Here is a 72,089-nt window from a genome sequence, read left to right as displayed (position 1 = left end):
CCTTGGTGCCTTAGACCCATTGGTATGGTGAGGACACTCACCTCTGTCTGCTGAATACAAAAGCTGCTCTCCTAAAAGTCTGAAACCTCCCGAGCTGAATAATAATATTAATTAATTGTCAGGACCTTACTTAATCATAAGAAAACCACACTTCGAACCCTATCATGAGGCCCAATTATTCTTCCCTTGCTAATAGGCCCAAAGTCCAAGTCCAAAATCATTAATGGGCCTCTTGGCCTAATAAGGCCCAACCAATATATCCATGGCCCATAACAGATGCTGTGACTCATAGTTCCCAGAATACAACCATGCCCAATAATCAAATGAGGCCCAATAGCTCAAAGGCCCAAAACAGATTCGGCCCAACTATGATGCGTACGCTCGGCGTCGGCTGACAATGGGGTCCCTGGCCCCAAAAAAACTCCAGTGCCCCGCACGCCTTGAACTCTCGGAACGAGGGAGTTCGGGCCCCAATATGGCCCGTAGCAATCGCAGCCCTGAACGATCTGAGTCTCTCCTCCATGATCGTCATAATTCCCTACTTGATCGTCCCAAAAATGACTGGGTTAGCGTCAAGGATGCCCTTCGTAACCTCGGTTGCGATGATATCGCGCAGCCTCTCATCAATAGGCTCCATACCACTGCCCGATCCAGACCCTGATCCTGATCCCCCTGCCCCAAATCGTGTCACCACCATGTTGAACTGAAATGTCATAAACCATAATAATCAGGACATATATATATATATATATATATATATATATATATATATATATATATATATATATATATATATATATATATATATATATATAGGGGATCTTCCCACACCGGTCCTCCTTAGAGCTGTCAGATCTAGCATTGGTTCGGGTACAGGTCCTATGCTTTCAGTAGTACGGGCCCAATACTACCTTCCACACCTACCTGTACCTTTCCCCAAGGCTCTACCTGATAACTCCAATTTGTCCCAAAATAAATCATAACCCACAAACCACTGCATAACCTAAATCCCAGGCTGACCTAAGATTTGCTCTACCCATATCTATCGGGGACCAATAATAACAGGTTGCCTTTATGCATGAAAATTATACACAGAAAAGGATCAAATAGACTTTCGAATAAAAGATTCTACCCTAGGACCACAACCAAACGAGGAACAGGAAATAAGGCCAAATGAATCATTCTGAGGCTATAAGCTCCTAACCGTATACAATTGTAAAAGCATACACATAGCAAATCTCATACGATCATCAAGCTCAAATATCAGTATATCATGGCTAACACATTGGGAACTACTTACTTGGCTCGGCCGATCGCGCGCGTTGCACTCTCTTCTTTTCATTTCTTAAAAGTTTTTAACTTTTATTTTGAAAACAATTTATCATTTCCTTAGCTTGAGTTCTGACACACCCGAGAGTGTACCCGAATCCCTCAAACCAAGGCTCTGATACCAACTTGTAACGACCCAAATTTTTCAAAGAAAATTTTCATTTTTAATTAATAAAACACATTTGCATAAACCATGAAATCCCAACATAATTGTTTTCAAATCAACATTCATTACAACTTATTTAAATCGTCAGAGTGTCCCCAAAACATATCAGTGAAAAAGAGATAGAGTGCACGTTGCGCCATCATGCCTTGCCCTTGCCCTTGGGCTTAGATGTACCTGAAACAATTCCACAAACTGTAAGCGAATGCTTAGTGAGTTCCCCAGAGCATACCACACATACAATGCAAATATCACATATCATATTAGCCCTAAGGCTACATACATGACATAAGCCATGCATACAACATATATGGATGCCCTAGAAACCCTCCAAGGTCTTACTCCGGGTGCCGCGGGAACCCCCCGAGGTCTTAGCCCATGTGCCTTGAGAACCCCCCGAGGTCTTTACCGAGGATGCCTTGGAAACCCTCCAAGGTCTTATACCCAGGTGCCTCGGGAACCCCCAAGGTATTTCATGCAAATGTCACAAATAATCAAGCATAACACATCACATAACAATTAATGGGCCGGCCTTGGTGCCTTAGACCCATTGTTATGGTGAGGAGACTCACCTCTGTCTGCTGAATACAAAAGCTGCTCTCCTAACAGTCCAAAACCTCCCGAGCTGAATAATAATATTAATTAATTGTCAGGACCTTACTTAATCATAAGAAACCTAAACTTCGAACCCTACCATGAGGCCCAATTATTCTTCCCATGCTAATGGGCCTAAAGTCCAAGTCCAAAATCATTAATGGGCCTCTTGGCCCAATAAGGACCAACCAATATATCCATGGCCTATAACAGATGATATGACTCATAGTTCCCAGAATACAACCATGCCCAATAATCAAATAAGGCCCAATAGCTCAAAGGCCCAAAACAGATTCGGCCCAAAACAGATTCGGCCCAACTGTGATGCGTACGCTCGGCGTACCATCCTGGTACGCGCAGCGTACTGGGTCTTGGGACTACGCGCGGCATACACTGGGTTACGCCCAACGTACTACCAGATTAAGCACTTTCTCCATTAAGTGCTTAATACTCGTTTCCTTTACGTCCAAAAGCCAGATCTAAGTTTGTTAAGACGTCCTAAGGCATAAAGTTGGCAACTTTATGCCTTTGCATGCCTCATATTCACCCAACAACTCCATTAAGACCTTTCCAAGGTCTTTAACCCATGCATGATGCCAAAACTCCCATCAAGACTCCATTTTTATGATACTAAAGGACCAAGGGACCTCAGATATGTCATTCCCACCTTCTGGAGTTGCTTAACTCACAAGTGGAGGTCCAACATCAACCAAAGGGACAAAAATAGAAAATCCTAGCTAGATCTAGATATTTAAGTGGAAAGGTGCAAGCTTTTTACATCCAGAAGCTTTGCAAGAAGACCAAGATGCAGATTCTTGAAGCACCAAACTGTCCCAAGCTTGCTTAGCAACTCCTCCTTCTTGCAAGAACTCTAAAATGGCCACAAAACCCACTCCTTAAGCCCAAAAACCCTCTCACACAATATCTCAGCTGAAGGCGGACGAAAAGAGGCTAAAGAGGCTGATAGGGTTTGGTCCAAGGGGCTAAAAGATGTTTAAATAGGGAACAAGTCCGAGATTTAGGGTTTTAGACCTCTGGCACGTACGCCCAGCGTACGTCCAGCTCCTCCGCGACCATCCATACATAGTACGCTAAGCGTACACTTAAGTACGCTTAGCGTACTTGAAGGACCACTCATGCAAAATGTAAATTCTTGAGGGTTTCAAGTCGTACCTGATTTAGGGTGTTACAACTTTGCACCTGATCCCACATCGGCTGGGAAGGAGAACTAAACATTACTTATAAGGGATGTGGATACCTTCCCTGTCACAACGCGTTTTAAAGCCGTGAGGGCAACAGATCCCATAAGAACTCTGCAGTTAAGCGTGCCCAGGCGAGAGCAATTCAGGGATGGGTGACCCCCTGGGAAGTTTCCGTGTCGGGAGCCCAAAGCGGACAATATTGTGATACGTGCCAGAGGGGGGGTGTTACATAGCATAGTCCGATGGCTTGATAAGGATGGTGTATTTTGGGTAGTTACATCTAGCATTATTTTAGTGATGATACTATTTTGGACATGTTTAGTTTCCACTGCATTTTGATTTTGAGAACATACTTTGTTGTTGGTTTTTTAGAACTTTAATTTTGATGGACTTGTTTTGATAATAAAGTAACATTGGTTATGTTTTCATAATATTTAAAATAACACTTCTGCTAATGTATTATGCTTAAAAAGTGTTTAAAATAAAAATAAAAATTTGGATGAAAAATCATGATGTTACACTCTAAAGTTATGTATTTGAAGTATTCAGCCTCCATTCACCTTCTAGACCTTGGTAAGCCTTAAAGATCCATGCTTTATTGCAATTCATCTATAGATCTAAGAGTTTGTTGGATTTTTGGTCCATTTTAGCAAGAGCTCTCTTTACTCTATGCTTAAAGAAAAATGGGTTTTTGGTCATTTCTCAACTTAGGGTTTTAGATCTTGGAAGTTTGTGGCCTTATAATGGATAAAGTTGGATACTTTATCCATTTAGACATCATGTTGATTCAAATCTGGAAAGTATGAGCTTTGGATTTGTTAGATTAAGCACTTAATGCATTAAGTGGTTCATCAACGGGACCACAACGTGACATAGATTTGGCTAGAGCGTGGTGGCAAGGAAGCCATCATGATCTGATGCCAGTGCCACAACACGACTAAGGGCTTGGCCGTGACGCGGTGGTCAGTGTTGGTTGACCGATTGACTTTGACCGTTGACTTTTTGACCATTTTGACTTTTTTTGGTTAAACTTTGATAGAATTGAGTGTTTAGCTAAGGATTAGTTCCGCTTTGGCTTTAGGTAGCTTGAGTTAGCTGATTTTATTTTTGAGGTTGCTGTTGAACGTCTGATGTTTAGTTTGAGTTTTCTCAATGTGTTACCTATATCATATGTTATATGTGACCTGCTGATAGGTCGGGGTTGTTGATAACCCAATACGATGTATGTGAGTTGTTGATAGCTCGGGGTTGTATATAACCAAATTTACTGTATGTGAGCTGCTGATAGCTCGGGATTATTGATAACCCAATTTGTTTTATGTGAGATGCTAATAGCTCGAGGTTACTGATAACCCAAATTGCTATATTTTAGTTGCTAATAACTCAAGAATTCTAATAGTCCATAGGGTTGCTGATAACCCATAGTTGTTATATATGTTTTGTTTTCTTGTGTTGTATGTGGTACTTTGAGGAACTCACTAAGTTTTGTGCTTACATTTATGGATTAAATGTTTTCCAAGTACTTTATCAGTTCGTAGGGATGCGAAGGCATGACTATACACAAACATCAGAAATTTTATGATTGGAGATTACATGATACTTTCTTATAACTCTGATTTATAGATTTCAATTCATGAACAAATGGTTTTGCTTTGAATTTACTTTTATAAAAATGAGTGTTAATCCCAGTTTTAGAATGAAAAAATTATTCTAGAAATTGGGACGTTACAAGTTGGTATTAGACCCCTGGTTTGAGGGATTTGGATGAACACTCATGTTATTCCAAACTCAAACTAAGGATTTGAGAATTTTTAGAAACTTTTTTTTTGAAAAAGAATTAACTTAAAAGAAGGAAAGGAGATGAGATGTGTACAGTCATTCAGAGCTCAAGTAAGTGATTCCCAAAATATCTATACATGTTTGATATGTTATTGATGTTATAGTATGAATTGCATGCTAGAAGTAGGCTAACGATCTGCTCAGGGTTGCATGCTAGAATGCCTACTTAGGATAGATGCCTTTTTGTGCCTGATATGTGAACTGTTATAGATGCATTATAGTGTGTTTGCAAAGGATCTTCAGAAACTTCGAGTTAGAATTGCCTGATCTTTATTGTTGGATTAATGTCTAAGTCCATAACTATAATTGGTAAGACTTGACCCGACCCGGCATGGTCCATTTGGGTTGCATGACATCATGCATTTGGATAGACTATAATGAGAGAAATAACACTTAAGGTTGGTTAATATATTATAAGTTCTAATATATATTAATAAGGTTATTTAATTAGTATTGATCAAGAATTAATTTGGAATTAATTAAGTGATCAAAAGGAGACTAATTAAATATATGGGTTGATTGTGTAAATCATTCATTCTTATATATGTGGGCTTGTGATCCAAGATTCCTTATGTTGGACTAAGTCCATGGGGTGACCCATGGATACTCCATGGAGGTTAAAGTCCATGGAGCATAAGGGATGGGTAAAGTTATGAGTTACATGGTGTAACCCTAATAGCCACCATATAAAAGAATCCCATGGCTCAAGAAATCGGGCACTAATGTGTGAGTGTGAGGGCTAGACGATTTCAAGGAGTGTTCAAGTTTCTCTCAAGTTATTCCAAGTGTATTTGGTGTTGTGTGAACCATTTGAGGTGTCACACTTGGGGCACTAGGCACTCAAGCTTCATGAAGACATTCTACATCAAAGAGGTATGTATTCTATCTTGTTATATTTATTATTTTGTATGCTAGATTAGGATAATACCTTGGATGTTCATAATTGTATGTATAATAGAGAAAACATAGATCCAAGGTATTTAGGGTTGCATGTACACTTAGGAGTGTTAGAATGCTCATAACCCAACAGTGGTATCAGAGTCTAGGCTTGTTTTCTTGTTATACTTGCAAAAGTAGCTGAAAAATCGAGTTGGATGCATATATTCGATTGTTTTGGCTGGAATTGGACTAGGAACATTACCCTAAGATGTTTTTGTAAACTTGTTTTTGATGTGGTAATGTTCATGCTAATCCAATTTCTAAGATAATTGTCATAATTTCAAGATTTGTATTAGTTTGTATGTTCATGCTAATTTCTTGAAGATTGATGATTTGAATTATCTTGTTCTTATGAGGTTCTTAGATTAATAGAAAAGTTGTGTGAAATAGTTGTTTTCAATCCATTTTAATCTAAGAGTTGATTCCAAAGTGTGTTTTTGTAACTTGTCCTCAAGTTATATGAAAAGTCACATTTAAGAATCATAAAACTCATAAAAGTTGGCAATGGTTACAAAATGAAGAGTCTAGTTCTAATTAAATGGTTTTATGACTCCATAACTTGTCCTCAAGTTATGGAGGTTCAAGAGTCTCTTCATTAAATTAAAAAAAAAGTGTAACCTTAATTAGTTCCATAAGTTACAATAAAAAAAAGTTTTTTTTTTTTTATTAATTAGTTTAAAGTCTTCCATAACTTGTCCTCAAGTTATGGAACTTGAAGAGTTTTTTTTTTTTTTTTTTTTTTTTTAATTAAAACTACTTTAAACTCATAAGTTATGGAATTAATTAGTTTTGAATAGTTTCAAAACTTGCCCTCAAGTTTTGGAATTTGAAAAGTTTTCACTTATGAATACTTTAATTCCAAGTTAGCCCTTAGAATTTTAAAAGTTAAAATTCAACCCTTATACTTTATAATATTATAAGTTAATAATATTTATATATATGTATAAGAGTAAAGTCAGTCTTACCGTTAGTAGGCCTCATTCACGAAGCCGGTCTATAAGGGGGGTATAAGGTTACTGCCTATAAAATGGCAGTTTAATGGGTGTCCACTCTCACCCACCGCTTCCTTGACTGGTGGAGGGTCGTTAGCCGAACGGGTAGGACAAAGACTATAATTCTCCTTTCATTAAAAGTATTAATGATAAATACTAAGTAACTAAACTCTTATTAATACCCAATCTTAGTTACTTAGGAAAATGTGAATTTGGTGCTAACCCATGAAATTACACTTTGCACTTTGCTTAAGTCGTTAGTGGAGCGTGTGTGGTTAACCGGCACACTAACCTGGACTTAACAAGGTAGGCAAAGGGTAACTTAATATTTATCATAGTATCGGTGGAGCGTGTGTGGTTAACCGGCACACTGATTAAGGGGTAAATATTAAGGGTACCAAGTATATTTGCATGGTTATTCACACCTTGTTTTGTGATCCTCGGCATCCCAGTCACAAAACCTGAAGGGCACACTCGAGATTGAAACATGCCTTTGAACAGTTCAATGAATCTCAAAGATCTAGGACTTTCAAATCCAATTAAAACCTAATAAATTATTTCGTTTTTCATGGTGGAAATTGGTGAATCGTCATTCACCTACCTTCAAATATTTTATAGCTTGGATTACGTCATCCCTCTTCTAAGTTATAAAATAGTTTGTTGGGTCCTAGCCTTAATATTTCATATTGGGTGTCATATTAAGGACTTTAAATCAACTATCTTGAATATCTCCCAAAAAGATGTCTGGTCTAGACATTTATGATCTTCCCAAATCTCTTGAAACAAGCTTTCCTAAATGAAGATGATGTCCCATGGATATCATACTTCTTTCACCTCCTCCAATTATTCTCCCTAACCCACAAGTTCCTAAAAAGTTTAAGGTCACTCAAGCCCTATTGGCAAGGCAAGGTCTAGGTGTGATCACATCTTGGAGATGTAGTCACATATTGACAAGCCGGGAGAGTTGGGTGTCAAAGTCTTGAGAAAGTTGGTGGCTCAACTACTTTCTAAGTCACATAGTGAGTTCTTTTGGGAATCCTATGAAACAGACTAAGACAAGACCCTTAATGATCTTATCTATTTGCTAAGATCAACTTCCTAAAACGCTATGGACATTGACAATGATGACATTGGATATCCAGTAAAGCTCTCTCTTCCCAATGGAAAGGGATCGGCCATAGTCAACTCGGTTGACCCAATGGTAAAGAGAGAGGCGAAGTCTGAGATAGTCCCATTATCAAGGGTCCATAGGTAACTATTGCCAAAGGAAGGGGCATTGGTTACGAAGCTGCCAAATTTACCTAAGGATGTTAAAGTCAATAAGTTTGGCTCTACTTCAGGTAAAGTCCATTGTCTAACTCTATTAAGTACATGCTGATTCTGATCGCGAAGATGGATTTCAATCGCATGGTTCGGTGATCAGAATTTTGGGCTATTACTTAAGAGTTATGATATTTATATTGCTTAGGAATAGACAACAACAAGGTTTTCATATGGATTGTAAGGATAAGTTTTTCCGCAAAGTTTTAAAATAAAAGAAAAAGGTTTTGATTTTATTTATTTTAAGTATCCTTACAATGGCATTTGTGAAAAGTTGTTGCTTATAAGATTCCATTGATAGCAATATTGGAAAAATGGATTTGATTCTTTCGGTTGTGGTAGTGTCTAATATTACCAAATAAGGAAAGATTCTCATCACCCAAGGTTCAATTGGACCGAAACTTGGAATCATGCAAGTTGTATAGTATGATGAATGAGAACTTTCAGCTTGGAAAATTAAGACTAATTCCTTATGTGAATAAGGAAAGGACTAAGGGATCGAGTACACATTCTTGTGCACTGGTCAAGTCCACCACAAAAGATCAAGAAGACTATTCGTCATGATTTACTTAAGTTCAGTAAATATGGTTATACTTATAAGTTTAAGTATAAGTCTGTAGCATTGGAGAAGTTTCAATGTGAGACAGAACGAATAAGAAGAATCAAAGTATGGCAGAAAGATAAAAGTTTCTCAAATCTGAAAAGATGGGAGAGTACTTTAGTATCATGTTTATGATCATCTTAATGATTAAGATACCATATCACAATTGGTCCTCTAAAGTCATCTTAGTGCATTCTTATGACTAAGAAGAGGAGTCATGAATTGTTGAAATGGTTAAATCAAAAAGATGAGTCATACTTCGTTCCAAAACAATTCTTAGAGTCATACTCCAAGATTGTAGCTTGAGTGACATATCTTAAAGAGGGTTTGTTAACACTAGTCAAATGTAAGAGTAAAAGGTTATCTACTCTTGTACATTTGAAATTGGTAAGTTGTGATGTTTTGGATAAAACAGAGACCAACTTAGGCCAATTGTGTAAAGTGTTAGTCTTGATAAAGAATCCGCACTATCTCTTGAATATTTGACAAGGGAGTCTTATATGTCAAGAGGACAGTGTGAGTCTTAAAGCTCTTGAAAGTTTCAAGACTTAATCAAGAATAAAACCTAAAGTCCTTCACTAGCACACGACTTGAGGTTTATAACCTATCGTGTTGAAATTTTTGTGCCTATTCAAGTTGGCTTTGCATAGGAGTTCTGAGAGTTCTCAATTGGTTGCACAACTACTTGGAAGCAATGGCAGGCACCTGAGCTGCCAAATGGCAAGAATTTAAGATTGCACAAGTTTAATCAATATGAGTTTGGATTTGTCACTAACCTTGTCTTGTGATTATGGTTTTGACAAATTCACATGGATAAGAACACATACACTATTAAATCTAAGTGTCATAAGGTTTCTCTCCGATTCATGAAAATGATGGTGAGGAAACACTTTCACTAAGTAGATTTTAGCTAGATAGCAATTGTGATATTTGCATTCTCAAAGTCGTTAGTGGAGCGTGTGTGGTTTACCAGCACACTAACATGGACTTGTGAGAAGTGGCAAAGGTCTAAACAATTGAGACTATGATTACGGCATCCATTTTCATAGTTCTAAAATTGTTTAGACACACATGTGAGCTATCTAAGAGAGGTGTATGATTTTGATAAAGTTTTATCAAAACAATCTAGTATCAGAAATCTGAACTTTGGTAAGAAAGTCAGCTGATTTCTGAGTACATGTCAAAGCTAGTGGGAGCATAAGTGTTATGCTAATAATCATCATGTTAGTGGGAGCATGATAATTATGACAAAGGTTTCAAGTTAGCAATGTTAATTATAGAAAACAAAAGTTTCAATTCGTGAGGTTGCAGAGGTTGAAAAAGTTGTTTTGCTATAATTAAGGGAGAGGAAATTATACTTCATTTCAATTCTAAAAGCTTAGATTGAGATTTTAATCGTATTTAATCAAGGATATATATATGAATTTCATGTTGGAATGGCTCAACATAAGGAAATTCTATATATGGGTCCATTATTTGCGTTCTAAAATTCGATTATGATTACGGCATCCCTTTTCATAATCTGAATTTTGAGAACTTGGCAAATTGAAATGGAAATATTATAGCAAAAGTCTGGTTTAGTCTTTATGTGAGACATCATGAATCGTGTCCCATATGCTTCAGATATAGGATCGATTACATGTGCTATATTCATCCTTTCTAAAATTTTCCAATGCCTGGGGCATTATGAAGGGAAAAGGTCTAGAATTGGATATGACTAAAATGATTAAGCAATTGTCGAGGACAATCTAAGGTTTACCAAAGATTGGTTGCTCAAGGACAGTTGGAAGTATAATGTTAATTCTGGAAGGACCATATTGACATAATCTGTAAGGAGGCAACTCTTGTTCAGAAGTGATAGTCAAAATGGAATATGGAAATGTTTCAAAGTTAGAAATTATTGAATCTGTGTAAGATTAGGAAACTTAATGAAAGAAGGATGTTTCGAAGGAGCTGATCTCCTTTGGAATGCTCTGTAATGATTGTTGTCAAGTCTTTCTGACTTTGTGCATAATCATTAAGAGGATCAATGCATATAAGTTTAGAATCTAACAGATTTCAGTAAATGGCATGAATTTGGAATTCTTGCATTTGCAGTAGGATTTGGGACTGTGAAAAGAGGATCATTGGAGTGATGTTCAATTGATCTATTTTACAAAGTAAAGATCATAGACAAACATAGTATGCATACTTGGTGTATGGCATGACTAGTGTTTAGAAAACATAGTGTACATGCTTGGAGCATGGGACAACTATTGTTTTAAATTCAAGTATAAAGTTGATAAAACCGAAACAATGAATAATGAGTAATCAGTATGGTGATAAATAAAAGTGTTTATTTATATTCATAGGGTTTGATACCATATTTGATTCATTTATTCTTGTGTTTCACTTTGCATGTTTTGACTTCCAGAATAACTAAGTCGCTCTTCCTGAATGATTAAGTTATTCAAACCATCCACAGTCGGTCATATGTTGGAAGTAGATATGAATCAAGACTATCATGGGTTGGTTTGTAGAGGTCCAAGTTGGTGGACAAAGTGGTGTTACAACACTCATGAGTGCTCATAAGTTCTGAGTATTGGATTCAACCCGCGCTCATTTGAATCACTTCATGGATTTTATCACGAGTGATCATGAGACGATAATATCTTATATTCTTCAAACCTAGAGATATGAGTTGTTACTATGAGTTGGTTATACATTGATTGCACGAAAACGCATTGGTAACTCGATGTTATAAAACGTGCCTTTGTGTATGATTCAACAAGTAGTTGAACAAGCCATATGAGTCGAAGTTTATCCATTCCTTTTACCTTCGGGATAAAAGCGATATCTGTGATCCCCTCGATGATTTAAAGATGATACATGTGAGTGCTTGGCCAAGCCAGGACTGATTTGATTTGTTCAATCAGTCAGTTATCATGAATCGGAAATCGGGAAACAACAAATGGACAGAGAGAATGATTGATAATCCATGTCTCAGTCCATATGATATCTAGAATGGAGGAATATATGATCCCTTATCTAATGGACAAGTCATTGACAAAGGTCAGAGTTCATCGACAAGGTCAGAGTTCGACAGAAGCTTTTGAGAGCTACGATTGCTGATCGGTTCCTGAAGTCATACACAATAATAGTTTTAGACGTATCCAAGTGGGAGACTGTTGGATTAATGTCTAAGTCCATAACTATAATTGGTAAGACTTGACCCGACCCGGCATGGTCCATTTGGGTTGCATGGCATCATGCATTTGGATAGACTATAATGAGAGAAATAACACTTAAGGTTGGTTAATATATTATAAGTTCTAATATATATGAATAAGGTTATTTAATTAGTATTGATCAAGAATTAATTTGGAATTAATTAAGTGATCAAAAGGAGACTAATTAAATATATGGGTTGATTGTGTAAATCATTCATTCTTATATATGTGGGCTTGTGATCCAAGATTCCTTATGTTGGACTAAGTCCATGGGGTGACCCATGGATACTCCATGGAGGTTAAAGTCCATGGAGCATAAGGGATGGGTAAAGTTATGAGTTACATGGTGTAACCCTAATAGCCACCATATAAAAGAATCTCATGGCTCAAGAAATCGTGCACTAATGTGTGAGTGTGAGGGCTAGACGATTTCAAGGAGTGTTCAAGTTTCTCTCAAGTTATTCCAAGTGTATTTGGTGTTGTGTGAACCATTTGAGGTGTCACACTTGGGGCACTAGGCACTCAAGCTTCATGAAGACATTCTACATCAAAGAGGTATGTATTCTATCTTGTTATATTTATTATTTTGTATGCTAGATTAGGATAATACCTTGGATGTTCATAATTGTATGTATAATAGAGAAAACATAGATCCAAGGTATTTAGGGTTGCATGTACACTTAGGAGTGTTAGAATGCTCATAACCCAACATTTATGATGTCATGTTGCATGTTGAATTTGTTGCTCAAATGTTGCTTGCTTTGTGCTATGTGAAACATATATTGATGTTAATTAACTATTGAACGAATACGTTAGGTTGCATGCCACAAAGATTAAAGAGTTTTAGAATGCTTCATTTGGCCCGATTACACATCTCTTTTTTGAGTCCAACCGTTGTAGTGCGAGATCTTTCAGTCGAAGGATTGTTAAATATTTGTTGCATGCAATTAGATTCATAAAATAGTTAATTAACATTGGTAGAAGTTTCTTCCGCGAATGATAGAAGGTGGGGTGGGAATTCCTAGTGACCTAGGAAGAGTGTTAAAATTTGCTAGTTTGGTCACTTGCGTAAAAGGAATCCTAGGGTGAGAAGCTAGGAAGTTTTGTGGTGGATTTTCTAAGCGTATGGGTGTGCTGGTACACCTAGCAGTGGTGTAGTTCCTAACAAACTAAGAAACGAGTTAAGGTATGATAGTGCATCCATATGTCTGAGAAAGATCCTAGAATGAGAATCTAGGAGGATTAGCGGTGTATGCTCGTTCGAGAGGTTATATATGAGATTAATTTGGTTAGTAGAACTTAGAAACCTTGGGACAATTCTTGGGACAAGTACGAATAGGTTTGGAGGGTAGTATGGGCCTAATACTACCGGAAGCATAGGACCCGTAAGGGGATCAAGAAGGGTTGAAAAGGTTATAGTGGATTTGGTTGAGAGAAGATAGCATGTTTTGTCACCATGATTCATTGTAGTGTGTTTCCATCTCTACCGGTCTTGCGGTTATGGCTACATGAGGTAAGGACGATTTTGGTAGTTGTTCAGACCTAAGTGGCTAAGGCAGATTGGGCCTGATTGGTGTAGACATGTGTGTTTTAGTTAATTCTAAGTTCTCGAGGGCCTTGTTCGAAGGAGTTCCAATTTGATTCGTCGGAATCAAGTAGGAAGCGATTATGGTGATCAACTCAAGGATTTCATGCTGAGTCTGGGTGGTCGGCTGATGGCTTGGGATGTCGTTTTCTATGATGGAATTATGTTTGTCCAACTTCCCGTGCTCAAGGGAGAAGAGATCAGACACGTGTCATTTGGTAGATATAAGAAAGGGATGGTGTTCTCTGCATTGGTTTCTGTTATAAGGGAGTAAAGTCCGGTTCGTTATAAATCGTTTCCATATTTCAGTATAAGGATGTTCGAGATTGATTATTCTTTGGTTTGGTGGCCAAATTGGAGATCATATCACCGGTCAAGCCTTTGACCTAGTTTTAAGAGGATCGGGTGTCTCTGTTGTAGATCGAGAATTTGATTCCAAGGCCAGACTTGTAACACCTGTTTTCTTGGATGAATCGAATTAGGGTTTCAAGGATTCAAAAGGTTGAATTTTGGAAGAGAAGGGACATCACGACGTGAGACATAGAGGCTCACAGCGTGAGACGGTCTAATATGAAAACTTTTACTCGGGGTTGGTCTCACGACGTGATACATAGAAGCTCACGACGTGAGAACTGATGCAACCCAAGGCCATGATCTTTTAGGGTTTCCTTTGTATTTAAGCACCTATAAACCTATTTTAGAGTTCATTTTCAGCCTCCAAACCCTGTTTCACATCAGGAAAATCCTAGCCTTCATCACTTGTTTGATTCTAGGCCATTTGGAGCAGTTCTTGGTTTGAATAAGAAGAGAATAAGAAGAATAAGGTGATCTTTTGAAGAGGCTAGTAAGGAATTATCATCATCATCACCTTACATTGTTTTCGGACCCTTGTAAGTGTCAAAGCTTCCTCCTTTATTGTTAATTGTGGCTAGATCTAAGTTTTGTCCCACTTTCCTCCTTGGTTGAGTAAGTTTGAATGAATGGAAACTATAAAGTTGGAAACTTTATGGGTTATAAGGATCTTAAGAGTGTCATGAAGTTTAGATCTAGTGAATGGTTGGATTTTTGAACCTTGCATGAAAGTTGGATGTCCTTTTCTTCAAAATTTTGGACCAAATGAGATCTAGACATGTATTGGACATATATGTCTTAAAAGCATCGACTTTCAAGTGTATTATGGAGTTATAAGACCTTCTGGAAAGTTAGAGTAAATGGATTAGTGGATTAAGGACTTAAATGTTGGATTTTTAGCTTCAGACTGTGCTCACGACGTAAGACATAGGGTCTCACGACGTGAGGATTGAATGATCTCGTTTCTGTCAAGCTTTTAAGGCTCACAACGTAAGAGAAGGATGCTTACATCATGAGGTCAGCTCAGGTGACTTTCCTTGACTGAGTTGGCTAGGATGAGTTGGAATCGGACCGAGTGAGCTCTCACGACGTGACCAAGGGCTCGTCACGACGTGAGGATGGATAATTGACATTATGGACTGTTGACTTTTACTTTTACTTTGACTATTGACTTTTATTTTAAAAACCTTTTGAAATTATGGACTGTTGACTATTAAGGACTGATAACCTATAGATGTTTATTTGTGTTGTGTTGTATGTGGTATTTGGGGAACTCACTAAGCTTTGTGCTTACGATTTGTGGTTTAAATGTTTTCAGGTTTTCCTATATTTAAGGAGTGGCACTGCTCGATTACATCGCATCAATGGGAGATTTGTGAACATGATAACTTTTGGTGATACTCTGATAAATGTTTTAAGATTAAATGGTCCTATTTAAGATTTTGTAGATGGGATTTGAATAAACACTTAAAATTATAATTGAAATCTTTGGGTTGAAATTTAGGGCGTTACAAGTTGGTATCAGAGCCTTGATTTGAGGGATTCATACATGCTCTTGAGTGTGCCTGAACTCAAGCTGAGGAATTGGTAAAATTTTCTAAAAGAAAATGATTTTCTAAAAGAAAATGATTTTCTAAAAAAGGTTTTTAAAATAAAAGGGGGTACGATGCGTGCAATCAGCCGAGCTCAAGTAAGTATTTCCCAAAATACCCATACATGTTTAATGATTAATGTTTGATATGAGTATATGAGAATTACATGCTATATTAGAGCTAAGGATCTACGCAGTGTTGCATGGTAGGAAGCCTGATTAGGAAATATGCCTTATGCTTGTTGTATGAGCTAGTAGTGATGTATGCTAGTGACTAGAGATCTTCAGGAGCTTCTGAGACAGGTTTGCCTGTTTATGCAATGTTATTAGTTCTTGATGCTCGAATGTTGCTTACTTTGTGCTTTATAGGACTCATATTGATGTAAGTTAGTTATCGCATGAATATGTTAAGTTACATGTAGTAAGGGTTAAATAATCTTAGAGTGGTTGAATTGGCCTTATTGTGCAACTCTCGTTTGAGTCTAACCGTTGTAGGGTTCAGTCTTTTAGTCGAAGGATTATCCAATCTTTGTTGCAGGTAATGGTATTCGTGAAGTAGTTAATTGACATTAGTAGAGGTCATTCAGCAACTGATGGCAGGGTGAGGTGGGAATCCTAGGAGATCCTAGGAAGCGCTTTAGTGCGAGTGGTGCGCTGTTTAGAAGATTTTTGAGTGTATCATTATGAGGAAGTGACTTAGAGGATTCAGGATGATTCTGAGGAAAGTACAGATAGGTGTGGAAGGAAGTATTGGGCCCGTACTATTGGAAGCACAGGATTCATAGTCGATTCAAGGAAAGTCTATAAAATTCTAAGGAGCTGGTTATGGGTAGGAACATGGTTTGGCACCATGAATCTGTTGCAGCATTTTGGGTGTTATCAACTTTTTGGTTATGGCTTTCTGGGAAGAAGACGGGTCTGGTGATTGTTTGAGCCTTAGTGGCCATGTCAGTTGGGGTTGAATGGTGCAAACCTAGATGTGTAGTTGATTTTGAGGTCTTGGGGGCCTAACTTGAGGAAGTGCAGACGGAGTCGCGGGACTCAAGAAGGGAACGATTGGGATGAGCGGCTTGAGGATTGAAACCTTGAGGTTGAGTGATCGGCCGATAGCTTATGATGTCATTTTCTATGACGAGGATTATGTTCTTCTGGTTTTCTGTGTTGGGGGAAGGAGAGAGTGAGCATATGATTTCAGAGATTGGAGGATGACCCAGTGGGGGAAACTGGATGGTTGCGGTATCCGTGACAAATATGGAAAGGCACGAGAGGATTCTTGTGGTTTGATCGCCTCAAGAAAATTTCATATGTGGAAAGAGAGTCATTTTTTTGGAGACTTTACAAGATGGGAACAAGGGCATGCCTTCTTTGAGTTCAGTTAGAGCGTGTTTTAGTAGGTGGTTACAGGTGATCAGGAGAAGTAAATCGGGAACGACAACCCTCATTGTCTATGTTGTACCTCGACTAAGAAGATGACGCCTCTTGTTTCTGATTGATTCTTGCGATGAGGTGATGGTTAGGGTTTCAGAGTCGAAGTGTGTGGTAATCCATTTGTTCTTGGACAGAGAATCGGTGCAATGAATGGATTATCAGAGATATTGCTTGTGTATTTTCAAGGGATTCTTCATGATAGAGGCGGTTACGACTGGGAAGTTTTCGAGGTCTCCATCTGAGATTTGGAATGTCTTTGAGTTTTTTGGTTCTTTATTTGGAAGATCATCTTGGGTTGTGTTATACATTCCAAGAGTCAGGGGTGGTATGTATTTGGCTGAGCTGGTTTGAAGTGTAGTTGTCTACAATATTAGTTGGTGTTAAATCGAGCCTAAGTGGGGGAGAATCAGGTATGTGAGACTTTGGTTCGAGACGAGTGTGCAAAGCAAGTTTCCATCAGATATATGTGCTCAAAAATGAATGAGTTGTCTTCTCGACAGGAAGTTGTTCGTCAATGAGCTCGTTGTACTCAGTGGTCCCTTTCGGGAAGGTCGATGAACTAATCAAGAGGTGGTTAGCTCGCTCGGTTCGAGCATCGACCGTTGAAGGATTTGTCATATCGATGTATAAATTGCTACCTATAGTCTAAGATAAGCAGTGGTTGATCTGTCAATCAAATTCAGGGTTGGGTATATGTAGTTCCACATGGGTTTAGTTTAATGGAAAAACATTGGATTACCGGGTTGTTGTTAGTGTATTCTCAATCGTTGGTTGTTCTCGTTCATTGTCTATAGTTGGGATGCTTCGAAGGTGTCGAGCTACATAAGTTGGAGTTCAGTGGATGTGACAACTTATCGTCATGTTCTGTTTATGGTATTTCATGGCTTCTAGGTATGTTTACCATACATTGCTGGATTATGGAATTATTGTCAATAGCAGACTCGGGTTTGATTCGGTAGTAAGTAGAATAATGAAGTGAATATCTATTTGTTTCAAATTGTGGGTCTTTTGGGTTCCTTGTCATCAGTTGGGTTTGTAAAAGGATGAGGAATTGTATCAGGGGAATGTACTTTGGATACGACAATCATTTTCGAGAGCAGTAAAGTGCTTCATTTGGGTTGGGGTGTGAGCAACCGATATCGTTTGATCATGGGATCTTACTCCGGTGATTATGAGGTTATCAGAATGTAGATGAATCCAAGTGAAGGATGGTCACTTGGGATTGTCGGGGATAGTTCCAAGTGCGAGCCATTTTAGAATTTGTAACCTTGTCCGGGATTTGGATCGGTATATCTGGAGGGAGCTTCATGGTTCATTGAGGTCAGGAAGAATCCAATATAGGTCATGTTGTGAGTATGGAGCATGCTACTGTTGGGTCAGCTAGGCTTTGAACATCTAATCAAGTGGTGTGGATAAGATATTGTTTGATTAATGATTAACTGGGAAGGCCAGTCAACATGGTATCATCCTAAGTCAACTAGAGAGCCAGTTCTGGTTACGAGAGGGTTCAGGGTTAAGCAAGGAATATGGTTCTTTGGCCAGTGGTGAGCATCAGAGAAAATGATATGGATTCATGGCTAGGTTCGGGTTGAGGGTTGTGTTAGTACATCTCTGCCTGTTCGTCTCTGATTAAGGCTTTGGTTCTGAAGCACGACCCGGATACCTGATAGAGTCTGATAGGACGAGGTTTTGACTCGCAGTATTTTTGGTTAGTGTATGGTTGTGGAAGTGATGTAAGACTGCAGAGCAACCATATCATTCACCAAGTTAGTGTGTGGTTGTGGAAGTGATATAAGACTGCGAAATAGTTGTAGCATTCACCAAGTTAGTGTGTAGTTGTGGAAGTGATGTAAGATTGCGGAGCAGCCATAGCATTCACCAGGTAGTGTGTGCATGTGGAAGTGATGTAAGACTGCAGAGCAGTTGTAGCATTCAGCAGGATAGGATGCAGTTGTGGAAGTGTTGTAAGACTACGAAGCAGCCATAGCATTCAGTAAGCGGGTAGGCGGTTGTAACAGTGATCAAGTCTATGACTTGACTCGTGGCATGATTTAGATTATCGCATGTTTGGGTGAAGGGTTATGAGTGGTAGAAGTGTTGTAAGACTGCGGGGGTGGCCGTAGCATTCACTAGAATGGAAAGTAGTGGTAGAAATGTTGTAAGGTTGTGGGGTGGCCGTAGCATTCACTAGGTTGGCAAGTAGAGTAGTAGCGTTGTAAGACTGCGGGGTGGCTCATAGCATTCACCTAGTCCATGAGAAGCTGTGAAAGTGTGGTGAATCTACGATTTGGCTCGTAGTTTCCTCTAGGTAGGAAAAGACCATGGCAGGGCAGGTAGTGGGACTGTGGGAAGGCCACAACATTTATGTAATTATGGAAGGTTGTGGGCCGTTTGAGGCCAATTGTGATATAAGACTACCGCTGGACTTGTAGCATGCATTTATAGCAAAGTAGATTATGTTGCATCGGTGTAATGCTTGGTTATGGTATCCCTGGTGGGATCAGGAGGGTCGTTGGAACCAATATGGAAAGCAAGCTAAGACAACTCTTGTCAGAGAAACCCTCGTTCAGGAGTTGCGTGGTGTGAGGCTATCAGCATCAACATCTGATTGGAAATCCGGTATATCAGTTAATTGGTAGGTAAGTACGAGGCCAAGGATATCTCAGTCATATCATAAAAGTAATTATGGGACAACAAGGTGAGTCCCAGATGGTACCAATGATTGAGGATCGTGTTAGGAGTCGCCTTGTTCGAGTGAAAGGTTTTCGACAGCAATGAATGGCGAGGGATACTATTTCCCAGTGGAAACAACAAGATAATCCAGGGTTGGAAGGGTTTATGCTCAGTTTGGATTGCGAAGTCGAGTCGAATTGGCAGTGATTCAGAATGTTATGTCTGTCGGGGATTCAGATAAGGTTTTGGGTATTTGGATTTCAGGAAGAGTAGTGATGGTTATTCTTCAGTGGTTAAAGCTAGTGGGGTGCAAGGATCCGTTCATTGTCAGGGTATGAGATCCCTGCTAAGTTTGGGTTCGGTTTTAGTTTTGGAATTCCGTTGTATGTATGAGTCGACTTTTTAGTATGTATCAAGGTAGTGTGGGGTATCGTCTAGGTTGTTTAGCATATCTGGAAGGTAGTAAGGAGTGATTTCTAGGACGAAATCTAATTTAAGTGGGGGAGAGTTTTAACACCCGTTTCTTGGCTGAATCGAATTCGGGTTTCAAGGAGTCAAAATGTTGAATTTTGGAAAAGAAGGGGCCTCACGACGTGAGACATAGAGGCTCACGACGTGAGATGGGCTAATACGAAAACTTTTGTTCGGGACTGGTCTCACGACGTGAGAACTGATGTAGCCCAAGCCCATGATCTTTTAGGGTTTCCTTTGTATTTAAGCACCTCTAAACCCATTTTAGAGTTCATTACAGCCTCCAAACCCTCTTTCACCTAAGGAAAACCCTATCCTTCATCACTTGCTTGATTCTTGGCCATTTTGAAGCAATTCTTGGTTTGAAGAAGAGGAGAAGAAGAAGAATAAGGTGATATTTTGAAGAAGCTTGGAAGGAATCATCATCATCACCGCCTTAAATTGTTTCTGGACCCTTGTAAGTGTCAAAGCTTCCTCCTTTATTGTTAATTGTGGCTAGATCTAAGTTTTGTCCCACTTTTCTCCTTGGTCGAGCAAGTTTGAATGAATGGAAACTATAACGTTGGCAACTTTATGGGTCATAAGGGTCTTAAGCGTGTCATGAAGTTCTTATCTAGTGAATGGTTGGGTTTTGGAACCTTGCATGAAAATTGGATGTCCTTTTCTTCAATTTTTTTGGCCTAAATGAGATCTAGACATGTAATGGACATATATGTCTTAAAACCATTTACTTTCAAGTGTATTATGGAGTTATAAGACCTTCTAGAAAGTTAGAGTAAAAGTCTTAGTGGATTAAGGACTTAAATGTTGGATTGTTAGCTTCAGAATGTGCTCACGACGTGAGACATAGGTCTCACGACGTGAGGATTGAATGATCCCGTTTCTGTTGAACTTTTGAGGCGCATAACGCGAGAGAAAGATGCTCACATCGTGAGGTCAGCTCAGGTGACCTTCCTTGACTGAGTTGGTTAAGATGAGTTGGAATCAGAACGAGTAAGCTCTCACGACGTGACCAAGGGTTGGTCACGACGTGAGGATGGATAGTTGACATTATGGATTGTTGACTTTTACTTTTACCGATGACTTTTGGCTTGGGTATACTTTTGGTTAGATTTTTATTTTTAGGAGGTAGACTTAGGGTTTGCCTTGTATGGATTGATAGGAGGTGTTAAGCACCCATCACTTGGCAGGAGAGCAGTTAGATGTAGTCACCACGGTTTTGAGCTGAGTGTTAGTTGACTTTGTGATTCAGGTGAGTCTTCTCCCTATGCTTGTGAGTCGAAGGCACCAATGTCAGCTCAGTAAATTGTGTATGTGTGATGCTAGCTGCCTTTGTGACTCTTGCATGTGTTGTATGAGCATGTGTGGTAATATATATATATATATATATATATATATATATATATATATATATGTGTGTGTGTGTGTGTGTGTGTGTGTGTGTGTTGACCATTTGGGTCTTAATGTTCTCGTTGCGTTTCTCATGAATATCTCAGATTCCTTTATGTTCAGGGAGACTTTAAAGATTGGTCAGGTCGAGAGTGCAGAGCAAGTTGTCGTCAAGTTTATGTCTTCAGGGAACGTATATACGTGGGTTTCACTACTAGGTGCGCTTTGTATTTCTTTTTTGTGAGTCTCGATAAGAAGGAAAACATGAAAAAGAATTGCCAGTCTCGTGCATGTGTGTGTGGTTTTTATATGCGATCGTAGAAAGAAAAGAGAAGGAAGAAAGGCAGGGCGAGAGATATCAGATGGAGAATAGGAGTAGCAGCAACTCCAACTGGTTCCTTGGTGGTTACAGATGCTTCAGAGCAACAATGCCAGCGGAGGTGATGGCTATGGTGGTTGGTGTTTGTTTGGTTGTGGTTGGAAAATATTGTAATCAACGTGATTTTATTCTAATCCTCTTTTGTTAAAAAAGTTAAAGGTAACTTCTAAACTTAAGTTCATGTATTGAATGGAAATATGACATTATTGAATGCATGTTGAAATTGGGTGATACATGCTAAAATTTTTCATGGATGAAAGCTTATGATAACACAAGAAACAAAAATACATGAATCGATTCCATTTTTCATCAGGTTAAAGATGAAGTAGTGAAAGTTGACTTTTTTGTTTTGGTCAAAAGTAGAACATGATTAGAAGCTTGAAATTGAAGCGAAAACACAAATATGTTTCTATGAACTTCATAGACTTGACAACTTGTCATTTTAGAAACTTTGATGGAAGTAGATTGTCAAAATTTGTATAAAGTGAATAATTTCAAAGGGTTTGACAACCTAAGCATTTGGTTATTATTAAAAACAATTTTGGCATTAAATTTCATTCTAGAACCGAAAAAATCACATTTAGGCAAGTTACATATACATGAGATATTTGTAAAAAGGGTCGAAATGAAAAATGACTTCAATTGTCCCATGGATCCTTATACACGATTTGAGCACTCTTGGTACATCATTTAGCCATATAACATTGTGTTAAACACATGGATGCACGAAATTGGAGTAACTTGTAAAACTGAGAATAAGGAAAATTTGGTTATTAAGCTTTTATAGAACATAAATAACTATTGGAATATTGTTGAAACATTATTAGAACTACTAGATGGTCATAGTCATTTTGTTATATGAGAATTGGAGCAATATACTTAATTAAAGTCTCTTGATAAAGATAAAGTACATTGCTAAAAATGTGATAATCAATATTGAAGGTTCGATGCAAGATTCATATTGAAGGATTCTTGAAAACGAATAAGGCCAAGAGCTAGTGGGATTGTGTAGCTAGAAAATACCTAGCTACTAAAGCGAGTGACCACACTCCTTTTTATAGATGATTGATACCTAGTTTGTGATGAGTATTATATTATGATATGGTGTTATTGTGATGTTGTAAAACTATATGGTGAGTGGGTAACCTTACTTGGTGTTAAGAACGTGTTTAGTATACACCTTGATACATGTATCTAGCCATAAATATTTTATGGTGCTCGTTGCGAAGTGAGCCTTAGTGGGTGTTCACTTCATTGGATAGTAAAAATCCAAAAAATACCATATTAAATGGAGATCGTTGCAAAGTGAGCCTTATGGGTGTTCTAAGGCTTCACTTCATTGGATGGTGAAAATCAAATGGAATATGTTATATGGTGGTCGTACAAGTGAGCATTATGGGTGTTCTAAGGCTCCACTTTATTGGTGGTAGATATCTTTTTAGTATTAAATGATTAATTCTTACATGGAGTAGTGAGGCTTATCCATCGATGTATATAACCATGGTGAAAATGGTGAAGCTTGTGGAAGTTGCAAGTTAATATACAATTTGGTGTTTATGCTATAATTAAATTGATTACTTTGGAGTTGTTAATGTAAGTCGTAATTAGGGTTTATGTCAGAATTATATTGTTATGCACTAACCTTTTTAAGTTTATACTTGACTGATGTTGGATGTTACAAGACATGGTAATGTGGCCAAAAGGGATAGGTGTTATGGTGTGATCAAGATTTGAAGTATTTATGTTTTTGTTGTAAAACCTTGTAAACCTGATTCTTGAACATATTTTATGTGTTTAGACTTATGGTAATTACTTGTACTTGTGGCTTAATAACGTACAATGTAATATGTTTTAAAAAAAGTGAAGTTTTTTTTGGTGTACTTTATGTTAACAATGGATAGAAAAGCGGTTTTGGTGAACGATGATGGATTGATAATGGTGGATTGAAAAGCGTTTTGATGAACTACTGCTTTCTTTTCGTTCATGTTTCGAATTGAAGTGAGAAGATTTCGACGAGTTTCCCTGAAAAGTAAGTTCATCGAAATGGTCGATTCGGTGATCTGTAGTGGAGATGGAAGGTAACCGAAAGAGATGGTGGTTGAGGGTAACGAGAAGAGACAGTAGGGGGGGGGGAGGGGAGGCTAGGGGGTGTGACCCTTTATGGATGTTATTTTGGTTGTAGTGACAACATTAACCGGTGGTGATCTTTTGATTGTGTGTGTGTGTGAGAGAGAGAATATTTATTTTTTGTTTATTTTTGTTTGTTGCAATAAAAAGAAAACATTAAAAAAAAAGATAAATAAGTTATTTTATGTGTTCGGAACGAACCATGATAAAAATTAAAATCATAGGGAGTTAGGGACTTTCATCTGACCGAAATAATCAAGAACTAAATTTAATATTCTATGGACCATACAATTTTATGAAAGATTTATATTTTGTTAATTTAGTTTTTCTCCGATTTAGTGATTTGGTCCATAAATATCTTTCACGGTTCAAGTTGGTCCAAATTACTGAACAAATGGGCTTGTTTTCTTTTATTGACATGACAGCCAGTAGTGACAGCCACATGCAAGCGTCAGAGGAGAACCGGAGAAGTGAAGCAGGTTAAATTATTCCAGGAAAATTAACAGCCCACTAGCAAACACTTATTGGGCCTTCAAAATCCAAAACCATTAAACTACAATATTATTTTTTCTAATCGAACAAACTTCATGTAAAAATATACTTCTAATAAAATTTTACATGAACATACATATTTTTAGAAGAAAATTTGAATATCTATTTATATTTTCTTCCACTTATCTTTCTAATAATATAAGAATATGACATGTAAATACTACTAATTATTTCTCTTAATTTTTTTATTTGCGCGTTAGCGCATCCGTTTTCTTGCTCGTTAGCGCCCTTCCTTCAGCTGGCTTCGCCTTATCTATTCATCTCTTTTTTCAATTTTTTTTATTTTGACGTTTGTCTTAATCTAATGAGTAGGAGAATAAATAGGAAGAAAATATTGAAAAATATTTAATTTCAAAAAATGATTAATAAAACAAAACAAAATAACATTAACTTTATTTTGTCTTTGACTATGAAAAGGGCTTTTGATAATCTTAGAAAATAAGCAGAAGTCATATATATATATATATATATATATATATATATATATATATATATATATATATATATATTACTTTTCACAAAAATATATACTTTTCAAATTATTATAAACGCAGATTATTAGCTTCAATAAGTTAAGATCTATTCTTATTATAGTGGACTGTTTTTTTTTTAAATTGAAATAAATGATTTTTTTAGAAGACAATGAATATTTCAATCGGAATTAAGAAATAATAAAATTTTAAATTATGGAATGAATACATAAAAAAATTGATTAAGAGATCATTATCAATACCATTTATCATATTACATCTTTTTAGAATCAATTTGTAAGGTCAAAAATGTTTTAATTAAATAAAAGATTCTTTCACCAAATATTACTTCAGTTATACTAAGGCAATAACTCGAATTCTATTCTGGATATTCAAATACCGTATAGACTCATATTATTTGCCTTTAAAATATTGATTTTAAGAGAACTAATTTATAAGATATAAATTAATCGGAAATAAGGCTCATTTACATATACTTTACCTTTTACATTATCAAGAGTATTGATTATAAAATCACTTGATCATCAAAACAAAATTGTGGTTACATTTATGTTTAGGATGTTATTTATTTATCTTTTTCTGCATACGGATCTTTGAAGTTTATCATAATTTTTCTTGTTAAAAATATTAATGAATAATTTTTTTTTCTTGATTAAAAACAAAATATATGTCCAAGTAACGGGTTTTTGCTTATCTTTGATATTTAAAAATACATATCTTTCTCTTTCAAAAAAAAAAAAAAAACAAAACAAAAAAAAAAAATGCATATCTTCATGACACCCTCATCACCGGCTAACGATACATTGATACGACAAAAGATAATGAGATTGATAAGGACGACACATGTATATAAAGACGTCTTATTTTCAGTTAATAGGGATACGAGAATAATTATTTATGATGCAATATAAGCTTAACTTAATATTTATTTTTAAACGAGTTGATTGTTCTGTTTTAGATTATGATGCATTTTATGCCTACAAATATTCCTATCCATTCATTATATGACAAGTGTCATCATTCCATATTTTTTTTAACTATCTCATTAAGAGTATATTATGAATACTATGTTAAAACCCGAGTGACACACGGATTGGCAAGTTAAAATAGAAAAAATAATACACAATAAGTTACTTGCTATAAAAGAATAAACAACAAAATACAAATATAATTTGACAGCAATGTTATAATTGGGTGATTTTTTTCAAGTATGATGTTACAATAAGAAGGAATAAAAGTATAATGCTATAATAAACAAATTAATAGAATTACGTTGATATTCCTTCAACTCTCATTTCTCTAGACTACACTTGCCACCGACTAGTTTAAAAATATATGTATAATTTGCTTCTCATTGTAGCTGAAGTTCAAGAACCATTAACATAATGTAAATTTATGGAGAAAGGTAAAATCATAAATACAAAACTACAACATCAAGGTTTTATAAAATGCTAAAAATTTACTTGGCTACCATTATATAAACCACATCCAAACTACGCCTTCATCATATGATTAGTAGAATCATCCAAAAACTCAAATCCTTTGACGTTTATTTTAAAGTATTTATTAAAACATACTACATGTTTTATAAAGTTAAACCACAATGCTTCATAAAAACACAAATCTTGGAGTAAGCTAAATGTTGATGCTCATTGAACCTATTGAAGTGGTTTGATACTTGTAACGCCCGTAGATTCGGGTTAGTCAATTTAGAGACAATAAGCGTCAAAAATGACTTTTTATGGAAGATTATTTATAATAAATAATCTTAACTAATTTATAGTTTATGTCATAAGGGTTCCGTACATATAAAGAACGTTGAAATCCGAGTTATAACGAAGAAGTTATGGTCCGTCGAAGATTTACGACAAAACCGACACGACACCGGGAATCATAAAAAGTGAGTTTACGATAAAATACTTTCTATCCTTAGCGATATAAATGAAAGTCGTATTATACGTTAAACTGAGAGCGTTCATGAAAAGAACGTCCACATCTGACATCGTATGAGGAAGTTATGATTTTTCTAAGATTTAGCATAATAGTGCACAACCCGGAAATCAAATTTTTGATCGATCAATTTTTAGCCGACTCATCCTAAATGAGAATTGAAGATCTCATTAATAGGAGCTCAACGATATAAAGACAGTCGAAAATGGACGTCGGATGAAAAAGTTATGAATTTTTAACAGATTTTAACTGTCTAAGTCTGTTAAAATATAACATTAAAAATAAACTCAAAATTAGCCGACGGAGTCTAAATGAAAGTTATAGATCCCGTCAATACCTTTGCGCGAATATAAAGAAGGTAAAAAACGGAGCTCGTATGCAAAAGTTATGGATTTTAGAAGATAATTAGTTTTTGGAGTAACTAGTGAGCGACACGTGGCGCGATAATGATACTAGGTTTCTTTGAAGGAAAAGACGATTGTTAGAAGCGAAACGCTGTCTAAGTTTCGAGTCATCACTTTAACAAATGAGTGCATAGTTACTTTCATCTTACACATAGATATGAATTATTTAATATAAATTATGTGCTATGTATGCATATTATCTGTGTTCTTGACATCTATGTTAGATGAACAAAAGATATATGTTTTATTTGATTTAAATTGTATATGTATTTTATACCTATAAAAATATTGGGTAAAGATGGGTAGATGAATGATGAGAGATGAAAGATGATATAGATGAACATTGGCAGCTATGGACTTAGTGTCTGATAGATAAACCCTGACAACTATGGACTTAGTGCCAAATAGATAAACCCCGACAACTATGGACTTAGTGACTTACAAATGAACGTTGGCAGCTATGGATTTAGTGCCTTATAAATGGATATTGGCAGCTATGGACTTAGTGCCTAACAGATAAAATCGACCGCTATAGACTTAGTTCCTGTTGGATGAACCTTGGCAGCAATGGACTTCGTGCCTTATCCTCAGAACAATCATTAGGAATGAATGAATGATGAATAGACGATTCTGAGGGTAGATCCTTAAGAATAAAGAAGATAATGGGGATGTGAAGTTGGGTTAATTGTTTGACGATTAAACATAATAACTTTATTATTGTGGGTTGAAAACCCTATGTACTCACCAGGTTTCCCAACCTTTCCCACTCAGTTTATTTGTGTCATAGGTATTGATATGAAGCAACTTTACACTGAGCGATTAAAGAAGATGTAGATCACTAGTGTAAATGAATGTAAGGTCTGTTTATGCTTATGTTTCTGTATTGATGATGACATCCCAAAGTTTTAATATAAACAAAATACATTTCTTCGGAAATGCTTTGATAATATATTTATCATGTTTTTCTGGGAACAAATTCCACAATATTATTCTTTAAAAAGGATACTCTGATTTTCAAATAAGCATAAATAAATTTTTTAAAATGATCATGAATTTGGGGATGTCACAATACTTTAGGTAAAAGGTTTATTTCGATTGTTTTTATTGAACCGGAGCGTGGAGTTGATTATTTTTTCAAATTATATTTTCAAAACAGGGCTTCATTGATAACATTCCAACAATGGATCCATTAATTATTTGACCAGTGATGCAACATACGCTCATAACTTGGATCACAATCCGTATCCCTGCTAAAGAGATGGCAACAATCTTTTTTGTTTTTGGATTCACTTATAATCATTTTGATCAACTTCCTACATGTTAGATAAAAGATCAAAAACATTGCTCATAGTCGCTAGACTAAAAAAAGAAAAAGATATATTAAATGACATCAATCCACAACCCTTTTTGAACATACAAATATTAGAAGTTTATGATTATTAAAATACTCACTAATTTATCACTCCAACTAAGAACTAACTTTCATAAAATTTCTCAATGGTACTTATACATCTTAGAAACACCATGGGGTAGCTCGCATATCACAATCCCATCTAATCAAAACAAACACCAGATTATACATTTTGACTTTTTCTAGTCAAACAAACAATGTTTTGACAGTTTTACTAATTTGGAAATCAAATTACTGATAACATGTATTAGAAATTTGATTTTAAAGAAAAAAGGGTTTGAAATGTAAGATACCAAAGTGTCCTCATGACTTGTACATCTGACAGCTGATCAAAAACACAAAGACCACTTCAATGCAAGCTCCTGGTGAAATAACCAAATTGAAAAGAATTTAAATAAATAGTTTAGAAAATCACATAGATAATGTCCATAAATATCCATTAAGGCATTTCAACCAATGACAAAACGTACAATGGAGATTGTTGACTCTTTCATAAATAACTGTTAATGCAAAAAAGAGATAAACACATACAAACCAGGAGGTGATAAATCATAAAGATGAAGTGGTGGTTTGGTTTTAGCTTACAGTTTCATCATAAAATGCGTTTAATACATGAAATCAAAAGGTTTCATAGGTTATCTAGGTGTTGCATCAGTGCTATATAATACCTGTAATCAATTCTTCTTCTTGTTTTGGTTGAAAAAATAGAGAAACAAAGTGGTGATGGTATTTGATGGTAGTGGTTCGATTTTAGTTTCTCTCGACTTTCAGCATTAATAAGGTTATGGAGTAGTGGATGACGAGATGAAAAAAGGCTTCAAAGAGATAGATGATGGCTGAAAGGCACGATTGATGGTCTGAATCGTCACCGGTGGTGAAGGCATTGGAAGAAGGTGGTAGTGATGATGACGGGCAGGGTTTGTTGAGAGAAGGAAAAAATATGTCTGATTCAAATTAATATAGAGGAAGGAGATGCGATAGTTATTTTGGGCGAGATTTAGGAGATGCTATGAGAAGGGAAAATCTATCCGATTCAAATCAATAGATTGATTACTTAGCTGATTTATTGGGATAACAACAGTGTTTTAAATTTGGATTGCTGATTTTTTGGGATGACAATATTAGAGGAAGAAAACAAAAATGGGATGAACTAAAAGTGGACACGTGGAAAATATAAAGTCTAAAAAGGAGTTTTTTTTATTAGGGATAGATATCAAATTAAATTAAATTTAATAGTGGAATAACGACACGTGTCATAATGTTAGTGTGTAGAAATATTTGTAGGCATAGAAGGTAGGAGGCAATTTAATTTCTCTTAAATCGGAGGGCAATGTTTTAAAAACCGGTTTTTTAGTTGAACCGGTATGTTGATCGGTTCTTGGTTCAACCGGTTTAACCGACCACCGGGTCAATCGGTTTCTATATTTTTCATGTTTTTTCTTATTTTCCTACACATACATACATATATAAATCATGAATTTGACGTTTACTAGTTCAAACATTAAAAATATACATAAAAATAAGTTGTAGATCAATCCAAATACATTAAAATAACACATAACCATAAGTATTAGTGTTTTACATCAATCCATATACGTCAAAAATAAAATAAAATATAATACCGAAACAAAATATAGTTTTCGATGAATACACATACATCAAAAAACTTTATAACATTTACCATATGTTTTTATTTAAAGAAAACTAAATAGATTTGAAAAAAATCACCAAAGTTTATTATGCAAATGGTTCTTTCCCATGTGTTTTTATTCGGTTTAACCGATTTATTTTGACCGGTTCAACCGAGTTTTTCTAAAAACCGGCCTGTTCAATCCGGTTCAGAAATTGATATAAAACCGGTGATAGCTGAACTGCTCTCTCCCCCGGTTCCCGGTCAAACTGGTTCAACCGGCCGGTTCAAACTGGTTTTTAAAACATTGTCGGAGGGTGCGTGCGGGAAGCTTCCCTCACTTTTGTCTTCCACGTCATCATTTCCATCACTTTTCTTTCCCTCATTAAAAGTCAGGGTGTGTGTGGAAAACTTCATTCACTTATATATATATATATATATATATATATATATATATATATATATATATATATATATATATAATACAAATATTATACTCATTTTGTATGGAATTAAAAACCATGAATTTTGATATATTTTTTTATAATTTTTTTATACGTATATAATTTAATAAATAATAAAAAACTAAAAAAAAAACATAAAAAAGGCCTGACCAAACAAAACAGGAGAGAGAATGCAGAGTCTCTTTCCCCCACTCCTATCCTGCACCCCCATTCCCGGAGGGCCGATGTTGTGTTCCTATGTGCGGGAACACTTCCCGCTCTTCCTTCCCGCTGCGGACCCTGTAGTCTTATATTATTCAACATTTTTAGAAACAATTTACAATCACTTTTTTAGGAAATAATAAGGTTATTGTTAGAGAAGTCTTAAATTTTTTGCTTTGTTTATAGAAACTAGAAAGTCTTAGAATTTATTTTTGAACAAAAAAAGTTCCATTTACCAAGTAAACAATTTAAATCAATATAGTTGTCGGATTTTATATATTTTTGGTGGTAATCTGATCTTTTTCGTTAAAAAAACATAAGGATTTTTTTGTTAGTTTGGTGAAAGTATTCGGACTTTTCTAAGATAACACCATATAATAATATATAAATTATTATCCAAAAACAATCCGCTTGTTTATACTTATCTTTTTTTTTTTGTTTGTTTTCTCTTTACGTACGTTTAAGATTGGAAGATATAATTTATTACTTTGGAGTTTAAGACTTTTATGAAGATAACCCACCAATATAGTAACACAACTATGTACATTTAAAATATAATGAGTATTTATGAAAATCACCACTATATAATAACACACATTTTTCATTAGAACTTCAACAAGTCCTATAATTTGAGCATGCAGCTAAAATCAACATCATCAAACTTAATAGTTGATATCAATTTAATAAACGTGTGGGGTCTTTTATCGAGCTGCTCGTTTTTACCTAAAAAAAGAACAAAACAAATGAACACATGCAACATACATTATGATTTTACATGAATTGATTACCATAAATTCATTACAACAAAACTGTATGCATGATGTTGGAGATAATGATGGGCTATTGAGTAGCCAAAGTGCTGGAATTTTCAATGAACTTTGAACCACCAAGACGAGTTTATTCCTCTACGCAATTGTTGTTGATTTTGTTTAAACTCAAAACAAATGAACTATATTTTCCAAAATTAAACATACATAAAGAGAAAATGAATGACCGATATAAACGAGGAGGTTGTTTTTGGATAAGAATTTACATATTATGATATTTGGGTATATTTAGCAAAATCCTAATATGTTGACCAAATTAAGGAAAAAATCCTTACATTTTTAACGGAAAAGTCTCAATTACCGGTTAAAATGAGAAATTGGACAAAAGGACTTAATTTTTTTTTCCGGTAATCGAACATCTCTGTCCAAAAATTAAAATTTTGTCTTTTCCATAAATTAGATGTAACGTCCCAAATCTCATAGAAATATTTTCATTTTAACAACACTTAAAGCCATACATCGAGTTGTTCCAAAACCAAACAAAGTGATTATATTATTTAAACATCAGAGTAACACAATAAATAGTCAATGCGGAAAGCACTGGAGGATGATGTGCAGTCACGTCGGATCCTTCCCTTTCGAACAGGAAATACCTGAAACCATAAACATAAACAATAAGTACAAAGCTTAGTGAGTTTCCCAAAATACCGCATACCATACATATAGTCAGCTCAAGGTTGTATCGGGTCTATTTCACCCCGAGTCTATTTCAACTCAAATCTCAGCTCAAGGCTGTACCGGGTCTATTTCACCCGCATGTCTATTTCACCCCGAGTCTATTTCAACTCAATCGGTATTTTCCGACCATACGGGTCTATTTCACCCCATATACATATAGCAAACACACATATAACAAGAGTCACAAAGACAACAAGCAAATACGACCCTATTGTGCTACAATATAGTGAGCAAACTCACCTCAATCTAATGTCAACAAATCACACACTCGTTGCTGCTAGTACAGCTTCTCACACTGAACATATACTAGATCAATCCAAATCAATTAGGGTAATAAACCGAAATCCATGGTCCCACTCTTATTCCATCATACTAAGGGTAAAAGACCATGTTACACTTCCCATTCCTGACCCAATAATACATGGCCCAAAACCCAAACGACCAAAAGTCCAAAAATAACCCATAAGTGTATCTTGCAAGTACGCCCTGACGTACTGCGTGCTGAAGCCCAACGTATAACCCTTAACAATAGGGAAATCGAGAAATCAATGCACTATACTGAGTGTATGCATACGTACGCCGAACGTACTCCCTTGATGGTTAATTCTCATTTTTAGCACTTAATGCTTAAGACCAAATCGTCCAAATCACAGATCTAACCTCTAAGCGATGTCTTAAGTCATAAATTTCCCGACTTTATGACTTTGCATGGCTTAATGGCTTCCAAACCACAACCCTAAATTCATAATTTCACCAAAAGGCCACTAACTCATGCATGGACGATGTTTACTCAGCAAACTCCGATTTTTATAACTTAATGACATCAAAATGACTAGAAATGGGGCTCAAAGGTTATGGAGTAACTTCTACTCACAAGATCCAAATCATGGGACCAAAACATGCTCATAACATGACCTAAGTCTAGATATACATCAAAGAACCATCAAGTTTGAAGCTTTGTACCTCCAGAAGATAGATCAAGGTGAACAAGGCCTAGATCTACAAGTTCCAAGACAACCAACACTTCTCCAATGAGTTCTTCTTCTTCCAAATGCACCAAAAACCCACCAAAATCACTCAAAGGCTCAATAATTTTTCAAATGTGGGTAGGGTTTCGAGGGAACAACTTAGGAGGGTGGAGGTTGAAGGTAAGGATGGTTGGAAATGAGTTAAGGCCTTTAAATAGGGTCCAAGACTCAAAATTAGGGTTTGAGTCTAGGTCGCGTATGCCCTACGTACTCCTGGTATGCCCAACATACTACGTTGTCCTCCACGATCAATCCTGCTCAGTAGGCCCCGCGTACGCCCTGTACGCTCAATGTACTCGGATTAACCCAAAATTCTCGTAACTTCTAACGGTCACAACTTCCGTGTCCCTAATCCATTTTCGGCGTTCCTTTATATGCTCGGAAAGGTAATGAAAAGCCCTACAATCCTATCAACTCTCCTTTGACTTAAAACCTTCCAAAATTAAATCCGTAATTCATGAAAAGTCTGAAGCATCACTTCTACCAATATACCCTGGGGTTCCAAAGATCAAACCAAACTATTGGATAACATAACGTATATTACCCACATCTAAATGGGACCAAACCCCTCTTTCTTCAAAGCCCGAAGCCTTATGATCATTGATCTTTGGGTCACGGCCCCGAATTAAAAAACGACTCGAAACAGGGTCATCATTTTCTAAGCGTGATCTAACACCATAATTGGACCAATTTCTACATGCGTTCACCCATACTGTCATAACTAAACGAGCCTCGCCTACGGGTCTTACTCAGTCTACATGCTCGAATGGGCCTCGCCCACGGGTCTTACCCACCTGGGGCTATACAAGCCTAGAATATCGACACAGCTGCAATAACCCTTACTCCCAACAAGGGGTGATCAACCAACTATAACGGTATGAATTTCCCCATAAACGCGATGTGATCCTCCTACAGCCCAACAACCACTCCTGTAATGGCCTATCTTATCGTGGTGAATGCTACGACTCCATCACAGACTTACAACACTTCCCTAATAGCCTATCAACCTTGTGTATGGTACAACTACCCACACAGTCTTACAACATTTCCATAAATGCCTTGGAGCCAACCCATGGTCTTAACGTCCATCTACCATACCTACCCTAATCATCATGAGTCAAACCCGCATCCAACTATACCCTGATCAGGTGTTCGGGTTATGCTTCGAACCCCAGAGCCTTTATCAGACAAGAACAAACAGAGATGCTCTAACACAATACCTCCACCTTAATCCTCATTCCTTATGTAAATCTCAATCCATACCGCAATTAGAACTGTCTCTCCACTTACCTGAGGTATAAAATTCCTCCTTGTTTCACACCTGAAATCATTCCCAATAATCCAAACGGTTCTCCCCCTCTTGGATTGAACTGCACACTATCAACCCTATAAACGATGGACTTCCGAACCATGTCACAACCATACTATTCCACTCCTATCATCCCAAGCTTCCAAGAACTAGGATTCCAAGACCATACAAGCTAGGGTATCCACACCTTATACCAAATTAAACGATTCGCTACCCATAGCACTTCCCGTGATACAATTTCAAATCCTTGAGCCACTTCAGCTGGTGACCAAGAACTATAATCCTTGATCGAAATGGACAGATCACCAATCCAACTACCCACTTGCCAAAAAAAAAATCGATGTACTTAAAGCATCTCTAACAAAGTCCATTTAAATCTTCTTGACAATCACATAATCTTAACAAACTCGTGTGGTCAATTCATCACCCACACTCTGGAGTGATGGTTCACTACTGTTCTTACCCTACTGGCAGTAGCAATTAATATAAAGGCTGTCAACAATCAACTGACATCCATCCTGAGCAACACAAGTGCTCTTGAATTATGACTTCGTTGTCCCAGAAGGGAACAACCAGCTTCCATGAGATCTTTTCCTAAAAGCTTCTGATGCGATGACCACACTCACAACTCCGAAAACATGAACTTGGCTGCAAATCCCTTTAACTCACGTTCTGACCAATCCCTTACTCCTCTCAACCATGAAAGATCTCAACCATCACAAATTTCAAATTATCAAATGAACTCACGTTGCAGCTCCTTATGGCTCATTGTGTTAAATTTATCATATTAATGTTATAAATAGTATAAGGGTTGAATTTTAACTTTTAAAACTCTAAGGGTTGGAATTAAAGTATATTAAAGTGTGTGCAACTTTACAAATTCCAAAACTTGAGGGCAAGTTTTGAAGCTATTCAAAACTTTTCATTTCATAACTTATGAATTAATGGTTCATAAAAATGAAGACTCTTCATTTTTATGTAACTTATGTGTTTTAAATGTGCATAAAAGAAAGTGACCTTTGGAAATCCATAACTTGAGGACAAATTATGGACTCCATTAAAACACATAAATGATCAAGAATTAATTAATAAACAATTTAGCAAGTAATTCCTATGATCTAACAATAATTCATAAGAACATGAATATCATATCAAAACTTCAAGAACATATGAACACATATAAACATGGAATTTTGATATTGGCAATTGTAAATGGATTAGAACAAACATTACACCATCTAAAACAAGTTTTATAACACCAAAACAGTTTAGGTTAATGTTTCTAGTCCATTTCCAACAGCAAAACTCGAAAAATTGCACTCAGGGGCTCCTACTCGTCGAGTGCAAGAGCCTACTCGTCGAGTAGGATGAATTTGGTCATGGACTCGTCGAGTCCCCCCATGGACTCGGTGAGTTCATGCTTCAGAATGCATAAAAACGAGTTTTTTTCACAATTTTGCATCAAGTATCAAACAAACAAGCCTATGCTCTGATACCACTGTTGAGTTTTGAGCATTCTAACACTCCTATGGTGTACATGCAACCCTAGAAACCTTGGATCTATGTTTGACTAAGATACATGCAAAATAATTTTTCCAAGGTTTATAACCTATCTAGCATGGCATGGGGTACTTTTAACCATAAAAGAAACTAGAAGAATTACTTACCTTTAGTAGTGAGTTGATTCTTTAGGAGTTTGAGAGCCAAGCACCAATAATGTGAATGCCTCAAATGGAAATCACAAAACACCACAAACTTGGAAAACTTTATGAGAGAATATATTTGCTCTAGAAATCGGCCACTCTTATGCACACACACACATAGTGTCATTTCAAGCATCACAAGCCTCTTTATATAGTGTAGATGATTAGGGTTATGAACCATGTAAACCCTAATAACCCATGTCTTTTCCTTTCCAAGGATCCATGGGTTAAAAGCTCCATGGATCATCCATGGACTCCCATGCAAGCTTAGCCCATTTCCTAATGAGTGTTAGCCCACACCATATAAATATAATAGCCCATGTTTAATTAGTCACCTTTTTTATCACTAAATTAATTCATAATTAATTTAAGATCAATACTAATTAAATAATACGATTTCATATTAATATATTATAACTTATAATATATTAATAAATCATAAACATACTATTCTCATAATATTATCCATATAAATAGTTTGGGTGAAGTGCAACCCAAATGGACCATGCCGGGTCGGGTCAAGTATATACCAAATAAGTTATGGACTTAGACACCATATCCAACAGTCTCCCACTTGGATAAGTCTAATAACTGTATTTGCCTATATAACTTCAGGAACCAACCGACAATCGTAGCTCTCGAAAGCTCTGTTGAACTATGAAGCGCCATTTTAGATAAGTGATCATATAATCCTCTGTTCTCATGATATCGGCCGGAAATATACATGGAACAATGTCTTACTTATTGTCCAGCAGTTTGTTTCCCGATTTCCGATTTGTTTGACAAAGAACTTAATCGAACACATCAATTTAGTTCTGACCGGGCCCGGTACATAGGTCAAAACAAAATTATCGAGGGGCCCAGATATCGCTTCTAATCCAAGAAGGAACATATAAACTTCGACTCATATGCTTGTTCTACTACTTGTTGAATCATACACAAAGGCACGTTTTATAACATCCAGTTACCAATGCGTTTACGTACAATCAATGTATAACCAACTCATAGGCAACAAGTCATATCTCTAGGTTTGAAGACTTATATGATATTACCGTCTCACGATCACTCGAGATAAATTCCATGAAGTGATACAAGTGAGCGTGGGTTTATTCCAATACTCATAACTTATGAGCACTCATGAATGTTGTAGCAACCATTGCTATGTCTAAACACATTTAGTCATCTACAATCCCAATTCATGACAGTCTTGATTCATACCTACTTCCGACATATGACCGACTGTGGAGAATTTGAATAAATTTATTATTCTGGAAGTCAAAACATGCAAAGCTGAAACAATAGTAAATAATTGATAATGATAGCAACACCTTACTCATAAATAAATCACAACTTTTATTCATCATCAAACGTCGATTACATATTACAAGTTTCAGTAAAAACTATCTAATCTGTAAAACTAATATCGTCCCTCAGCCCGATGCGTCTCGCATGCTGCAAATGCCTAACCCTCGTCAGTCCCTTCGTAAGGGGATCCGCAGGGTTCTCATCCGACGATACCCTCTTTTCCACGAGGAGTCCTTTTTATATCTTGTGTCTTATGAAGTGATATTTTCTGTCAATGTGTCGGGATCTGCCATGATCTCTTGGTTCCTTGGCTAAGGCAACCGCACTATTGCTGTCACAGAAAATCTCCATAGGCTCCTTAATAGCTGGTACAACTCCAAGGTCTCCGATGAAGTTCTTCAGCCATATCGCCTCCTTCGCTGCTTCACTCGCTGCTATGTACTCTGATTCACAAGTCGAACCAGCTACCGTCTCCTGCTTGGAACTCTTCCAAGTGATTGCCCCTCCATTTAGGGTAAAGACCCAGCCCGAATGAGAGCGTAAGTTATCCCTATCAGTCTGAAAACTAGCATCACTATACCCTACTACCCTCAAGTTATCACTCCCACTAAGGGTAAGGATCCAATCCTTAGTCCTCCGCAGGTACTTGAGAGTATTATTTACCGCAGTCCAGTGAGCCTTGCCAGGGTTCCCTTGATATCTGCTGACCATGCTCAAAGCAAAGGCCACATCAGGGCGGGTACAAGTCATAGCATACATGATCGAGCCAACAACGGAAGCATATGGTAGTCGACTCATCTCAGCTATCTCAGCCTCTATACTTGGACTCTGAGTCTTACTCAGCTTGGCATTGCTTTGGATATGTAACTCTCCTTTCTTGGAATCCTGCATGTTGAACCTTTTCAACACCTTATCCAAGTAAGTACTCTGACTAAGTCCAATTAGTCTTTTACTCCTTTATCTTAATATCCTTATCCCTAGGATATAGGCAGCTTCCTCAAGGTCCTTCATAGCAAAGCACTTCCCAAGCCAGGACTTAACCTCCTGCAAGGTTGGGATGTCATTTCCTATGAGTAGTATGTCATCCACATACAGTACCAAAATACTGACTATACTCCCACTAGCTCTGACATACACGCAAGACTCATCTTCACTTATCGAGAAGCCAAACTCTTTGACCTTTTCATCGAAACAAAGATTCCAGCTGCGAGATGCTTGTTTCAATCAATAAATGGATTTCTCAAGCTTGCACACTCCATTAGGGTATTCTGCACTGACAAAACCCTCTGGCTGACTCATGTAAACATCCTCAGCCAGCTTCATGTTCACTTATCGAGAAGCCAAACTCTTTGACCTTTTCATCGAAACAAAGATTCTAGCTGCGAGATGCTTGTTTCAATCCATAAATGGATTTCTCAAGCTTGCACACTCCATTAGGGTATTCTGCACTGACAAAACCCTCTGGCTGACTCATGTAAACATCCTCAGCCAGCTTCCCATTAAGGAAAGCGGTTTTGACATCCATTTGCCATATTTCATAATCATGAAATGCAGCAATGGCTATCATAACTCTAATAGACTTAATCTTCGCTACTGGCGAGAAGGTTTCATCATAGTCAATACCATGAGTTTGAGTAAAACCCTTTGCAACCAGTCGCGCCTTATAAGTGTGCACTTTTCCATCCATATCGGTCTTCTTCTTGAAGATCCATTTGCACCCGACTGTCTTACGGCCTGGTACATTGTCAACCAAGCTCCAACCTTTATTGTCATACATGGACTGTATCTCGCTGTCCATAGCCTCCTTCCATTCAGCAGACTCCGGGCATGCCATGGTTTCCTTAACACTGTTAGGTTCATCCAGATTTACCAGTGTACTATCACTGATAAATGTATCACCTTCCGTAGTAATATGAAATCCATAATAAAACTCAAGTGTGTTCCTAACCCTTGTGGAACGCCTCGGAGGTACAGACTCGTCAGCTGGCTCAATAGGAGTTTCCTCCTCAGGTTGATTGCTAGTGTCTGAGGTTCCTTCACCAATTGACTCTTGAATTTCTTCAAGGTCAATTTGCCTCCCACTGTCTCCTTGGCTTATAAATTCTCGCTCTCGAAATATCCCTCTCCTTGCCACAAAGACCACATTCTCACTAGGTCTGTAGAAGAGGTAACCAAATGATTTCTGTGGGTAGCCGATGAAAATACACCTTTCACTTCGGGGTTCGAACTTATCATGAGTCTCACGCCTCACGAAAGCCTGGCAACCCCAAATTTTGATGTGGTCCAAGTTGGGAACTTTCCCAGTCCACATCTCATGAGGTGTTTTTGCAACCTTCTTTGTAGGGACTAGATTAAGGATGTGGGCGGCAATCTCTAAGGCATACCCCCAAAAAGAGATTGGTAGCGAAGCTCGACTCATCATAGAGCGAACCATGTCCAACAAGGTTCGATTACGCCTCTCAGCCACACCATTCAACTATGGTGTCCTGGGAGGTGTCAGTTGTGAGACAGTCCCACACTCCTTGAGATAGTCGAGGAACTCAGTGCTAAGATACTCACCACCTCGATAGGATCGAAGCATCTTAATGTTCCTGCTTTTCTACTTCATGTTTAAACTCTCTAAACCTTTCAAAAGTTTCTGACTTATGTTTGATTAAGTAGACATAACCATATCTACTAAAATCATCAATAAAAGTCACATAATAGCGATTTGCATCCCTTGTGGCGATTTTGAATGGTCCACATACATCAGTATGTATAAGGTCCAACAAACCCTCACCCCTTGCACAAGTACTAGTGAAGGGTGATTTTGTCATTTTTCCAAGTAGACAAGATTCACAACTATCATCCGACTTAAGGTCGAACGGCTCCAAGACTCCATCCTTTTGGAGCTGGCCTATGCGTTTCTTGCTTACATGTCCAAGACGACAATGCCACAATGATGCTTTATCCAAGCTAGTAGAAGAATCAATACACAACACATTATTTCCTAAGTTATATACAACCGACACAGCTTCATACACACCATCACAAGGTAATGCTTTAAAATAAAGAACATTATTAAAGAAAGCATTTATTCCACCACATTCATTATCAAAAGAAAAGGTAAACCCTTGTTTGTACAAAGCATGAAAAGAAATAATATTTCTCGCCATTTCTGACGAGTACACACATTTATTCAAATCTAACTTTAACCCACTACTTAGCAACAAAGTATAAACTCCAATCTTGGAAACAGGTGAAGCCTTCCTATTCCCCATGATCAGGTATATCTTCCCGTGCTCCACATCCTCACTTCTTCTTAGGCCCTGCAAATCAGAACATATGTGAATACCACATCATGTATCAAGCACCCAAGAATTAGAATATGGTGAGTTATTAGACAATATAGTGTAAATACCTGCATGGGATGGTTTCACTTTCCCATCCTTGACATCCTGCAAGTACTTAGGGCAGTTTCGCTTCCAGTGCCCCTTATTCTGACAGTAGAAGCAATCAGCATCCTTAGGGATGACAGAAGGAGTGATAGAACCACTTTTGGTTCCAGATGAGGAGCCTTCAAGAGACTTTCCCTTGGTACCCTTCGAAGGGGTCTTCCTCTTCTTTCCTTTGCCTTGCCCAATAGCCAAAACAGGGGTAGCTGTAGGAGTAGGAGTAGTAACAACCGACTTACCTTTAAGACCACTTTCAGCGGTATTCAGAAGTCCCTGAAGCTTGCTGAGTGTAAATTCCTCCTTGTTCATGTGGTATGTCATGCAGAATTGATCATAACACGGGGGTAGGGAGTGCAAAATGATGTCAATTGCCAACTCCTCAGGGAAGTTCACATTCAATTTCTGCAAACGGTCCACATGCCTTTGCATTTTCTGCATGTGGCCCGTGATGGGTTCACCATCCTTCATTCGGGTTGTTATCATGGAGGAGATTATTTCATACCGCTCTTGACGAGCACTCTGGTGGTACCTTTCCATCAAGTCCTGGTGCATCTCAAAAGGGTAATAGTCCTCATAGGACTTTTGGAGCTCGGCTGTCATCGTGGCCATCATGATGCATGCCACTTTAGTGGCATCTCTCTCATGCGTCCTGAATTCAGCTATCTCCTCAGGAGTAGCAGTAGACTCATCAAGATCCTTTAGCTCCTTATCGAGGACATATTCCTTGTCCTCGTAACGAGTAACCATCCTGATGTTCCGGATCCAATCCATGAAGTTGGAACCATCAAAGATGACTCTCCCACAAAGGTTCATGAGAGAGAAGGAGTCAGTAGGGTTAGAGCCCGAAGCATTGTTGTTGGAAGACATCTGAAAAGAAGAAAAGAAGTTTAGATTAGATATAAATAGAGTCCTTAATAAGACACCCAAATGTAATATTAAGGCTAGGATCCAACACAATATATTATAACTTAGAAGAGGGATGCCGTAATCTAAGCTATAACATATTTGAAGGTAGGTGAATGACGATTCACCAATTTCCACCATGAAAATGAAATGAATTATTAGGTTTAATTGGTTTGAAATTCCTATATTCTTTTGAGATTAATTGAACTTTTCAATGGCATGTTTCAATCTCGAGTGTGCCCTTCAGGTTTTGTGACTGGGATGCCGAGGATCACAAAACAAGGTGTGAATAACCATGCAAATTCACTTGGTACCCTTAATATTATCACCTAATCGATGTGCCGGTTAACCACACACACTCCACCGATCTATGATAAACATTAAGTCACCCTTTGTAATCCTTACTAGTCCAAGTTAGTGTGCCGGTTAACCACACACGCTCCACCAACGACTTGGTAAGGTACAAAGTGTGAATTTCATGGGTTAGCACCATTTCACATTTTCCTAAAGTAACTAATATTGAGAATTTATAAAACATTTAGTTACTTTATAATAATCATTATACTTTTAATGAGAATTAAAGTCATTGTCCTACCCGTTCGGCTAACGACCCTCCACCGATCAAGGAAGCGGTGGGTGAGAGTGGACACACATTAAGCTGCCATTTTATAGGCAACAACCTTATACCCCCTTATAGACCGGCTTCGTGAATGAGGCCTACTAACGGTAAAACGACTTGATCTTATACATATATATAATTATTAACCATTAATGTTATAAATAGTATAAGGGTTGAATTTTAACTTTTAAAACTCTAAGGGTTGGAATTAAAGTATATTAAAGTGTGTTCAACTTTACAAATTCCAAAACTTGAGGGCAAGTTTTGAAGCTATTCAAAACTTTTCATTTCATAACTTATGAGTTAATGGTTCATAAAAATGAAGACTCTTCATTTTTATGTAACTTATGTGTTTTAAATGTGCATAAAAGAAAGTGACCTTTGGAAATCCATAACTTGATGACAAATTATGGACTCCATTAAAACACATAAATGATCAAGAATTAATTAATAAACAATTTAGCAAGTAATTCCTATGATCTAACAATAATTCATAAGAACATGAATATCATATCAAAACTTCAAGAACATATGAACACATATAAACATGGAATTTTGATATTGGCCATTTTGAATGGATTAGCACAAACATTACACCATCTAAAACAAGTTTTATAACACCAAAACAGTTTAGGGTAATGTTTCTAGTCCATTTCCAACAGCAAAACTCGAAAAACTACACTCAGGGGCTCCTACTCGTCGAGTGCAAGAGCCTACTCGTCGAGTAGGATGAATTTGGTCATGGACTCGTCGAGTCCCCCCATGGACTCGGCGAGTTCATGCTTCAGAATGCATAAAAACAAGTTTTTTTCACAATTTTGCATCAAGTATCAAACACACAAGCCCATGCTCTGATACCACTGTTGGATTTTGAGCATTCTAACACTCCTATGGTGTACATGCAACCCTAGAAACCTTGGATCTATGTTTGACTAAGATACATGCAAAATAATTTTTCCAAGGTTTATAACCTATCTAGCATGGCATGGGGTACTTTTAACCATAAAAGATACTAGAAGAATTACATACCTTTAGTAGTGAGTTGATTCTTTAGGAGTTTGAGAGCCAAGCACCAATAATGTGAATGCCTCAAATGGAAATCACAAATCACCACAAACTTGGAAAACTTTATGAGAGAATATATTTTCTCTAGAAATCGGCCACTCTTATGCACACACACACATAGTGCCATTTCAAGCATCACAAGCCTCTTTATATAGTGTAGATGATTAGGGTTATGAACCATGTAAACCCTAATAACCCATGTCTTTTCCTTTCCAAGGATCCATGGGTTAAAAGCTCCATGGATCATCCATGGACTCCCATGCAAGCTTAAACCATTTCCTAATGAGTGTTAGCCCACACCATATAAATATAATAGCCCATGTTTAATTAGTCACCTTTTTTTATCACTAAATTAATTCATAATTAATTTAAGATCAATACTAGTTAAATAATACGATTTCATATTAATATATTATAACTTATAATATATTAATAAATCATAAACATACTATTCTCATAATATTATCCATATAAATAGTTCGAGTGAAGTGCAACCCAAATGGACCATGCCGGGTCGGGTCAAGTATATACCAAATAAGTTATGGACTTAGACACCATATCCAACACCTCCACCCTTAGCGAGAATGTTGTGGCCCCGATGGACACGATCACTAGGAATGGCAACATCAAGCTGCTTAGATGGTATTAGTAGAGTTGGACCATTAGTCCGCTTGCTCTTTCCCAGTTGCCTCTCCAAACCAAGCTCCTACTCCCGAGTCACCCCGACAATCCCATCAGTAGCCTGACAGGCTGAAATCTGATCCTAGAACTTGGCAACCAACCTGTTAGAGATACGACTAATAGTGCAAGGCAGTTCCTCTTATAAGGTCCAAGAAACCTCACTGACAATCCGATTGCGGAATCGATCCCCCTGAAGGCATGATGCAAATCCCACCTTCAATCCCTCTGAGTAAAGGCTAGCAATAGGATCCCCCTCCCTAAAGAACTCTGGGGTACCACGAGCCATGAACTCCCGATGAGAGAGAGAGTTCGATCCCCCAACTGTCCTGCTGCAATCTCGGCCCAAAAAGCCCCAGGACTCTCAACCAAACATCACAGGAGTCGCTTACAAAATACCACGAGTAATATTTGTCATAACAAATTCGCCTATCCTCTCATTAATCGGCTCAACACCCGAGCCTAAACCTGAACCAGAACCTCCTTCATTACTGCTAATCGTGATACTGAAAAGCAACCACAAAAATGATCAAAACATACCCAAGAATCCTCATCTTCTAGGCTTCCTAGATTCTCCGTGACTTTCCTTGATCCGAGTATGAATCATGTGCTTTCAGTAGTACGAGCCCAATACTACCTTCTACACCTATCTATACTTTCCTCAAGAATTAGCCCGAATCCTCCAAGTGTCCTTCTTAAATTGGTACTCCAAGTACTCACTAAAAAGCGCATCCATACTTACTAAAACACCTCCTAGGCTCTCCTAGCTTCCCGAACCCGCCCTGCCATCAACTGTTGAAAAACTCACACTAATGTCAGCTATCTACTTCATGAACACAATCACATGCCACAAAGCTTAGATAATCCTTAGACTAAAAGACTCATCCCTACAATGGTTAGCCTCAGACGAGGGCTGTGCAGTAGGGTCAAATCAATCACTCTGAGATTATTTAACTATGCAGCATGTGACTTAACATATTCATTTAATTATTAATTCACATCATCAAGAGTCCCACAAAGCACAAAGCAAGAAACATTCGTTCAGTAAAACTCCAAGCCACAAACCAAACCAAGAAAATCTCAAGCTCACTTGATACCAATAAAGATTCCAAATATAATATAACATCCAATTCCTCTTAGGCTAAAAGGCATCACATATCAGGCCAATCTATCTAACATTAGAAATACATTCTAACATGCGCTTCTAAAAGCTCAACCAACAAAGGCATCTCTCCTAGCATTCTATCATGCAATCCAGAGCAGATCCTTAGCCCTAATCTATTATTCAATTCTCATAACATATAGCATAACATCATGTATGGGTATTCTAGGAATCACTTACTTGAGCTCGGCTGATTGCACACATCACACCCCCTTTTTCTTTAAGAGACATCATTTAGAAAACTTATTTTCTTTTGAAAAATGTTACCAATTCCTTAGTTTCAATTCAGACACACTCGTGAGTGTGCTCGAATCCCTCAAAACAAGGCTCTGATACCAACTTGTAATGTCCCAAATCTCATATAAAAATTTTCATTTTAATAACACTTAAATCCATACATCGAGTTGTTCCGAAACTAAACAAAGTGATTATATTATTTAAACATCAGAGTGAAAACATAAATAGTCAATGCAGAAAGCGTTGGGGGATGCTGTGCAGTCATGTCGGGCCCTTCCCTTCCGAACCGGAAATACCTGAAACCATAAACATAAACCATAAGCACAAATCTTAGTGAGTTCCCCAAAATACCGCATACCATACATATACCTCAGCTCAAGGCTGTACCGGGTCTATTTCATCCCCGGTTCTATTTCACCCCCGGTTCTATTTCACCCCCGAGTATGTTTCAACTCAAATGTCAAATCAAGGTTGTACCAGGTCTATTTCACCCCGGGGTCTATTTCACCCTTAGTCTATTTCAACTGAATCGGTATTTTTCAACCGTATGAGTTTATTTCACCCCCGGGTCTATTTCACCCCACATATATATAGTAAACAAGCATATAGTCATACAACAAGAGCACAAAGACAACAAGCACATACGACCCTAGTGTCCTACAGTATAGTAAGAAAACTCACCTCAGTCCGATGTCAACAAATCACACACTCGCTATTGCTACCACGACTTCTCACACTGAACATATCTATAATCATTCCAAATCAAAAATTAGGGTAATAACCCGAAATCCATGGTCCCATTCTTATTCCATAATACTAAGGGTAAAATACCATTTTACCCTTCCTATACCTGACCCAACAATACATGGCCCGAAACCCAAACGAACCAAAGTCCAAAAATGGCCCATAAGTGTATCTCGCGAGTACACCCCGTGTACTACATGACGAAGCCCATCATACAAACCATCACATCAAGGAAATCAGGAAATCAATGCACTACATTGAGTGTACGCATACATACGCCCAACGTACTCCATTGATGGTCAATTCTCACTTTTGGCAGTTAATGCTTAAGAACAAATCGTCCAAATCACAGATCTAACCTCTAAAGGATATCTTAAGTCATAAAATTCCTGACTTTATGACTTTTCATGGCTTAATGGGGCCCAAACCAAAGACCTAAATTCATAACTTCACCAAAAGGCCACTAAATCATGCATGGAAGATGTTTAATCATCAAGCTCTGATTTTTATAACTTAATGACATCAAAATGACTAGAAATAGGGCTCAAAGGTTTTGGAGTAACTTCTACACATAAGATCCAAGTCATGGGACCAAAACATGCTCATAACATGACTTAAGTCAAGATATACATCAAAGAACCATCAAGTTTGAAGCTTTGTAACTCTAGAAAATAGATCAACGTGAACAAGGCCTGGATCTACAAGTTCCAAGACAACCAACACTTCTCCAATGGGTTCTTCTTCTTCCAAATGCACCAAAAACCCACCAAACTCACTCAAAGGCTCAATAATATTTCAAATGAGGCTAGGGTTTCGAGGGAACAACTGAGGAGGGTGGAGGCTGAAGGTACAGAGGGTTAGAAATGAGTTAAGGCCTTTAAATCGGGTCCAATACCCAAAATTAGGGTTTGAGTATGGTTCACGTACGCCTAATGTACCAGGTTGTCATCCGCGATCAGTCCTGCCCAGTACGCCTTGTACGTCCAACGTACTCGACTTAACCCAAAATTTTCATAACTTCTAATGGTCACAACTTCCGCGTCTCTAATCCTTTTTCGGCATTCTTCATATGCTCGGAAAGGTAATGAAAAGTTCTACAATCCTATCAACTCTCATTTAACTTAAAACCTTCCGAACTTAAATCCTTAATTCATGAAAAGTTTGAAGCATCAATTTTACCATTATACTCTGGGGCTCCAAAGCGCAAACCGAACTCTTAGATAACATAACCAATATTACCCGCATCCAAATGGGTCTAAACCCCTCTTTCCTCAAAGCTCGCAGCCTTATGATCATTGATCTTCGTGTCACGACCCCAAATTAAGAAATGACTCGAAACATGGTGTTACACTATACCAATATAATAAGACTTTTATAACAATAACCGAAAAATAATATTCATGGTTTTGATATTAAAATTTAGAGTAAACTACCGACATTGTTACTATGGTTTTGTGATAATTTAACGTTTTGTTTTTTACTTCGTATGCCACTATGATATTTTATTCTTATGGTTTTCGTCTCTCCAAGACATGAAATGACCAGATTACTTTATCTTTATATTTTTTAATTATTTTATTCATTTTTATTAAGAACCTATTAAAAATCGTTTAATAAAATATGTGGGTCCTAACCCCCACACCCACACCCTATCGATTCCCACCACAACCCACATAGGTAACCATCAATCTACTATCTCTATGACATTAGTTTTTCAGATATTATTCTTTTGGGTCAATTATTTTAAGTCTTAAAGTTTTGATAGTTTTGGCTGACTACAACGTGGTGGTGGAGGATTACCACGAAACGGCCACATCACTAAATTAGATGCATAATTTATTTAACCATGACGTGGTCGAGTGTTGGCCACAGTGTGGTGGCGGTTGGGTTTAAAACCTTAGGTCTCGGGCCTTGAGCTTTATTTAAGCAACCTTATGATTAGGGTTTGCTCTAACCTCCAGTCCCTATCCCCGTGAGGAAAACCCTAGTGCGTGTGTTCTTGGTGTTTTAGTGTGTGTTATTGGCTTTTTAAGGCTCTTGGAAGAAGAATAAGGTCTTCAAAGCTAGTTGTTTGAGTTGTTGCTGTTGAAGGGTTGATTCTTCAAGAATTTTTGGACTCCAAAAGGTATAAAGTTTAAACCTTTTTCGATACTGAGCTGTTTCTCATGCTTTTGAGTTCCTTTTTGGTATTTGGCAGAGAACCATTGGAGTTTGAAGCAACTCCAGGGCCTTAGATGGTGATTATGGTAGTTTATGGAGCTTAAGGTCCCATAAAGTTGGATGCTTGGTAAAAAATCAGCCATACATGGACCTTTTAGGTCATTCTAGTCCCTTTTGGTGTTAGGCTTTGAGATCTAGACTGCTAGAGGTTAGGAAACGGATAAAGTTGAAAACTTTATCCATGCATGACATAAATCGTTCTAAATATGAGCTTTAGATCTTTGGAGTTTAGGGTTAAGTTGTTAGGACGTTACCACGACGTGACAAAGTCCTTGCCAAGATGTGGTGGTTTGCTGAGTCCTGCGACGATTTTGTCGTCCCGTAGCCACGACATGACCAATAGTTAGCCACGACGCGACGCCTTGATGGTTGACTTTGACCGTTGACTTTAACTATTGACTTTAACTATTGACTTTTGACTAAGGTTTACTTATGGTCAACTTTAGGGTTTTAGTGTAACGCCTGTAAGTTAGGGCTAGAAGTTTTAAGTGATTTTAGTTATAATTATTCCTTTTGTTGAATGATTAAAAATCATCGAATAGGATAATTATTTGTTATACGCGTTATAAGCTATATAAATATCTATTTAATATATACACATTGTAAGAAAAAATATTATAATATTTGTAGAAAATCTAATTTTAAAATTTATCATTAAAGCGATAAAATAAAATGTAAAAATAAAAGATTATTTAGGAAAAATAATCTTAGCAAAAGTTGTAGTAGTCGTGATGACGATTCCGTGAGTATAAAGAATGCATAATTTGACTTCGTATGAGGAAGTTATGATTTCAAAGTTTCGTGTTCAACCCCACAAAATGATGTGTATTATAAAAAGTGAAATGGAGATTGGTTTCGTTTAGCCAAAACAATATAAACGAAATTCAGAGTTCTCGTAAATACGAAATCGTCGATATAGAGTACGTCGAGAATGAAGTTTGTATAAAGAAGTTATGAATTTTGCATTGTCTTTTAGAGTGTAGTCTTCATAGATTCTAAAATTAAAAACATAATAAGAATGAACCGACATAGTTTAAATGAAAGTTGTAGTACTCATCGATACAAAATCGGGGATATAAAGAACGTCGAAAACGGAGCTCGTATGCAAAAAATATGATTTTCTGAAGATTTAAGATTTTACCTGCTAAATGCAACTTCGACCCACTCACTGAGCGCCACATATCAACGTCGGAACGGAGCCTTTCCGCTTACGTTGAGGCGCGACACGCTTGGCAAAGGGTGCGGCAGACCCCCTTCGAAAACAACCTATAAATAGCTTTCAATGGCTCATTTGTTTCTCATACCTTCACTTACGTGTTTCTCACTCTAGAGACCCTTTCGCTCTCTAAAAATAAGACTTTTGGGAGTCATGAAGTGTTAGAAACAAGGCGTTGCAGTGATAGAAAGCCCGACATAAAGAAGTGTTCGTTGTTGAAGTTCTGTCTACAAACTTTCCGAACTTTTGTCAGAAAAAATTGTAAGTTAAGCTGCACTTACTATGCTTTAAGTGTAAATTATATTCATATTTATAGTTGATATTATGAATTTATAAATAATATTTATTAATGATTCCAAGTCAAAATACTAATTGATCTAATTACGGGAGTGATGTCTAGGCTAGATCTAGTGAGGTGTTTAAAGTGGATTCTCCAAACATTATACTCTGTATACGAAACAAATCCTACCTTCGATATGATCTTACTTGGTTATTCCTTATAAGCTATAACTTGAAGTATTCATTGGGATTGTTGATGAATCTGTAAATAGTTAATATGACCTTGTAAAAACGAATACTTTGACATAATAATATTCGCATTTAGGTTATTTAAAAGGGATAATCCGAAGTATTAGCCGATGAGCTAGCTTTCTCGTGGATCTTCCACCTCAATTAAGTGAGTGCATAGTTACCTTTATGAACATGATTTTAATACAAGGATTTATTAAAAGTATGAAATATATGTTGAAAGGTTATATGTGAATTAAATGTTTATTATCTGGAATATGTGTTAAATGTCTATTTGATGACACACACCATGCGAACCATATATGGTTATGTATGTGTTAGGGTATATATATATATATATATATATATATATATATATATATATATATACACCCTAACACATATGACATATATAACCATATCTGGTTCGCACAGTGTATGTGTGTGTGAGTGTATATATATATATATATATATATATATATATATGATATTATTACTTGATAATCTTAACCAGATTTTCTTTAGGAGTGGGTCACTAGTGAATGCCCAGTTCACTAGTGAGTCACTAAATTATTTTTATTAAGAAAGAAAAAAAAGTTATCTGTGAGATGACATGAAGTAGAGTCATGCACAACATAAATTCATCCTTCCATGGGTGACTACATCTTTCTTAACATAATCTTTTAAGGGGACTTGATCATGTCATATGCGTAGATCATTCACTATCATGATACCAGAGATGCTCCTAACCATGCAGTACTTATAAATAATTATAACACTTTATAAAACCTACTTTGAAGTGGGTTTGATAATGGAAGATTTTGTAGTATTAACAATTTCATAGCACTCAGCAGGGAGACAATTTAAAGAGTTATCCTTTTTGATATATTTTTTTATTTTTGAGCAAAATATTATCAGTTCTTTTTTAAACTTCCTTGAAAGTACACTCATTCAATTTATTCGAAGGGTCGCGATATCTATAGCACTTATGAATACTGAAGTTATTTTTCTTTTCAAAAAGACGCTTATGTGTAACATCTCGTTATTTTCTCTTTGCAAAGTCAACCGTAGTCAACCAAAGTCAAACTTGGGTCAACTAAAGCCTTCTTTATTGTTTTGGGTTTTTTATTAAGGTTAAAATAATAACCTTTGTTTATTAAAAATCCTTAAAATAATTGTGGTTAAATTTGGAAGAGAAACACTTAAAAACCGAGAAGTCTCGCATGCAATTTCTTCTTTTCCTTCGGACCGTACACCAACCTCGGACCGGGAACACTTCGGCCGTGAACGAGTCTGTGAGCGGCTTCGGGCCGCAAACTCGCAACCGTAAACCCTTCTCGGCCAACCGACTTCGGACCATATACGAGGTTCACGGCCGTGAACCCCTCGGACCGTGAACCCTCGCATATATAATCATTTCAGCCCATTTTTCTTCACTTTTTACACATTCAAACACAATTCCAAGCCATTTTCTCTCAAGTATCATCAGCCAAGAACACAAAGAACAAGCTCTCTCCTCAAGAACATGTTATATTCATCCCTTCTCATTATATTCAAGCAATAATCACTAGTTCTTTACAAGATCTAATAGGTATCATTTCTTGATCTTGTTAACACTTCAAGAACATCTTTCAATCTTCTTATATTAGATTGAAACCCGTTAATTTAATCTATTTTTCATGAAGAACACGCGAAGAACACGAAGAACATTGGGCCGTGAACCCTTCATACTCTAGGGCCGTGAACACCCTCTCCTGGCCGTGAACACCTATTTGTGAGAACAAGATCGATGCGCAGGTACAAGGTTTGAAAACTCAAACCTTGAGTGAATGCTTAAGATCAATGTCTGCTTGCTAATGAATGTTCACGTCAAGTCTGGAAAGACCAGTCAAGTCTTAGATATTGTATTCAGCAAATGATCAAGTCATTTAATAAGCAATGAGAATAACCGATCAAAGTAAAGATAATAAATGAAAAACAAGAAGAATGTTTGAAGTAAACTTTTAAGGAGAATAACAAAAGTGAGTGAAAGATCCGTTTTTGACTTGTATTGAATGCTCCTTTATATAGGAGAGAATGTTACAGCGAATTAACCCAAGTGTTTACAAAGGGCCGGACAAAAGAGATCAATCTGACATTCTGATTGTCCAAATACAACTATAGACTAAGTCCTATGAAACGTTACATCAAATACAAGACAAAAGTACTAAATGCATAAAAGACAAAACATTGATGTTCCGGATCAGCATGCATTCCGGACATGAGGGTCAGCTCCGGAATGCCTTCATTCTTCTCATCTTCTTACTTGGTCCGGACAGGTTCCAGACCACTCTACACTTCGGAATAAACACGCTTCGGAATAGGGACTTAGGATTGCTAGAGGTTCACTTTCAGGTTCCAACAATATCCCCCTAAATGAACTTAGCAATCCAGCAAGCTTAGTTCATTTCTTCCTTGATGAAGGTGTAGGCTCTGAACAACCATTCTCGCACTGCAATGTACCACGCCAATTGACTTACAAACTTTGCCTTGACCTTTTCCGGAGCATCAGACTTGGACGACCGGGATATGAACATCTTAAGAGCTTTGGTCGGAACTAGGTGTTTGTCAAGGACTCGAAAGAAGTCCTTCTTGTTGGTTCTTCTGGTGGTGTAGACAAACCCTAGAACCGGTTCTTCAATCGGACCATCTGCAAGAATTTTAGCTTCCGGAAGAACGAAGTCGATTTTGGCAACAAATTGTTCTGTTCCATAAAAGTGTGCAAGGTCGTAGTCACATCGACAGAACTCAGCAACATAATATTTTAGAAAGTTGAGAGTTGTGTGGTAAGCACCCATACTGATGTCATACTTTTGATTTTCTCTAAAGAAAGCAGCTAAGGTGAGGATGTCGTTCGGATTCATTGAAGGAAAATCCGCATCAGTAACGGTCCGGGGAGTTGGCTTGTTCCGGAGGAGGTGGAAACGGAATAAGGGACAGTTCAGCTCAAATTTCACCAATATTTTTCTTCCGAAGCCTTGAACTTTGGTTTTTTCTTCCTTGTCCACACTTCCTTGAAGGGCCGAGCGTTCTTAGCATAGAAGGTTTTGAGCCTTTCTCGCTCTGTCCGGATGATTACTTCTGGATCGTCTGATGGATGAAGAGGTGCAAATTTGGTGTAGAATTTGCTGTACGGAGAGAGAGGAAGATCCAGCTGGTCGGAGTCATTGGTGGGAAGTTCGTAGTAGAGGCACGAAAAAATTTACTGATCCTGAAGAATGCCTTCACGGCAAAGAGGGGAAATGCCACGCATCGGATCAGGGTTGTCTTTTAGGGCTTGGATCCGGATGCTGTCCTCTAATGCCTGATTGATTTCCTCCTGAGACCATCCATGTTTGTGCTTGAGAGGAGGTCCGGAGTGAAGGACTTGGTGTTCGGCAGTCATTGGTTTCTTCCCTTTGTCTCTTTGGAGTGCATATATAACCAGATTCATATTCTCATCAATCGTGAATTCCGAAGAGGGAGTTGGAAGAGGTTTTTCCGAAATTTCATCACGGGTCCGGAGGGGAGAGTACTGGTCGATTGGAGCTATTTTTGGTTCCAGAATGGGAGGCTGAACTGAAGGAGTGGCTCGGAAGGCTTGAGCGGTCAAGAATGATTTTGCCTTAGCCATTTTGACAGCCATTTGAAATGCGTCCAGAAGAGAGGATGGCCAAGAGACTGCGGACCAAATCCTCTTTTGTTCTTCAGTCATTTCCTTCGGAATGGTCAACTTTGGAGCTTGAAGACCAAGAACTCCTTTGGGAGCTTCATCCGGAACATATACATCTTCATCTTCACTTTCTTTTCCTTCTGTGATCCCTAGAGTTCCGGAGACGATTTGAACGTCTTCTTCTTCGGAATCCAGATCATCATCCCGGAGTACAAATTCCAAGGCGGGTTTCCATTGTCTACTTGGGCCTTCTCCCCCTCTTGCATCGGTGAATTGCGGAACCAGTGCAAACAGCAAAGTCTCTTTGAGATCATCGAATTTGGAGAAGACTTTTTGAAGGTCGGTGGAGAGTTGAAGAGTGAGAGTATCGTAGGCTTCGACCGTAGGGGCTTGATCAGAATTGCTTGAACATGTTGCCGAGGATGGCAATCATCTCATCAAACTTCTGGTTCGGAACATCAACAATATTCCAAGTTGAGCGAAGAAGTTAATGAGGACTTGTTGCATGATCATGTTCATTTCATCCTTTTTCCGGATCTCCTTCTCCAGCCTTTGAATCTGTTTCTCATGACGAATGTGGGTCTGCTTAATTAGGTCGTTGGTAGCAGACACCAGATCATCATGGACCTTGAGCATAGAAGTGATGGTGTTGAGATAATTATCCACCAAAACGTCGTACTTGGAGTCAACTTCCTCTATTGTGTGCTTGATCCGGATGGAAACCAACTGATCTAGTTGGGCTTCTCTTTCCGCAACAGATGGTCCGGACTACTAGGATAGTGACTGGAGAATGGCATCAAGTTTGGAATCAAGTCCAGAGACTTTTTGATCCAATTTGGTGTTAAGCTCTGTTACGAATGTCTCCATAGATGACACTTTCTTCATGGTGTCTGAGATGTTGGTTCGTATCTCGAGGAGAGCAAAGGGGTCAACATAATCACCAGCAGATGATTCCGAATCGGAACCTGAGTGTTGCGGAGGAGGTTGATGTGAGAAAGGATTTGTAGAAGGACCCGATTTGGTTGCATCATCATCTTCTTGAAGTTTGGAGTTTGAACCTCCGTCCGGAGTGGTAGAGGATGAGGATCCGAAGTCATAAGCAGACTTGGATACGGATGCCTTGGATTGGTAGTGAACTGAAGTCATGAGATGTGCATCCGGAATGGTCTTTGCATCTTCATCCAGCATGATTTCTTCAGAGATCTCTTCTTCCGGATCGATATGGAAGATGCTTTGATGAGTTGTGATGGGAGGCAGTTCCGAAGTGAGTTCATTTATAGCATCGGCGTCAGTGGTAGGAACATAGGGCAAGTTGCTTTGGATGGCCCTGTTCCTCATGGAGATAAGAGTTGACTCCACTTGAGCTCTGGTGAGATCCGGACGTTTGGATGCAGCCCTGTTGACAAAATCTTCCCATTGGGGATCGTTAACACCTAGTCGTCCTGTACGCCTTCCGGGTATCAGACCAGTTGAGGCTTCCGGAGGAGGAGGGACTGCTTTAGCTCCAGAAAGCTTAGGGTCCTGAACAGTGGTTCCGGAGTGTGTGCGTGTAGAAGAGATAATGAGATCATCAAAGGTGACTCGTGGGTGTGTTCCAGGGGGCTGCAAGGAACTATGATCAACACCGGCATCACCTTTTTGGGAAGGTGAGGGTGGATTATGTGGAGACTCCTCGTGAGTGTGTGCAGGTGATTTTGAAACATCGAGGGGTACCTCGGATGAGTGGATAGGTGGGGTGTGCGGACGGCCAGAATCAGCCAGAATGTCATGGGTGCCCTCCTGTTGAGAGGGAGCACTGACTTTGGCTTTCTTTTTGGTTTTGGGCTTTGTGGGAGAAGCCTTTCGCTTGGCCGGTTTCTTAATCTTAGGTCCGGACGTAGTAGGTTTGGCCTCTTCCGAGATGGGCTCAACAGAGACAGGGGCAGGTTGTGTTGGGTCGAACACAACCGAAGTCTCTAAGTATTGTTTTAGATTAGGGGACTCGGAAGGAATGAGGGCCAACATGTGGTCCGGAAGTCGGCTAACCAGATCAAAAGAGGATTGGTCCGGAATCCTATAAGCCTTTACAAGTTTAAAAGTGACACATACCTCCGGAGGGATGGTGTTAACCGGAAGTGGTTCGGAAAGCTCCTTGAAGACTTGTTCGATTGTCAGAGCCTAGAACCTAGGGCTTGAAATTTCATTTGGCTTCCTCTTGGTAGCAAACTTGCAAAAGTCTTGCCACAAGACTTCCGGAAGATCAACAGCATTCTCGCGTCCGGAGTAGATGCTAAAGACGACATTGAGCCAGTCCTTGCTTAAGGTGTCCGTTCCTCCATGCTTTCCGGACAGCCCTCTGAGGATGAGGTGCATCAGTACAGTCCATAGTCCGGACAGAGCAGTCTTCTTGAAATCTTTGGCTTTGTAGTCTTGAGAGTACCCGATGTAGTTGAGAAACGTCTGAAACTCTTCAGTCGTTGGTTCAACGACTTTGAAACCCCTTGGGTTTGCTTTGACACCAATCGCCTTGAGAAAGGTCGATTTGTAGATGGGAACGATTCTGTCACCGATAATTGGTGTTTCTAGAGCACCATCGACGAATCTGATACTGGTGAAAGCACGATGGAGGTGATGAAGTGGTAGTGGAGGTTCAGGGACTTTGGTGAGGGGAATGGAGATGGGGTGATTTGCTATGAACTCGATCATCACTCTTATCGATTCATCATAATCCAGTGGGTTTAGGGAAAACAATTGGGTAGTGTCTCTCAGGAAGGGTTCTTGATCAGCAGAAGAGGAGGAACCTTTTGAGCCTTTGGAAGTTTTCTTCTTTGCAATCGACTTCTTTAGAATTGGAGGAGTTTGTGTAGGTTCTTGGGAGGACGCCATTGTTGCAGGTGATGAGTTCTTGAAGAACACGAAGAACAGTTGAGAGAATTTGGGAGTTGAGGGTTTTGAGAGCGTAAAGAGGTAAAAGAGGGATTTGAAAGGTATTTATAGGTAAGGTGTTGGGTCGGGTTGGAGAAAGTAATGATGACGATCCGAATGAGAAAATGGTTCGCATTTAATGACAGACGAATTTAGGGATGTTGATTTGACTTGGGAGGTGAAAGGTAAAGTGATTTGTGGCTAAAAATGGAAGACTTAACCGGCGATTCGATGGTTATTTTCATGGGGGCATGCAATCGTGTCACGCAAATCGAGGAGGATTGGATAAGGATCTTCCTAGAAAGTAACTGTTGAGAAAAATGTTTCACCTTATTATCCTTTGGTATTCCGGATGAGTTGTTCCGGACAGAGTATGATTCGGAGGGTAAAGAGTTGTGTTCCGGAACATACTTGTTTTGAAAAGAGGTCCGGAATGCGAAGATGATTCTGAGTGAGTTTTGATTCCGGAGCTGAGACTCAGTTTGTTTGGAAATTCCGGAGCAGAAACTAAGTTTGTTTGAAAAATTCCGGAAATGTGATTTTAAAGAAATTCCGGAGTGAATTTGAAAATGGTTTCGAAACATTATTGTGACAGCCTTCCGGAGTGAAGGTTAAGGTTTCCGGAGCAAAAGTTGTAAAACATTCTTGGTTGAAATTTGAGAAACCTTCCGGAGCAAAATTTTGAAATTCCGGAGTAAATTTGAAATTCCGGAGCACATTTGAAAATTCTGGAGCAAATTTTGGAATTCCGGAGCACATTTTGAAAGTTCCGGAGCAGATTTTGAAAGTTCCGGAGCGCATTTTGAAAATTCCGGAGCGCATTTTGAAAATTCCGGAATGTGACGTCTTTTCTAGAGTAATTCCAGTGTGCTTTTAACAATGTGGACTTTAAATGGAAAACAATCAAGATGAACTGTACAGTTTAAAAACTCAAGTGAAGGTCAGAAACAAAGATAAGTAAAACGATCCTAAGTATTCTGAGAGAAAGTAGTTCCGAGTTAAAAAGATTTTGAGATCGGAACTAGATTTCTTTCAAATGCGTCTATCAAAGAGAACAAGTCTCTTGAAAGAACTGAGGATCCGGTATCATCATACCCATCTTGTTGAGAAAACCATTGAATTTGGTTTCGTCTAATGCCTTGGTAAAGACATCGGCAATCTCATCGTCAGATGGAACAAAAATGAGTTCAATGTTACCATTTAGTACATGATCTTTTATGAAATGGTACCTGATATCAATGTGCTTAGTCATTGAGTGCTGCATTGGGTTGTGAGAAATCACAATGGCACTTTGAGAGTCACAATAGATAGGAATGCGTTGAAAGCGGTAACCATAATCCAAAAGTTGAGATTTCATCCACATAACTTGAGATGTACAACTGGCAGTAGCAATGTATTCGACTTCGGCTGTAGATAGTGCAATGCAGTTCTGTTTCTTGGATGGCCAACTGACCAAACGATCACCTAAGAATTGATAGCCACCTGAAGTGCTTTTTCTATCGAGTTGAAGATCACCATAGTTTGAATCCGAGTAGGCTTGAAGTAGGAAGCTCTCATTCGCTGGGTACCAAAGTCCGAGACTTTTTGTGCCTTTAAGATATCGGAAGATTTGTTTCACAGCCAAGAGATGAGACATCTTTGGGTTGAGTTAAAATCTGGCACATAGGCATGTAGAGAACATAATATCCGGACGACTTGCTGTGAGATAGAGCAGGGATCCAATCATTTCGCGGTATTTCTTTTCATCAACAGGAGCACCCGATGGGTCGGCAAAGATCTTGTGTCCGAAGCCCATTGGTACCTTTGCGGAGGCACATGTGTCCATGGAGTATTTCTTGAGGAGTTCTGAAATGTACTTCTCTTGGTGAATGAAGATTCCTCTGTTAATCTGTTTGACTTAGAGGCCAAGAAAGAAGCTTAACTCCCGATTCATGCTCATTTGGAATCGATTGACCATAAGTTTAGCAAAGTCAACAACCATAGATGAATCCGTAGATCCAAAAATGATGTCGTCCACATAAATTTGTACCAACATGAGACGCTTTCCATTTGATCTTCGGAATATAGTGGGGTCTAGGATTCCTCGTTGAAAACCGGAGCGTTTGAGAAAATCAGTGAGGGTCTCGTACCATGCCCGAGGAGCTTGCTTGATTCCGTAGACAGCCTTCCGGAGTTTATAACAGTAATTCGAAAAGGAAAGATTAATGAATCCGAGGGGCTGTTGAAGGTACACTCCAGTGTCAAGTTCACCGTTAAGAAAGGCACTCTTAACATCCATTTGGTAAACTTTGAAGCCTTTATGAGCTGCATAAGCAAGAAAGATTCTGATGGCTTCAAGACGTGCAACAGGAGCAAAGGTCTCATTGTAGTCGAGCCCTTCGATCTGAGTGAATTCTTTAGCCACCAGCCTTGCTTTATTTCTAATGATCACTCCTGTGTCATCCAGTTTGTTGCGAAACACCCATCCCGTACCGACAATGGGATGATTCTGGGGGGGGGGGGCACGAGAGTCCAAACTTCATTTCGGTCAAATTCTGCCAGTTCGTCTTGCATGGCTGTAATCCAGTCAGCTTGCTCCAATGAGTGCTTAATGGATTTGGGTTCAACCATGGATATGAATGCTGAGAAATGACATTCATTTTGAATATTAGTGGCTGAACGATTCTGTACACCAGCATTGGGGTTTCCAATTACTTGGTTCGGAGGATGATCCTTTGTCCAAACATGTAATCGTGGGAGTTCTTGGGCAGCCGTCGAACCGATATCAACAGTGGAATTGATTTGCTCCCCCTGAATGGTTTGAATGTTGGGATGATGCTCCCCCTGAATTTCTGAACCAGAGAGGTTGACATCATTATCAGAAGGGAACTCAAAGAAGTTTTCATTTTCATCATTATTGAGCGGATTGGAATCATCGAAATCAGCAACTGCATCTTGGAAACCATCCACATTTGATTCGAGAGAGGGATTTGCATTCTCTCCCTCAACCTGAGAATGTTGAAATGGAGCGGAATCAAATGGAGATAGGCTTGGGATCGGACCGAAGACATTTTGAGAGATTGGAGCTTCCAAAGAGGGAATTGGAATGAGAGATGGTCTTTATCGAGATTCTGAATCAAGAGCGGTTTCGGAAGGACCAAAGATAGTTTCAAAGTCAACTTCAAGAATTGTCTGAGGGTTCGGACATCCTGGCGGAGGAGCATCGGACTCCATGATGTGAGTTGTAATGTTAGTAGGGCCAGAATTCCGAACGAAGTTGTCATCGAAGGTAATGTCGAAGCTTTCTTCCAGAACACGAGTTCTCCGGTTAAGAACTCTGTAAGCTTTTGATTTTGAAGAGTACCCAAGGAAAATGGCTTCATCAGCTTTAGGTTGGAACTTGGTAAGCTGATCACGGTTGTTATTGATGAAGCACCTGCATCCGAAAACATGTAGAAACGAAATTGTTGGCTTCCGACCATTCATTGCTTCATATGGTGTCATGTTGAGGCAACGATTGATGATACTCCGATTTTGAGTGAAGCAAGCGGTAGACACGGCTTCAGCCCAAAGGTAGAGTGGTAGATTTGCGAAATTCAACATAGATCGAGCAGCTTCAATGAGAGTTCTATTGCGTCTTTCGACTACGCCATGTTGTTGAGGAGTATAAGGAGCTGAGAAGTTGTGGTCGATTCCTTTGTCTATGAGAAAGTTCTCAATGGTGGAATTAGTGAATTCCGATCCATTATCACTTCGGATTCTCCTAACTGGGAGTTTTGTAAGAACTTCTATTCCTTTGATGAAATTTATGAGCTCTAATGCTGTTTCGGATTTCATCCTTAGGAAGAAGACCCAAGTGAACCTTGTAAAATCATCTACAATCACAAGAATGTATTTCTTATGATGAAGACTTTCTACAGTGGATGGTCCACAGAGATCAATGTGTAGAAGCTCCAATGGTTCCGAAATGGACTTTTCGATGATAACAGGATGACCCTTCTTCGATTTCTTACCACACTCACAAGCAGCACACAAATGATCATTTTCGAATTTGAGAAGAGGTAAACCTCTCACCATTTCGCCGGATACAAGATCATTCATATACCGAAAGTTTAGATGAGCGAGCCTTCAGTGCCATAACCAACTGACGTCAGGAACAGCTTTGGAGAGAAGGCAGAGTTGCGGTTTGCCAATAATCATGTTGATGTCGAGCCGGTACATGTTCTTGTTGTGAAGAGACTTGATTAAACACTCTTTCCGGTCTTCGGTCATTACATAGCTGTACTTTTTGCAAAATTCCACACGTCGATTTGAGTCAGTGAGCTGAGCAACACTTATCAAATTATGTTTTAGATTAGCCACATAAGCCACATGTGAAATAGAGAAGTTTCCATTGGTGAGAGTTCCATAACCACGAATTTGAGAGTTGGAATTATTGCCATACGTCACGTAACCAACATTTGGAGAAAGCTTTAAATCTCATAGAAAATCTTTCTGCCCCGTCATGTGCATGGAGCAAGCACTATCAATATACCATATTGTTTCTTGCTCCGAAGCACAAAGTTCCTGCAAAATTAGTGAGTGATGGAGTTTTTAGGCTCCAAATTAGACTTTGGGACGTAGGCACGGGCTTTGGACTTTGTTTGTGACTTGGGAACAACTTTGTGTTTCTGGGTGATATTCTTGGAATTCTTTGGAAACAGACAGAATGCTAATGTCTTTTTATCTATCCAGTAGTCATATTCAACGACTTGAAGATTCTGAACTGTCTTCTTCGGACCTTTGACGTCCGGAGGATTGGTAACATTTGTTTCCTCCGGAATTGCTGTTTCAGCAATGGGAGTTTTAAATTTCCACACATAATTTTTCTTTGAAGATTTTGAAGATGTTTTCTTTTCATTTGTGGATTTACCTGATGACACATTGGTTTTTGAAAGATTTGGTTTAAAAATTGTGCCATCAGATTTTGCAATAAGGACAGATGAAGCAGTTCGAGAATCTATTGGAGAATATCGAACGGATTTGGCAGTTACATGAGCTTGAGACTGAGTTGAGCTGATGACTTTCTTAGGTTATACATGACCAAGAGGTTCGAAAGGTCTTTTGAGAATCTTAGTGGGAACAAAAGAGTTTTGACTATGAGTGGATGTATGAGAATTCCGGGATGAACTTGGTTTGGAGTTCGCAAGAAACCTGGAATTTTGTCTAGTCTTAACTTCCTTTTTAAGTGCATTTCGAGCTTCTACTCTAGGATATACAATATCCTTCCTATTTAGCATTGGTTTTCTTCTAGGATGAGATGAGGATTTTGAGGTTTGTCCTATGGATGGATTTTTAAACTCAGGAGAAATGGGAACCAATTTAGTTTTTGAAATGACTAAGGAATCCGATTCGCAAGAATCAGAGGACACACAACTTGAGACTTCAACTTTATCATCTAAGGATGCCCATACAACCTCAAAAGCAGTGGTTTCAGTTGTCACCAGATTAATTTCTTCAATCACACAATTGTTCACGTGATTACTTTTAGGAACATAGTCTACACAATTTGTAAGACTGTGATGAAAATCCGTGGTCCGATTCAGGTCCAAGTTTGTCAGAGGCGGAAGAGGTGTGGAATCAGGACACGTGACAACTATTGGTTTGAACTCAGAAATTAGGGACTCAAACTGGTATGTAGTCTCAGGAAGTGGAGACAAGGGAGAAACAGGGGTGTCCGAATGTTTAATATTCGGAACCTCTCCCATGAATGTCAAATTTTGCAATTCCTTCAAGGGACTAACAATTAGTTTCGGAAACTCGCTTCTGAGACCAGGTGCTTCAGACAATGGATGACGAAAATTATGAGTCATCCGAATGTCCGCTTCAAGCATATCAACAGAATTATGCAAAGCATCTATTTTTGCATTGAGACGTTTGTTCTCAGCAGTTAAAACATTTCGTTCAAAATATGTGATTTCACATTTATCTTTCAAAATGATACATTCATCGTTTGACATTACAAGCTCATGCTCTAAATACTCGATTTTCAATTTTTTATCCTCAAAACGTAACCTAAGACGATTTAGTTCACAATCCTTCTTCTCACTGGCTTCTATGGCAGACTCATAGGCTTTATAAATGGTGTTCATATATGTTTGGATTTGGGTCAGATAAGGTTCACAAAGAGATAAATCAAAATTATTATCAGAGATCATAGATTTTACCTGCTGAACGATGCTTCGTCCAGGTGGATCGTTGGTGGCCATGTAGCAGTGGTGAGGTTCAGCAACATCATCATCATCTTTGGACCGAGAAGACCAATATCCTTCATCACATTCAACCGTTTGTCTTGCCATCAGACACATGTTTCTTCCAGTTACCATGTCATCATCATCTCCTGATGACCAATATCCTTCAACATCTCTTGAAACCGTTGTAACAAATGCTTTCTCACTTTCATCCATTTCTTGTGCTCTTCGGACATAGTAGGCCGAATCCTTGACTTTTGGTTTTTATGGAGCATCAGCCAGGCAATCTTTGGCAAAATGATTTGCATGTCCACACTTATGACACACAATCTTTGGTTTGTCCGATTTGGAACTCTGAGAAGGTTCCGGAGTAGTGTTTGGTTTAGTGATGTTTGGTTTGTATGCTGGAGGATTTTCGGAAGTTGGTTTAGGTTCCGGAGCTGATTGAGATTGAGGATTGTTATGGTGAGGAGCATTGAATCGGTTTTGGTATGGTTTGTAGGAGGAATTTAACGGGCGTTTGTACTTCATTGAGAGCAGGGCGAACTCCTGTTGTAAACGGAGTTCAGAGTTCATGGCTTCAAATTCATCAACAGGATAGGTTTGTGTGGGTAAGGTAGGTGCGGATGGTTGAACCAATGGAACAATGGGTTTGAAGGTATCCGAAGTAGATGATTTCGGAATGGTTGGTTCAAAGGAACTGACAAGGGCAAGAGGACCTCCGCAGAGTTCCCTTATGTTCTGAGCAACATTTGACTCATGTCCTTGAAGTTCATCAAAAAGTTGATAGAGCTTCAATTTTTTTAAGGAACCATTGCTTTGGAGACAAGATTTCACATTTCCCCATCCTTTGACAAGACTGTTAATAAACTTGAGATTGTACTCCAAAGGAGTTCGAACAATCCCATGAGCAGTCATGTTGTTGAAAACGATTCGGTAACGGCTGGAAGCTGAGGCCACAGATTCACCTGGAGTGGTAGTGAAGGTGTCGATGTCGTTGATAACTGAAGTGAGGCGTTTGTCCTTCATGTTTTTGGAACCTTCAATTAGGTCCTGAAGAGTGTCCCATATCTCTTTGGCAGATTTTCACAACTTGATGTGCTCGAAGAGTGAGGGAGGAACACCAAACACCATTTCAGAGAAAGCAACTTGATCAGCATGAAGTTTTTCAATATCATCTGCAGCCAGAGGAGCAGGGCGAGTTGCATCTTCTCTCATGAGCTGAGCAGTTGCATATCTTAAGATTGTTCTTACAGGAACATGTGGACCTTCAGTGACGGATCTCCATATTTCTTCACCTTTTTCTTTGTCAATTAGAAATCTTTCCGTTCTAACTTTCCAGTGATCATATTCTTCCACAACTAGTAATGGGGCACGTGTAGGGCCACCCACACTTTTTACGATTTGCATTGAAATCGTTTGCTGAGAATTAGAAGCAGCCATTGAAGTTAAGATATCTTCAAGCTAAAGTGGTATATAGAAGAACTTTTACCCTTGACACAGAAATGGTTGAAACACCAAGGTAATTTCAAACCAACTATAATCTGATCTTTATGGATTCAAAGAACAACCACTCTGGCTCTGATACCAATTGTGAGAACAAGATCGATGCGCAGGGACAATGTCACACCCCAAAACCGGAACGGCGGAAACGTTCTGGGGTGGAGGACGTCATGTCAAGTATCACAACACAGGCAATATATTAATCAAAGTACAACAACCATTGCATTAATAGTAATAGTTTTACATAGGTTACATTTAGCAACAACATCAAAAGTAGATATAGAGAATAACATAAAATGCAACTCGGTACAAGGCTGTCTTCACAAAAGCTCCCTGAGTGTACCTGTCTTCTGATGACCTGAGAATACAAGTTATTTTGAAAGTGAGTATCATCATTTTAATGCTGGTGAGTTCATAAGTATTTTAATGACATTGATATAAATACATGTTTTTCCTCAAAATAATCTCATTAGATGATTGTGATAAAAGTTTATAGCGTATTTGAATTCCTTCCCGAAAATCTTATATTTTCTATTAAAAGTAGTCTTCTACCAAGACCAGACTGTTTTGAGTTTAAAGAAATGAGTTTATCTAATAAAAGCAGTCTTCTACCAAGACCCAACTGTTTTGTGTTTAAAGAGCATTTTTCCCTAATGTTACTATCATTATCAAAATATAGTTTTACATTAATGAGTATGTGGGAAAGCCACAATTAAATGTAATAGGGAAGATAGTGCTTTACTTCAGCAATGACATTGCTGCTTATAAGGTAATAAAAATGCAGACTCCGGATAGTATTAGATGGACAATACACCCCGAGGAGTCTAAAGTAGTAAGATACAGACTCCAGGTAGTATTAAATGACAATACACCTCGGGGAGTCTAAAATAGCCTTTAATCCTAAGTAGGTAGTTTAAAGGTTTAAAACGTGGCCTAGTGTATAACTAGGAAAATATATTATGATGGTTTTATATGTAGAAAATACCTTGATAATACTTACCTTAAGGCCATGAATTATAAGGTAAATGTAAAGATACTCGTAACCATACTGATTGACGGATGTAAACACGACGACCTGCTGGCGTCGAAATGAATGTGAGATTTGTGACCCCTTGGCTTGGTCGGCCGGGACTGTAGCTAGCAGTCAGGATGTGGGATGGTCTGTCCCGTATAGATCTATACACACAATGCCCGCTCTCCCTCCAGGAGACTCTGGTTACCAACTTGACAACGGTGAAATCCGCGTCATGAGGATGTATCTAGTGTTTTGATTTCTATATACCTTTCTTTTTAATAAAAGTACAAGTTTTTATGAATATAGATATAACTAAGTTCTCCTTCATGAAAGTTATGGTTGGTTTCTAAACTATACCTATTATAGTTTACTTGAGAGGTTATCTAGGTACCTTTGCTACCCAAAGGATTTGAACTGGAGTAAGAGTTTTAATATCTATCCAGATATATATAATATATAGCAAGGACTTCAACGACACTCGGACAAATAACCGGATGCTCTAAGTCCACAACCAAACAAGGAACAGGAAATAAAGCGAGCTATCAGTCCTAAGTCCTTCAAACCCTACTTATATAACTATATCTATATAGAGATGAATCTATCAAGAATATAAGTTTAAAAGACTTTGATAAAAGATTAGTAATTTAAAAAGAGATTTTAGTGTTTTAAAAGAGATTTGAAAACGAGAATTGAAAACCTTTAGCTGAATAAAACAGTTTAACATGCAAAAATCTATTTGCTTGACAGTTATTAATCACACGTGATTGATATAATAACTTAGCAGTTCAACTTGTATTACCCCCCATAAAAGCATTTAAAATCATTTCAAAGGTTGATTAAGGGGTATGAACTCACCTGTAGTGGGTGATTTGGATGAACGGATGGTATAGGATGCTAAGTGTCAAGTGAGGGCTTGAGCACACACACGGATCCTATTTAACATGTGATGATACATATATGTATCCAATTAGTCATTTAATAACCAATTTATCAAGTAAAGACACCCTAATACATAGGTAACACTTTGATTAAAGTGCTAGGGGTGCTAAAGGGTTGCATCTAGAGAGAGTATGGCCTCATATTGGAGTTTACTTCCCATTTGGTACCAACACATGAGTTTACGGCCCATGGTCATTTCCCCCATGAGTTTACGACCGTAAACTCATGGTAATTTGTACCATTATGTGATTTAAGGTCTTATACCCCTCAAGGAAGTGTTCTAGGTTTGCATCCAAGGCTTAGGAAGGGACTAGGGCTCAAAATGGCCCTTTATGGGAGTTTACGGTTCTTGGACCACTCCATGGGAGTTTACGGTCGTAAACCCTATGAGTTTACGGTCGTAAACCCATGAGTTTACGGCCGTAAACTCATGGTCACTCCTACCATTTCGTGATTTGGGGTTTTTAGCTGATGCATGCAAGGTTCTAGTCCAATATCCAAGTCCTAGGAGGTGTTGGTGGTACTTAAACACCACTTGATGGTGTTTACAGTTCAAGGAGATGCCTTGACCGTAAACCCATATGTTCTTGAGGGTTTTTGATGTTTTTCAATGGATTAACAAGTATTCTAAGTAAGAAACTAGTTAGGAGGGATGTACTTACTTATAGGAAGCTTGCAAGAGTGTTTAAGGTCCAAGAACACTAGTGTGTGTTCTTGGTGTTTTGAAGAACACTTTAAGATCTATGAAAAAGACAAGATTTCATGGATGAAATCATGTATAAACACTAGATAAAGTGTTATATCAACAAATCTAGGGAAGAAACACTTACATTTTTGGAAGATTGGAAGGAATGTGTTATGATACTTGAGAGAGAATTGTGGGTGTTCTTAAGCTAGGAAGTGAAAAATGAGTCAAAAATGACTAAGTGTCATATTTATACTCTTTAGAGTTTACGGCCGTAAACTCCATGTTTGGGCCGTAAACTCCAAACTCTTGGAGTTTTGAGACTTAAGTGATGCACGACAACCTTTAAAGTATACTTCCTATAATTATTTATCGAAGTAATAGGCTTTTGAATACTCAAAATGACTCCCAAACAGCTTAGAATTTAGCGAAAACAAATCTGACTTCTAATGAGGTGAATAGTTGTACCAGACAGAAATTTCGAGTTGTCACATCATCCCCCCATTAGAGGGAATTTCATACCGAAATTAGAGTTTAAGCAAATACACAATTACAATTTTAACGAAGCCAAAAGATGAGGATGTTTCAGCTTCCTCTGATCCTCTCGCTCCCAAGTGAATCCAGGTCCTCGCTTGGCGTTCCAGCGAACCTTCACTATCGGGACAGTTATGGTTGGTTTCTAAACTATACCTATTATAGTTTACTTGAGAGGTTATCTAGGTACCTTTGCTACAAGTTCACTCGACCTCTCGGTCCATGACCTCTACAAGTTCTTCCACGAAGTTGAGGCTCTCATTGATTTCGATCTCGTCGAGTGGGATTATAAGAGCCTCGTCGGACAATCACTTTTTCAAGTTGAGACGGGGGTAGATTTGGGCGGAATTTATGGAGTCCATGAAGTAGTTGAGGTCTGACGGATGCTGGACCAATTTTATCAAGGATCTCGGATGGTCCTAAGTTCTTGGGAAGATAGAATGTTTCAGTACCTAGAACGTAATGTACTTCCATGGTGAGATCATCACTTGGCGTGATCGCCATTTTGAAGTTCCAAAAGTTTTCTCTTACTGAAGGTGTAGTCCTTTTGATTGGTTCTTAGGAAGCTCAGGTCGTCTTCGGATTTGTATTTCCTACTGGTTGGCTTTCAGAGGTTTTCTGGATCATCGGAGATGCTGACTATATGCTGGCATCTATTGGTTACGTGGCATCTATTTGGTTACGTGGTATCTACTGGTTACGTGGCATTTACCTCAGTCCAGTGCAAAATGGACCTGCACTTCTGACTCATGAGGTGTTGCTAACGGAATACCTCAAAGTCAGTATGATAGAGGGTTTTACCAGACGATGTATAGAAAATTTCAATTTTCATCACCGTCTACTAGATGCTTTCACAGTATGATCCCTAATCGAAAAGAATCATTCTCTCACCCGCTTCGCTTGTTTCATGGATAGTAGTCTCTGTTCAGGGATAGCTTCGCCCTTAGAGATTTTTCGAAATGATCGACTATTTCAGGAGGTGGTTCTACTATCCCTTTAGAGATAGTATTCTTTGGGACACCTAGTAGTCTAACAAATCTCTAAGACATGCTCCATTCTCCATTGTGTCTGCTTCCTCCAGTTTGTAGGAAACGCGTGTTCTTGTATAATCCATCGACTAGCACCTAGACTGGTGTTAAGTTCATAATCTCTTTATGACCTGGGTTGTAAGGCTTAACGCAACTTATCGTCTACTTTACTCAAGTATTCTTGGTCGCGGAGGTAATCATGTGGTTCTTAGCATCCCAGTATTAACTTGGGTGAATGCAGACTATTCTCTATAGGGTGATGGCAACTTTCTCACATGGCGAGGCACTATCACAACTCTTACCGTCCTAGGCACTTCTCGTCTGTATCTGAATAAGCGAAGCGCTTGAGTAGTGCGAGCATCCCTTGCAACTACTCTTCCAATCATGAGTTCTTTCTCTTGATTCACGAACTTGATCGTGCGGTGCAAATGGTCTTTCTGAAGGATCTATTGAGTAGGCCTCGGGCGGTTATTGTCTTCCGGGATACCTGCAGTGCCTTTCGCTTCTGGTTTTTAATGTCTAATGGGGTTGGTTAACAGCGCGTGGTACCCCTCTCCTGGGTACTTCTGATGGTTGGATGAGAGAGATGACCGATGGTTCGCATTAGGTTCTCTATTAGGGCTGAATGAATTTTATTTGACGCTTAGGATAAGGTGAAAGTCCTTTTTACACAGCATTAGGAATTCTCGCATGGTCGAACCAAGTCGAGCCATGATTGACGGTGGTGTCAAAATTTACAACCATCGACACGATATGTAATGGAGATTGATAGGACCCGATGTTGAACAGGGCACACAAGTTCGTAGCGCTTCGGGTTCGTCCATGGTATTTACTACCGTGAATACTTGGACCGATATGAATTAGCGCTGAACGTTAGGGGTCCTGATGTTGTGGAATAATGTACTTTTCATGAACGGATTTCTCACGAGGCCTCTCTATAATCGCATAGTATACACTAGTCATGTATAATTTAAGATTAAAAAGATTGTTGCTTGAGCGACTCCGCCCTAAATCCACAACCAGATAAGGAACATGAAATTAGGCCGCATCACTCACTCGAGGTCTATCAATCCCAATTATAACTGGCCTTTACATATATACTAAGCCATCATAGCTTTACCTGATGGGTTTTTAAGTTTTATAACAGTGCTGCGACTTTTGCCTTAACGAGGGAGTAATTACAATTGGAATTGATTATTTAAATTTTTCGATTAGCTAATTAAGGTTGAGGGGCGTACCAAAATTCTACCGGGTTCCTTGATGTTTCCCCTAGGCATTAGGGTTAAACTCCTCCTGTGTCTTTGTCATTTCTTTCAGTTGGGCAGTCCCTCTTGAAGTGTCCAATTTCACCACATAGGTGGCATATTGGATTGGTCCCAACATTGGTGGTTGATGTAATGAACTCAACCGGGGTTCTGCAGTTGCGAGCGGTATGCCCCTTCATGTTGCACCTAACACAAAAGGGTTCTCGACAGACTCCATAATGATGGTAGTCACACTTGCTGCAGTGGGGGAGGTTTCCTAGGTATGGTCTTCTTGGTGTCGAGACAGGCGGGTTGACAGGGGTATTGATTACCTCAGCTTGTTGCTCTTCGGAAGGTCCTTGAGTCGAGGTACCTCCCTCCTCGTTCCCAAACTTCCTTTTCAGTGGATTAGGTTGGAGTTCTAGGGTGGCTTTGCACACGGGTGTTGGTTGCTGCTGTCCATTGCTATGATCGGGATTCCCGATAGTGCTCCTGCTAACATTTGCGTTGTTAGCATTTAGGTGAGCCATGACAGCTGCTACGGCTGCTGAAACTGCAGCTTGGAACATAGCTTCATCGATTTGAAGAGTCGGTGTCTTGCTAGCGGGTTGGTTACGTTTCTTTGGAGGCATGGTTTTTCCTACACGATGAGGAACACAAGATGATGAGAAACGATGGTTACCCCTAGACGTATCTTTCTTTACTAATATAGGCATAAATTTTTCCCGTGCTTTGAGTTATGGTTCTCTAAGTGTCGACCTACATCCCTATGATGCAGTCCTGGTAACAGGGTAGAAGTAAGTGTATCGGAAAGCCATAAATCGGGTGTCGTTCCAACTAAGTTATCTTTATACCGGAGAGGTTCACTCTCCAGCTTTGGAAAGATTTGAAAGAATTTCGGAACGACGATTACACAAGAAAAGGTTCATGAAAGTTTTAGGGCTAAACACTCTCAATCGAGATTTTGTGATCCGATCTACTTATCTTAGTCGCGACGGGAAAGACGATTTGCCTAACACATAGTGTGAGTAGTGTAATCACTAGCTCACTAAGTTGTATTATTTTATGGGTTATTAGTGTGACTTTATAGGGATATAACACTTCTCGGGTTCCATGCATTGGCTCCCTCTGTCCACCTTTGATTCTTGACTGGAACGAGCGTTGGTTTTCTTCGGGTACTTGGGTACTTATATAGGGTTCTCATTTCCTGTAGACATATTGAATTTCTGCTCCGCCTTACTTCCGATTCTGACTCTAATCGCCATCACTTCATAATGGGTGACTGGAATCTCGAAAGTTCAGGCGAATTTCCCACCGATGTCCCTAAAAGGTATAGGCACATGGCGTCTTCGATAGTCTCACCACTGTTCAATTATTTCCTACTTGGAAATCTCCTCAATGAACCTCTTCCGGATCT

This window comes from Lactuca virosa, chromosome 4, assembly GCF_052849685.1.
Source record: "Lactuca virosa cultivar CGN04683 chromosome 4, Lactuca_virosa_CGN04683_v6, whole genome shotgun sequence".
NCBI lineage: Eukaryota > Viridiplantae > Streptophyta > Magnoliopsida > Asterales > Asteraceae > Lactuca > Lactuca virosa.
This window is presented reverse-complemented; position numbering follows the sequence as displayed.